Below are 72089 nucleotides of genomic sequence, written 5' to 3'. Positions count from 1 at the left end.
TCCCGGGATATGCCATAAATGTCTTGCATAGGAAAAAGGCTAAGGGATCACGCAACGGGCTGCAGCGAAAAAGTTGTCTGCCGTTGCTGTTGCATTGACTTAGTGTCTAGAAATGAAAAGATCAAATTGTAATTTTCTAGAGATTCGCCATTTCTGTAACCAATTATTGTGCCCAACTTGTATCAGCAAGAGTCAGAGTCAGAGCCATGATGGTGGAGGTAAGAAGCAGGTGTGGGTCGCACGATTTGAGGAACTGTGCCGCTTAACCTGCCGCCTCCCCCCCCCCCTTCTCCCCTGTGGCTCAGCAATTACCGGTCTTCTGATCCTAGGTACTTATCTGGTGAGTTTCCCCTATTCCCACTTGATTCTACTCATCTCATGTTCCCCTTCTCTTTCTCTTCCCCCCCTCTCCCCCTTTTAACCCTCTTCTCCTCCTGCTTCCCCCCCCCCCCTTGCTCGCTATGGCTTACTCTCTCTCATCCTCCCCCCCACTCCCCCCCCACTCCCACCCCCCCTCCTTCAGTACACAATTCCTAAAGATGGGGTCTTGTGGGGTCCGCGTCCCTCTATTCTTGTTTGTCTTCTCTCCATTGACATGTAATCTACATGTCTCACTCTCATATTCTGCTCTTCTTGTCTCTATCTTTGCTCTTCAACACCCATCATCGCACTTCCCTTTTTCTATGTACCGTACTGCACATTGTGTAGGTATTGATTGATGCATTTCTTCATATAGTTATTTTTGTTCATTAACTTTACCCTCATTCTGTTTATAGTACTATGTTATTCCATACTCAATGCATTGTACTTTTCTATGTTTGCCATTTATCATTCAAAACTTAATAAAACTTGTTGAATTAAAAAAAAAAAAAAAAAAAAAAAAAGAAGCAGGTGTGGGATCACTGATCAGACCCCTGGCTGCCTTTAACACAAATTGAGACCTTCTGAAATCAATGTGGGGGTGAGATCAGGGGGAATTGGTTTCCACAATCCCTTACATGTCAAGGTCAAGATTAACCGCAGCATCTAAGGGGTTGACACCTGTGGGTACTAGAGCAGGGTGTCACCTGTATGTAACCATGAATTTATTGATATAGAAACAGAATGGCATGAAGAGATCAAATGATTATGATACATAGGACGTTTAGGCCCAGTGGGGGCGTCCTCCACATATCTCTGTCCCGGTTGCTTCCAGCATTGAGCCGTTCTGTATCTGATATCAGTAAATGAAACCCTACTATCAACAGCAAGGAGAGTAGATGGTAGGGTTCTAATAACAGGTGTGGGTTCTTCATATGTCTCTCCAATTCTCTATGGAGTGCTGGATACCAATGAACTGTTACTATATGTAACAATACAACAGATTGTACCAACCCCTTGGTGACCGCGCCATACTATTATGGGGCATACCACCGTAAAAAGTATAATGGGGGCCAAACACTCGTTTTACAGTATATATATTATTAGCAAATAAATAAAATCAATTATACAAAAATACAAAGGACAAGATGAACAATAAAAGGCAAAGATGGCCGACCCCCCAAGGCACAAGCTGAAACACATGGGGACTGGCGTCAGCCTCCTGCCTTCTACTGCTGATCTGCTTTGTTACCATACTTATGGGTAGGTTTCCCGTCATTAAAGGGGCTCTATCAGCAAAATCATGCTGATAGAGCCCCACATATGAGTGAATAGCCTTTATAAAGGCTATTCAGGCACCGTAAATGTTATATTAAACTACCCCCCAGTTTTAAAATAAAACCCTAAAACAGAATGTGATCTACTTACGCATCGTGCACGGTAGGCGGGCATTCAGGGTGCGCCGTCTTCTTCATCCACACCTCCTCGTCCTCCGATGTCCTCGGGTCCCGTCCTCCTCCGGCGCTCGCGAACTGACATGGCTTTAAAAAAATGTCCTGGGCGCATGCGCATGCGCCCAGGCCATTTTTTTTTAAGCAATGTCAGTTCGCGAGCGCCGGAGGAGGACGGGACCCGAGGACATCGGAGGAAGAGGAGGCGTGGATGAAGAAGACGGCGCACCCTGAATGCCCGCCCAGCGTGCACATTTGGTAAGTTTATCACATTTGGTTTGAGCACCATTTGGTTTGAGCACATTGGAGCTTGTTCACATTTTCAGTGTTATGTTTGTGTTATTATGTCGCACAGGGATAAAAAAGAATCAATAAATCCATAGAAACAGTCAATGGTACATAAATGTATGAGTTCATAGATGAGTATATAGCGTGTATAGAGCGAGCACTAGAATAACAATGGTAGCAGGATAGGCCTAATAAAATGGTGTAGTAATGTAACAATCCTATAGGCCAGTAAAATGAGAAGAATAAACATAAGATAAGAGACGAGATAAGGAGACAACGTAAGTACATTGTATAATCGACATTCCTCAGCACTGACATTGTGACACCAAGAAGGAAACGTCTTAGAATTATAGAAGTCCCGGGATCGATAGACAAAGCAGTGGTGGAGTGAGATCAATGGAGCGACTGGCTCATAGTCCAACCACGTGCAAACTATTTATGTTCACCACTAGAGATGAGCGAACACTAAAATGTTCGAGGTTCGAAATTCGATTCGAACAGCCGCTCACTGTTCGAGTGTTCGAATGGGTTTCGAACCCCATTATAGTCTATGGGGAACATATACTCGTTAAGGGGGAAACCCAAATTCGTGTCTGGAGGGTCACCAAGTCCACTATGACACCCCAGGAAATGATACCAACACCCTGGAATGACACTGGGACAGCAGGGGAAGCATGTCTGGGGGCATAAAAGTCACTTTATTTCATGGAAATCCCTGTCAGTTTGCGATTTTCGCAAGCTAACTTTTCCCCATATAAATGCATTGGCCAGCGCTGATTGGCCAGAGTACGGAACTCGACCAATCAGCGCTGGCTCTGCTGGAGGAGGCGGAGTCTAAGATCGCTCCACACCAGTCTCCATTCAAGTCCGACCTTAGACTCCGCCTCCTCCGGCAGAGCCAGCGCTGATTGGCCGAAGGCTGGCCAATGCATTCCTATGCGAATGCAGAGACTTAGCAGTGCTGAGTCAGTTTTGCTCAACTACACATCTGATGCACACTCGGCACTGCTACATCAGATGTAGCAATCTGATGTAGCAGAGCCGAGGGTGCACTAGAACCCCTGTGCAAACTCAGTTCACGCTAATAGAATGCATTGGCCAGCGCTGATTGGCCAATGCATTCTATTAGCCCGATGAAGTAGAGCTGAATGTGTGTGCTAAGCACACACATTCAGCACTGCTTCATCACGCCAATACAATGCATTAGCCAGTGCTGATTGGCCAGAGTACGGAATTCGGCCAATCAGCGCTGGCTCTGCTGGAGGAGGCGGAGTCTAAGGTCGGACCTGAATGGAGACTGGTGTGGAGCGATCTTAGACTCCGCCTCCTCCAGCAGAGCCAGCGCTGATTGGCCGAATTCCGTAATCTGGCCAATCAGCGCTGGCCAATGCATTCTATTAGCCCGATGAAGTAGAGCTGAATGTGTGAGCTTAGCACACACATTCAGCTCTACTTCATCGGGCTAATAGAATGCATTGGCCAATCAGCGCTGGCCAATGCATTCTATTAGCTTGATGAAGCAGAGTGTGCACAAGGGTTCAAGCGCACCCTCGGCTCTGATGTAGCAGAGCCGAGGGTGCACAAGGGTTCAAGTGCACCCTCGGCTCTCCTACATCAGAGCCGAGGGTGCGCTTGAACCCTTGTGCACACTCTGCTTCATCAAGCTAATAGAATGCATTGGCCAGCACTGATTGGCCAGAGTACGGAATTCGGCCAATCAGCGCTGGCCAATGCATCCCTATGGGAAAAAGTCTATCTCACAAAAATCACAATTACACACCCGATAGAGCCCCAAAAAGTTATTTTTAATAACATTCCCCCCTAAATAAAGGTTATCCCTAGCTATCCCTGCCTGTACAGCTATCCCTGTCTCATAGTCACAAAGTTCACATTCTCATATGACCCGGATTTGAAATCCACTATTCGTCTAAAATGGAGGTCACCTGATTTCGGCAGCCAATGACTTTTTCCAATTTTTTTCAATGCCCCCGGTGTCGTAGTTCCTGTCCCACCTCCCCTGCGCTGTTATTGGTGCAAAAAAGGCGCCAGGGAAGGTGGGAGGGGAATCGAATTTTGGCGCACTTTACCACGCGGTGTTCGATTCGATTCGAACATGGCGAACACCCTGATATCCGATCGAACATGTGTTCGATAGAACACTGTTCGCTCATCTCTATTCACCACCCCAGGCTTGGGACGTGACCTCCATTTTCAGAGTTCACCTCATCTGGTGGAACAGGAGGTATAAGCGACTTAGGAACGGATGAGTTTCCAAAGTCTCCATGTTTATCCAATATTGAAGAAATCTTTGCATGGCAATGGCTGCTGATTCCTTGATCAAGTAAAGCTGTTCCACTTTCTGCAGCCATTGTCCTATTGGTGGTGTTCAAGGGGTGGGAGTAACAGTATCACACCAGCAAGTAGATTAAGAGAGATCGTCTGTGAAGGGATCGGTGTTGTCATGTGGCAGATCTTCCCAGAAAGGTCTCATAATATTACATTGCCACCGAATGTGGATATACGTGGCACCTCCAGCAGATGTCAGAGGTTGATAGAGAATATCTTTCAATCTCTACCCAAATGGTGCACCATCTGAATGTTTTTTATACATTTATATGGGCCATGTGAGGTGCGGTATAGCTTCTCTACGAAGGTTGGTTTGAGAGATATCCCAAGTTTTCTCAAGGAGCTTTATGCTAAGAAGGTGCCGGTATAGCCAGGTGAGCAGGTTAGAATATATGCTGAGATATTAAGTTTGGTATGATACCCATCTATATTTCCTACTGTTATGTATGCTAATATTTTTCTCTGATAAATGCACATTGCAGAAAGTGGACTTTAGGGAGGGAGTTGTCCGAATTCCACTAAGGAATTTAGTGCAGTGTGTGTGTGTGTGTGGGGGAGGATGTAAGCTCTTGTGGGCAGGGTCCTCTCTCCTGTACAGTGTAAGCTCTTATGGGCAGGGTCCTCTCTCCTGTAGAGTGTAAGCTCTTATGGGCAGGGACTTCTCTCCTGTAGAGTGTAAGCTCTTATGGGCAGGGTCCTCTCTCCTGTAGAGTGTAAGCTCTTATGGGCAGGGTTCTCTCTCCTGTAGAGTGTAAGCTCTTGTGGGCAGGGTCCTCTCTCCTGTACAGTGTAAGCTCTTACGGGCAGGGTCCTCTCTCCTGTAGAGTGTAAGCTCATATGGTCAGGGTCCTCTCTCCTGTACAGTGTAAGCTTTAATGGGCAGGGTCCTCTCTCCTGTACAATGTAAGCTCTTATGGGCAGGGTCCTCTCTCCTGCAGAGTATAAGCTCTTATGGGCAGGGACCTCTCTCCTGTAGAGTGTAAGCTCTTATAGGCAGGGTCCACTCTCCTGTACAATGTAAGCTCTTATGGGCAGGGACCTCTCTCCTGTAGAGTATAAGCTCTTATGGGCAGGGACCTCTCTCCTGTACAATGTAAGCTTTTATGGGCAGGGTCCTCTCTCCTGTAGAGTGTAAGCTCTTATGGTCGGGGTCCTCTCTCCTGTACAGTGTAAGCTCTTATGGGCAGGGTCCTCTCTCCTGTAGAGTGTAAGCTCTTATGGGCCGAGACCTCTCTCCTGTACAGTGTATGCTCTTATGGGCAGGGTTATCTCTTTTGTAGAGTGTAAGATCTTATGGGCAGGGTTATCTCTTTTGTAGAGTGTAAGATCTTATGGGCAGGGTCCTCTCTCCTGTAGAGTGTAAGCTCATATGGGCAGGGTCCTCTCTCCTGTAGAGTGTAAGCTCTTATGGGCAGGGACCTCTCTCCTGTAGAGTGTAAGCTCTTATGGGCAGGGTCCTCTCTCCTGTAGAGTGTAAGCTCATATGGTCAGGGTCCTTTCTCCTGTACAGTGTAAGCTCTTATGGGCAGGGTCCTCTCTCCTGTACAGTGTAAGCTCTTATGGGCAGGGTCCTCTCTCCTGTAGAGTGTAAGCTCTTATGGGCAGGGACTTCTCTCCTGTAGAGTGTAAGCTCATATGGTCAGGGTCCTCTCTCCTGTACAGTGTAAGCTCTAATGGGCAGGGTCCTCTCTCCTGTACAATGTAAGCTCTTATGGGCAGGGTCCTCTCTCCTGCAGAGTATAAACTCTTATGGGCAGGGACCTCTCTCCTGTAGAGTGTAAGCTCTTATGTGCAATGTTCTCTCTCCTGTAGAGTGTAAGCTCTTATGTGCAGGGTCCTCTCTCCTGTGCAATGTAAGCTCCTTTGTGCAGGGTCCTCTCTCCTGTACAGTGTAAGCTCATATGGTCAGGGTCCTTTCTCCTGTGCAATGTAAGCTCCTTTGTGCAGGATCCTCTCTCCTGTACAGTGTAAGCTCATATGGTCGGGGTCCTTTCTCCTGTAGAGTGTAAGCTCTTATGGGCAGGGACCTCTCTCCTGTAGAGTGTAAGCTCTTATGGTCGGGGTCCTCTCTCCTGTAGAGTGTAAGCTCTTATGGGCAGGGTCCTCTCTCCTGTAGAGTGTAAGCTCTTATGGGCAGGGTCCTCTCTCCTGTACAGTGTAAGCTCTTATGGGCAGGGTCCTCTCTCCTGTAGAATGTAAGCTCTTATGGGCAGGGTCCTCTCTCCTGTACAGTGTAAGCTCTTATGGTCGGGGTCCTCTCTCCTGTACAGTGCAAGCTCATATGGGCAGGGTCCTCTCTCCTGTAGAGTGTAAGCTCTTATGGTCGGGGACCTCTCTCCTGTACAGTGTAAGATCTTATGGGCAGGGTCCTCTCTCCTGTACAGTGTAAGCTCATATGGGCAGGGACCTCTCTCCTGTACAGTGTATGCTCTTATGGGCAGGGTTATCTCTTTTGTAGAGTGTAAGCTCTTATGGGCAGGGTCCTCTCTCCTGTAGAATATAAGCTCTTATGGGCAGGGTCCTCTCTCCTGTAGAGTGTAAGCTCATATGGTCAGGGTCCTCTCTCCTGTACAGTGTAAGCTCTTATGGGCAGGGTCCTCTCTCCTGTAGATTGTAAGCTCTTACGGGCAGGGCCCTCTCTCCTGTAGAATGTAAGCTCTTATGGGCAGGGCCCTCTCTCCTGTACAGTGTAAGCTCTTATGGGCAGGGTCCTCTCTCCTGTAGAGTGTAAGCTCTTATGGGCAGGGTCCTCTCTCCTGTACAGTGTAAGCTCTTATGGGCAGGGTCCTCTCTCCTGTAGAGTATAAGCTCTTATGGGCAGGGTCCTCTCTCCTGTAGAGTGTAAGCTCATATGGTCAGGGTCCTTTCTCCTGTACAGTGTAAGCTCTTATGGGCAGGGTCCTCTCTCCTGTACAGTGTAAGCTCTTATGGGCAGGGTCCTCTCTCCTATAGAGTGTAAGCTCTTATGGGCAGGGACTTCTCTCCTGTAGAGTGTAAGCTCATATGGTCAGGGTCCTCTCTCCTGTACAGTGTAAGCTCTAATGGGCAGGGTCCTCTCTCCTGTACAATGTAAGCTCTTATGGGCAGGGTCCTCTCTCCTGCAGAGTATAAGCTCTTATGGGCAGGGACCTCTCTCCTGTAGAGTGTAAGCTCTTATGGGCAGGGTCCTCTCTCCTGTACAATGTAAGCTCTTATGGGCAGGGTCCTCTCTCCTGTAGAGTATAAGCTCTTATGGGCAGAGTCCTCTCTCCTGTAGAGTGTAAGCTCTTATGGTCGGGGTCCTCTCTCCTGTACAGTGTATGCTCTTATGGGCAGGGTTATCTCTTTTGTAGAGTGTAAGATCTTATGGGCAGGGTCCTCTCTCCTGTAGAATGTAAGCTCTTATGGGCAGGGCCCTCTCTCCTGTACAGTGTAAGCTCTTATGGGCAGGGTCCTCTCTCCTGTAGAGTGTAAGCTCTTATGGGCAGGGTCCTCTCTCCTGTAGAGTGTAAGCTCTTATGGGCAGGGACTTCTCTCCTGTAGAGTGTAAGCTCATATGGTCAGGGTCCTCTCTCCTGTACAGTGTAAGCTCTAATGGGCAGGGTCCTCTCTCCTGTACAATGTAAGCTCTTATGGGCAAGGTCCTCTCTCCTGCAGAGTATAAGCTCTTATGGGCAGGGACCTCTCTCCTGTAGAGTGTAAGCTCTTATGGGCAGGGTCCTCTCTCCTGTACAATGTAAGCTCTTATGGGCAGGGTCCTCTCTCCTGTACAGTGTAAGCTCTTATGGGCAGGGTCCTCTCTCCTGTAGAGTGTAAGCTCTTATGGGCAGGGCCCTCTCTCCTGTAGAATGTAAGCTCTTATGGGCAGGGCCCTCTCTCCTGTACAGTGTAAGCTCTTATGGGCAGGGTCCTCTCTCCTGTAGAGTGTAAGCTCTTATGGGCAGGGTCCTCTCTCCTGTACAGTGTAAGCTCTTATGGGCAGGATCCTCTCTCCTGTAGAGTATAAGCTCTTATGGGCAGGGTCCTCTCTCCTGTAGAGTGTAAGCTCATATGGTCAGGGTCCTTTCTCCTGTACAGTGTAAGCTCTTATGGGCAGGATCCTCTCTCCTGTACAGTGTAATCTCGTATGGGCAGGGTCCTCTCTCCTGTAGAGTGTAAGCTCTTATGGGCAGGGACTTCTCTCCTGTAGAGTGTAAGCTCATATGGGCAGGGTCCTCTCTCCTGTACAATGTAAGCTCTTATGGGCAGGGTCCTCTCTCCTGCAGAGTATAAGCTCTTATGGGCAGGGACCTCTCTCCTGTAGAGTGTAAGCTCTTATGGGCAGGGTCCTCTCTCCTGTACAATGTAAGCTCTTATGGGCAGGGTCCTCTCTCCTGTAGAGTATAAGCTCTTATGGGCAGGGTCCTCTCTCCTGTAGAGTGTAAGCTCTTATGGTCGGGGTTCTCTCTCCTGTACAGTGTATGCTCTTATGGGCAGGGTTATCTCTTTTGTAGAGTGTAAGATCTTATGGGCAGGGTCCTCTCTCCTGTAGAGTGTAAGCTCTTATGGGCAGGGTCCTTTCTCCTGTACAGTGTAAGCTCTTATGGGCAGGGTCCTCTCTCCTGTAGAGTGTAAGCTCTTATGGGCAGGGACCTCTCTCCTGTAGAGTGTAAGCTCTTATGGGCAGGGTCCTCTCTCCTGTACAATGCAAGCTCTTATGGGCAGGGACCTCTCTCCTGTAGAGTATAAGCTCTTATGGGCAGGGTCCTCTCTCCTGTAGAGTGTAAGCTCATATGGTCAGGGTCCTTTCTCCTGTACAGTGTAAGCTCTTATGGGCAGGGTCCTCTCTCCTGTAGAGTATAAGCTCTTATGGGCAGGGTCCTCTCTCCTGTAGAGTGTAAGCTCATATGGTCAGGGTCCTCTCTCCTGTACAGTGTAAGCTCTTATGGGCAGGGTCCTCTCTCCTGTAGAGTGTAAGCTCTTATGGGCAGGGACCTCTCTCCTGTAGAGTGTAAGCTCTTATGGGCAGGGTCCTCTCTCCTGTACAATGTAAGCTCTTATGGGCAGGGACCTCTCTCCTGTAGAGTATAAGCTCTTATGGGCAGGGTCCTCTCTCCTGTAGAGTGTAAGCTCATATGGTCAGGGTCCTTTCTCCTGTACAGTGTAAGCTCTTATGGGCAGGGTCCTCTCTCCTGTAGAGTATAAGCTCTTATGGGCAGGGTCCTCTCTCCTGTAGAGTGTAAGCTCATATGGTCAGGGTCCTCTCTCCTGTGGAGTGTAAGCTCATATGGTCAGGGCCCTCTCTCCTGTAGAGTGTAAGCTCTTATGGGCAGGGTCCTCTCTCGTGTAAAGTGTAAGCTCTTATGGGCAGGGTCCTCTCTCCTGTAGAGTGTAAGCTCTTATGGGCAGGGTCCTCTCTCCTGTACAGTGTAAGCTCTTATGGGCAGGGTCCTCTCTCCTGTAGAGTATAAGCTCTTATGGGCAGGGTCCTCTCTCTGTAGAGTGTAAGCTCTTATGGGCAGGGACTTCTCTCCTGTAGAGTGTAAGCTCATATGGGCAGGGTCCTCTCTCCTGTACAATGTAAGCTCTTATGGGCAGGGTCCTCTCTCCTGCAGAGTATAAGCTCTTATGGGCAGGGACCTCTCTCCTGTAGAGTGTAAGCTCTTATGGGCAGGGTCCTCTCTCCTGTAGAGTATAAGCTCTTATGGGCAGGGTCCTCTCTCCTGTAGAGTGTAAGCTCTTATGGTCGGGGTCCTCTCTCCTGTACAGTGTATGCTCTTATGGGCAGGGTTATCTCTTTTGTAGAGTGTAAAATCTTATGGGCAGGGTCCTCTCTCCTGTAGAGTGTAAGCTCTTATGGGCAGGGTCCTTTCTCCTGTACAGTGTAAGCTCTTATGGGCAGGGTCCTCTCTCCTGTAGAGTGTAAGCTCTTATGGGCAGGGACCTCTCTCCTGTAGAGTGTAAGCTCTTATGGGCAGGGTCCTCTCTCCTGTACAATGCAAGCTCTTATGGGCAGGGACCTCTCTCCTGTAGAGTATAAGCTCTTATGGGCAGGGTCCTCTCTCCTGTAGAATATAAGCTCATATGGTCAGGGTCCTTTCTCCTGTACAGTGTAAGCTCTTATGGGCTGGGTCCTCTCTCCTGTAGAGTATAAGCTCTTATGGGCAGGGTCCTCTCTCCTGTAGAGTGTAAGCTCATATGGTCAGGGTCCTCTCTCCTGTACAGTGTAAGCTCTTATGGGCAGGGTTCTCTCTCCTGTAGAGTGTAAGCTCTTATGGGCAGGGACCTCTCTCCTGTAGAGTGTAAGCTCTTATGGGCAGGGTCCTCTCTCCTGTACAATGTAAGCTCTTATGGGCAGGGACCTCTCTCCTGTAGAGTATAAGCTCTTATGGGCAGGGTCCTCTCTCCTGTAGAGTGTAAGCTCATATGGTCAGGTTCCTTTCTCCTGTACAGTGTAAGCTCTTATGGGCAGGGTCCTCTCTCCTGTAGAGTATAAGCTCTTATGGTCAGGGTCCTCTCTCCTGTAGAGTGTAAACTCATATGGTCAGGGCCTTCTCTCCTGTAGAGTGTAAGCTCTTATGGGCAGGGTCCTCTCTCCTGTACAGTGTAAGCTCTTATGGGCAGGGTCCTCTCTCCTGTAGAGTGTAAGCTCTTATGGGCAGGGACTTCTCTCCTGTAGAGTGTAAGCTCATATGGTCAGGGTCCTCTCTCCTGCAGAGTATAAGCTCTTATGGGCAGGGACCTCTCTCCTGTAGAGTGTAAGCTCTTATGGGCAGGGTCCTCTCTCCTGTACAATGTAAGCTCTTATGGGCAGGGTCCTCTCTCCTGTACATTGTAAGCTCTTTTGGGCAGGGTCCTCTCTCCTGTAGAGTGTAAGCTCTTATGGGCAGGGCCCTCTCTCCTGTAGAATGTAAGCTCTTATGGGCAGGGCCCTCTCTCCTGTACAGTGTAAGCTCTTATGGGCAGGGTCCTCTCTCCTGTAGAGTGTAAGCTCTTATGGGCAGGGTCCCCTCTCCTGTACAGTGTAAGCTCTTATGGGCAGGGTCCTCTCTCCTGTAGAGTATAAGCTCTTATGGGCAGGGTCCTCTCTCCTGTAGAGTGTAAGCTCATATGGTCAGGGTCCTTTCTCCTGTACAGTGTAAGCTCTTATGGGCAGGGTCCTCTCTCCTGTACAGTGTAATCTCTTATGGGCAGGGTCCTCTCTCCTGTAGAGTGTAAGCTCTTATGGGCAGGGACTTCTCTCCTGTAGAGTGTAAGCTCATATGGGCAGGGTCCTCTCTCCTGTACAATGTAAGCTCTTATGGGCAGGGTCCTCTCTCCTGTACAGTGTAAGCTCTTATGGGCAGGGTCCTCTCTCCTGTAGAGTGTAAGCTCTTATGGGCAGGGACCTCTCTCCTGTAGAGTGTAAGCTCTTATGGGCAGGGTCCTCTCTCCTGCACAATGTAAGCTCTTATGGACAGGGTCCTCTCTCCTGTAGAGTATAAGCTCTTATGGGCAGGGTCCTCTCTCCTGTAGAGTGTAAGCTCTTATGGTCGGGGTCCTCTCTCCTGTACAGTGTATGCTCTTATGGGCAGGGTTATCTCTTTTGTAGAGTGTAAGATCTTATGGGCAGGGTCCTCTCTCCCGTAGAGTGTAAGCTCTTATGGGCAGGGTCCTTTCTCCTGTACAGTGTAAGCTCTTATGGGCAGGGTCCTCTCTCCTGTAGAGTGTAAGCTCTTATGGGCAGGGACCTCTCTCCTGTAGAGTGTAAGCTCTTATGGGCAGGGTCCTCTCTCCTGTACAATGCAAGCTCTTATGGGCAGGGACCTCTCTCCTGTAGAGTATAAGCTCTTATGGGCAGGGTCCTCTCTCCTGTAGAGTGTAAGCTCATATGGTCAGGGTCCTTTCTCCTGTACAGTGTAAGCTCTTATGGGCAGGGTCCTCTCTCCTGTAGAGTATAAGCTCTTATGGGCAGGGTCCTCTCTCCTGTAGAGTGTAAGCTCATATGGTCAGGGTCCTCTCTCCTGTACAGTGTAAGCTCTTATGGGCAGGGTCCTCTCTCCTGTAGAGTGTAAGCTCTTATGGGCAGGGACCTCTCTCCTGTAGAGTGTAAGCTCTTATGGGCAGGGTCCTCTCTCCTGTACAATGTAAGCTCTTATGGGCAGGGACCTCTCTCCTGTAGAGTATAAGCTCTTATGGGCAGGGTCCTCTCTCCTGTAGAGTGTAAGCTCATATGGTCAGGGTCCTCTCTCCTGTAGAGTGTAAGCTCATATGGTCAGGGCCCTCTCTCCTGTAGAGTGTAAGCTCTTATGGGCAGGGTCCTCTCTCCTTTACAGTGTAAGCTCTTATGGGCAGAGTCCTCTCTCCTGTAGAGTGTAAGCTCTTATGGGCAGGGACTTCTCTCCTGTAGAGTGTAAGCTCATATGGTCAGGGTCCTCTCTCCTGTACAGTGTAAGCTCTAATGGGCAGGGTCCTCTCTCCTGTACAATGTAAGCTCTTATGGGCAAGGTCCTCTCTCCTGCAGAGTATAAGCTCTTATGGGCAGGGACCTCTCTCCTGTACAATGTAAGCTCTTATGGGCAGGGTCCTCTCTCCTGTACAATGTAAGCTCTTATGGGCAGGGCCCTCTCTCCTGTACAGTGTAAGCTCTTATGGGCAGGGTCCTCTCTCCTGTAGAGTGTAAGCTCTTATGGGCAGGGCCCTCTCTCCTGTAGAATGTAAGCTCTTATGGGCAGGGCCCTCTCTCCTGTACAGTGTAAGCTCTTATGGGCAGGGTCCTCTCTCCTGCAGAGTGTAAGCTCTTATGGGCAGGGTCCTCTCTCCTGTACAGTGTAAGCTCTTATGGGCAGGGTCCTCTCTCCTGTAGAGTATAAGCTCTTATGGGCAGGGTCCTCTCTCCTGTAGAGTGTAAGCTCATATGGTCAGGGTCCTTTCTCCTGTACAGTGTAAGCTCTTATGGGCAGGGTCCTCTCTCCTGTACAGTGTAATCTCTTATGGGCAGGGTCCTCTCTCCTGTAGAATGTAAGCTCTTATGGGCAGGGCCCTCTCTCCTGTAGAGTGTAAACTCTTATGGGCAGGGTCCTCTCTCCTGTAGAGTGTAAACTTTTATGTGCAATGTTCTCTCTCCTGTAGAGTGTAAACTCTTATGGGCAGGGTCCTCTCTCCTGTAGAGTGTAAGCTCATATGGTCAGGGTCCTCTCTCCTGTACAGTGTAAGCTCTTATGGGCAGGGTCCTCTCTCCTGTACAGTGTAAGCTCTTATGGGCAGGGCCCTCTCTCCTGTAGAATGTAAGCTCTTATGGGCAGGGCCCTCTCTCCTGTACAGTGTAAGCTCTTATGGGCAGGGTCCTCTCTCCTGTAGAGTGTAAGCACTTATGGGCAGGGTCCTCTCTCCTGTACAGTGTAAGCTCTTATGGGCAGGGTCCTCTCTCCTGTAGAGTATAAGCTCTTATGGGCAGGGTCCTCTCTCCTGTAGAGTGTAAGCTCATATGGTCAGGGTCCTTTCTCCTGTACAGTGTAAGCTCTTATGGGCAGGGTCCTCTCTCCTGTACAGTGTAAGCTGTTATGGGCAGGGTCCTCTCTCCTGTAGAATGTAAGTTCTTATGGGCAGGGTCCTCTCTCCTGTAGAGTGTAAGCTCTTATGGGCAGGGTCCTCTCTCCTGTAGAGTGTAAACTCTTATGTGCAATGTTCTCTCTCCTGTAGAGTGTAAGCTCTTATGTGCAGGGTCCTCTCTCCTGTGCAATGTAAGCTCCTTTGTGCAGGGTCCTCTCTCCTGTACAGTGTAAGCTCATATGGTCAGGGTCCTTTCTCCTGTGCAATGTAAGCTCCTTTGTGCAGGGTCCTCTCTCCTGTACAGTGTAAGCTCTTATGGTCGGGGTCCTCTCTCCTGTAGAGTGTAAGCTCTTATGGGCAGGGTCCTCTCTCCTGTACAGTGTAAGATCTTATGGGCAGGGTCCTCTCTCCTGTACAGTGTAAGATCTTATGGGCAGGGTCCTCTCTCCTGTACAGTGTAAGCTCTTATGGGCAGGGTCCTCTCTCCTGTAGAATGTAAGCTCTTATGGGCAGGGACCTCTCTCCTGTACAGTGTATGCTCTTATGGGCAGGGTTATCTCTTTTGTAGAGTGTAAGCTCTTATGGGCAGGGTCCTCTCTCCTGTACAGTATAAGCTCTTATGGGCAGCGACCTCTCTCCTGTAGAGTGTAAGCTCTTATGGGCAGGGTCCTCTCTCCTGTACAATGTAAGCTCTTATGGGCAGGGTCCTCTCCCCTGTAGAGTGTAAGCTCTTATGGGCAGGGACCTCTCTCCTGTACAGTGTATGCTCTTATGGGCAGGGTTATCTCTTTTGTATATTGTAAGCTCTTATGGCCAGGGTCCTCTCTCCTGTACAGTATAAGCTCTTATGGGCAGGGACCTCTCTCCTGTACAATGTAAGCTCTTATGGGCAGGGTCCTCTCTCCTGTAGAGTGTAAGCTCTTATGGGCAGGGACCTCTCTCCTGTAGAGTGTAAGCTCTTATGGGCAATGGGCAGGATCCTCTCTCCTGTAGAGTGTAAGCTCATATGGGCAGGGTCCTCTCTCCTGTACAATGTAATCTCTTATGGGCAGGATCCTCTCTGTCATAAATAGACACTTTGGTCACTGAGGTCACATCTTCTGCCAGTTAATAATTTGCTTCATGCTAAGTCTTGTGAAATCTTCAGGAGATGATAAGTTCTGCTTATTCCATTATCACCCTTTTCTCAGCCTTGGGTAATAACTTGCAACTCTTTATGACGCATTCTGGGAATCGGCAAATCACCTTTTTTTATATCTAGCTTTATCACAGATTATTGTTCCCTTTGGCTTTTGGACGCTCATGTCAAAGATCAGTTACATATAGCGAGCTGCTCTTGTCATTCACCATATTCCAGTTTGTAGTCATTTGATGTGAGTTTGGCTCTGGAGACAACCTGTTTGTTAACGCTGGACACTATGAGAGCAAGATGAAGATAGACGCAAAAACACTTCTATTTATTGTACTTGGTGTCGGCCTGCTGGTCGGGGGTAAGTGACAAATATGAAATTTACTTATTTTTTAAATTTTATTTAGTAGTTCATTTTTATAATGTAATATTTTAGTCATATTATACTATAATAATAATCTATTTTATTATTAATAATATTGGAATAATAATAATAATAATAATAATAATAAATATAGTATAAATGAAAGTCACGCGCTAGCAGCAAGAGCAACGCCTTTGCTATCTCGTACTGCAGCCACCTGCCATGGATGGAGGATCAGTATGTAACATATAGGACGATGTTTTATGGAGAGATGATTTTGCTTTTGACAATAGGCCATAGAATATCTGCTTGTAATTCTCATGTATCTTCAGGCACTAAGGTCAGTCACTTATCATGCATTATTGCATTGTATAACAGGTTCAGCCAGTTCTTATATACAATCATGCACCATAGTCAACCACTTTTCATATATCAGTACATAACAGGGTCAGCCACTTCCCATGTATTTTGATGGAAAAGGGTCAGCCACATAATATGAGTGGGGTCCTCATATTATGTAATTCTCATGTATCTTCAGGCACAAAAGGGTCCTCATATTTTGTAAGTCTCATGTATCTTCAGGCACTAAGGGGTCATCATATTATTTAATTCTCATGTATCTTCAGGCAATAAGGGGTCCTCATATTATGTAATTCTCATGTATCTTCAGGCACTAAGGGGTCATAACATTATTTAATTCTCATGTATCTTCAGGCACTAAGGGGTCATCATATTATGTAATTCTCATGTATCTTCAGGCACTAAGGGGTCCTCATATTATGTAATTGTCATGTATCTTCAGGCACTAAAGGGACCTCATATTATGTAGTTCTCATGTATCTTCAGGCACTAAGGGGTCCTCATATTATGTAATTCTCATGTATCTTCAGGCACTAAGGGGTCCTCATATTATTTAATTGTCATGTATCTTCAGGCACTAAGGGGTCCTCATATTCTGTAATTGTCATGTATCTTCAGGCACTAAGGGGTCCTCATATTATGTAAGTCTCATGTATCTTCAGGCATTAAGAGGTCCTCATATTATGTAATTCTCATGTATCTTCAGGCAATAAGGTCATTTCTCATACATTATTGTATTGTATAACAGGGTCAGTCACTCCCCATGTATTTTGATGGAAGAGGGTCAGCCACATAATATGAGTGGAGTCCTCTCTCTGGTAGAGTCCTTTGTCCTTCCTCTTGGTTATACATGTCCTGATATGTGTGTCATTAGATAGTTATCATGTAGGGACAATATTATTATGAGATATCACAGTATGTGCTCTTGTATATGCATCTTGGTGCAGCTTTCTAGTATTCTTTTTTTAGATTTTTGGAGCCTGTCAAGGGTTTTGTTACCATGTTGCGATATTGTATTGAATAGTTTCAGGAGAAAATAAAGCCCCTGACCAAATATGAGCTACATTAAGGCTTGACATAGCTGTGCTTTGATGGGATGGATGAGTCACTTCTACCTAAATCCTCACATAGGAGGACCAGTTGCTTTTTCTGCATTGCATTAAGGGTCAGCCACCATTTACGTCTTGGACCTTGATGAGAGAGGATCGGCCGTTTCTCCTACTGTAAATCATTATTTAACCCCTTACTGACTGACAGTATAGCAATTTACTATGGTGACTGCAGAACTGTGGGGAGTAAAAAAGTTAGTAATATAGATGTTGGTCTTCCGGCACGTATGTACCAAGCTTTTCATATTGTGTCAGCAAGAGTAGACCAGGGCCAGTCACGTACCGAAATGTCAAAGTGTCCTGAGTCATGTCAGCACTGTGAATTGCTTACTATCGATGAACCTTCATCAAGTTGAAGCTCCTGGTATCTACACTGCAGAAAATGTTTCCTCCCCACAATCCCCTTTAAAGATAAGATAATCCTTTAATAGTCCCACCATGGGGAAATTCGGTGTCTTACAGCAGCATGGCTAAGACAATATACTAATACAAAAGCTCCAAGGTAGAGACTGGAGGTGCAGATAAAAAAAAAAATAAGGTAAAGGTAAAAAAAGGTAATAGAAGGGATATCACAAATTAAAGATCTTTCAGGTCTCTGTGTGGAATGATCTCGGTTTAGCTCGGTGTTGGTTGTACAGCCTGACTACGGTTGGAAAGAAGGACTTACGATAGCTCCTTCTCACACTTGGGGTGAAGCAGTCGGTCACTGACAGTACTGCCCAGTGCTGTCAAGGTCTCATACATCGGGTGGGATTTGTTCTCCAGCATGGAGCTCACCACGGACAGTATCCTTCTGTCACCCACCACCTGTACTGAGTCCAGGGGGCTCCCCAGGACAGAGCTGGCCCTCCAGATCAGCCTGTCAAGTCTATTTCTGTCCCTGGTTGATATACTGCTCCCCCAGCAGGCCACACATCGAAAAATATGGCTGAAGCAACCACAGAGTTAAAAAAGGCCCTAAGAAGTGGCCCCTTGACTCCAAAGGCCCTCAGCCTCCTGAGCAGGTAGAGCCTGCTGTGGGGACACGTACCTATTAGTGGTGCTGGTACAGGCCTAACTGTCTCATTCTGGATGTTGCCATTACTACAGTCTTGGAGGGATGATGTTCCCTTTGTCACCCAATGGCATGTAAATCTGATGTTATGGGTTAGCAGGGGCCTAATAAAAGTATATGTCTATAGATTGTGCCGCTAGTCTCTGATAGATAGTCTCCTGATGGGACTTTGAAAAGTATAAAAAAAAAATTCTATTAAAAAAGGTCTAAAAGACCCGTAACCACAATTCCCACCCACAATGTATATGATTGGTATCTCCATGTCTACAACGACCCAAACTACACAACTATCATGTTATTTATTGATCTTGGTAAACACTGTAATAAAAATCATAATTGCCGTTTTTTGATACGTCCGCTGTGTCTTCTCACTGGCCCCACCAGTCAGTGCCCCATCCCACCCACAGAGGTGAAAGATTGGACGAAAGGAAGGACATTGTATCACTTCGATCTCTAATCTTAGTATGAAGCGATGAGTAATGGGCCATAATTATAATAGATAGGGTTTACGGCCCCCAGGCCACACAGTAATTGCCCAATAAATAGACATTCTAGTTTTATTGGTTTACACTAGCATTTGGGTTTCTTTACTTCCTTTTCATTTTAGTGGGCATAAGAGTGGCCTCTCTGCCTGGTACCAGTGGCACATCTACCATGTAGGCAGACCACACATTTGCTATGGGGCCCTGGGGCGAGGGGGCCTGGCGTTGATCTTCTACTTCCTGATACTAATTAACTGTATTTTTTTTGCAGCCACTAGGAGGAGCACATTGTAAAGAAACTTTAACAGCTTCCATTCAATGGTGTTCAATGGTAGATGTATTAATTTCTATGCACTGAGCACCTCCTAGTGGTGGTTGCAGGCAGAAAGTTTTTTCATTGTAAAACTGAGTGAGCTGTATAGAGAATATTTATCGCTGTATTTTTTTTTTACCAGTTTCATGGTGTAAATTGTTTGAAAAATATCGGGGTTGATCCGTACTACGTATGACAGAACAAGCAATTTTTTGGTGACTTTTCACTTGTTTCAGCCATACAAGGTGGCAGAGAGAGGGTGGGGCTTTAGACCGCAAGAATTTTTTGTAGAATGAAGCTCTATATTTTACAAATGGAGGGGTTCCCCATGAAAAAGTAATGCTGAATTATCCTAAAAATCCTATTTAGGGTCATTGAATGGAGTGTGTCAGCAGGAAAATTGGCAACAAACTAACTGGCTACACTTTCCAAATATACCTTTCTTTTTCTGCATTGCTCCATTTTCATGAAAATTAACATTTTATTGTTATATAAATAAGCTGGCTTTAGGGTTATTACAAATCAAATCAAACAAGCTTTATTGGCATATCCGAATAGATATTTGGCATTGCCAAAGCTAGTAAAAGTGTGTGTGTGTGTGGGGGGGAGTTGGGGTCGGGGGTGTGAGTGGTGGTTATGGGGGGGTAGGGTGGTTGATTTGGGGTATAACAGTCCGTGGAGTCTCATCTTCCTCTTAGTGACCGCTATATGGGGAGGTGGGGTGGGTGGTTTGGGGTATCACAGTCCGTGGAGTCTGCCAGGGCTTCCGGCTCCACTCTAGATAATTGTCCCTGACTACCAGCCCTGCTCTTCCCCCATTGTTTGAGTGACATCTGCTACTTTGTCTGCAATCAGGGGCAATTATCTAGAGCAGATATCGCGGCAGGAGAGGACACAAACCTAAAGCCATTTTCTGCTAATTTACATAAGAATAAAATCCGGAATCTCATAAAATTAGAGCTGCAATGAAGGATAAGAAGGCATCTTTGGAAATTGTAGGATAGTAGTTTTAACAGAATTAGTTTGATACAAATTTTCCTACTGACAGACTCCCTTTAAACTCAAAGTGGCCACAAAAGGCATCTTCTGTTTCCCCGAAACGTGTTATCTCATTAAATAAATTCTTCCTGTTCCACGTCCAAGTTTGTTCCTTGAGGTGTGCGCCACCAGGTTTCTTGCTCACTATCATCAGTGTATACGTACCAACTTCTGTTCAGGCGGACTTGGAAAGTCCATGTATTTCACACAGTCTCTTTATCCAGTGGTCATGTGCAGTGCTATAGAAGGAAATATGACAACTTGCTGTGAGGTTTTCCAGAGATTCCAATGATCGCTGAGGATACACGGACAATTCAAGACCTCCAAGGCTTGACATTCCTCTCCATTCTACATAATAAATGGTGGCACCCAACAAAGAATCCACTCTGGAGTTGAGATGCATTACAGGTGCCAAGGCCAATATACAGGGCACGGAGCCAACTGTTTCCATACCTTGTATAGTACATAGACCAGAAAAACCTCCAAAAACCTGATCCATGAAGCGGCCCCCCTACAGATCAGATACTTATAGCCAATCCAAATTTGAAAAAAAATGTGAACAACCCCTTTTAGTTACTTAACATTGGACTTAAGAAAGCTAAATCCTAACTCCAAGCTCTCTCAGATACAGTGGCGTAACTACCGTGGTAGCAGCAGTAGCAGCTGCCACAGGGCCCGGGACATTAGGGGCCCGGTGGCAGCCGCTACCGCTGCGTTTTTTTTGTTTTTTTTAATAGGCCGTTACCGGCTGGAGTTACTCCAGCCGCTAACGGGCCCTATATAGTTACCGATCCTGGCAGGGGCCGGTATCGGTAAGTGACGGTGCAGGCCCCACAAGCACTATTATACTCGGGGGTCTTTTCGGACCCCCGAGTATAATGATCGGAAGAGCAGGAGAGGTAACTGAACATAAAAAACTGTGTTACTTACCTCTCCAGGCTCCGCGCAGGCTTCGGCCTACTTGTGTGACGTCTCAGACGTCACATGATCGGGGCCTGAGTCCTTATGCGTCGCGACGCAGGCTCCCGGTCACATGACGTCCCTGACGTAATTGAAGATGGCCACCAGTGGGGAGTCGGGAGACAGGTAAATTACAGTGTTTGTTTTTTTTTATGTTGTTCTTCCCCCGGGTCTCCGATAATTATACTCTGGGGTCTGAAACGACCCCAGAGTATAATAATTGTTAATGGGTGTCCACAACGGGGCATAATAGTGGGTGAAGGGGCCACAATGGGGGATAATACTGTGTGTAGGGGCCACAACGGGGCATAATAGTGGGTGAAGGGGCCACTATGGTGCATAATACTGTGTGCAGGGGCCACTATGGGGTATAATACTGTGTGCAGGGGCCACTATGGGGGATAATAATGTGTGCAGGGGCCACTATGGGGTATAATAATGTGTGCAGGGGCCACTATGGGGTATAATAATGTGTGCAGGGGCCACTATGGGGTATAATAATGTGTGCAGGGGCCACTATGGAGCGTAATAGTGTGCGTAGGAATGCGGGGGTGGGGTCGTGCGGGGTTTTCGGCGTTGATCGGGGTTTTCGATGTCAGCCGGGGGGGGGGGCATGTCAAAGGTTCGCCACGGGGCCCCGCCATTCCTAGTTACGCCACTGCTCAGATATCAAAGACTGATCATATCTACAATACAGCATACTGTAGACTGCAGCCTCCAATAACCAAGGCAGGGGATTGGACTGTGTATTACTACCCCAATCTGCAAGCTACTGGTTGTACCAATTGTTCCAGTTAATAAATGGTTATTTGGTTTTTACTGCATACTTCGACTCCTGAGTTGTGTCTGCATAACATCAGGGCCCTTCTGAACACCACCAGACCGGTTTAGAGATGAGAGGTCCCCTCTCCAACTAGGAGTGCCCCGGGGGAAATACTCCTACCACCACCACCCGGTAGTCCTGCAAGACCTACCTCGACTGGGAGTGGGATTGGGGTTCATGTAGAGCGCACTCGGCCTTGCAAGTGGCACAGCCAGTGTCACCACTAATCTTATCTCCTTCAGTCTTCTCCATCGCAGCACATCTATCTCCGTTCACTATGTAAAATATCACCAGAGTGGTAGATGTTAGGTTTCTGTACACTACTAAACATCCAGACTTGAAAAATTCCTTTCAGTGTGTTACTGAGGAGGAAAAGATAAATTATATATCGACATTGATTATTTATTTGATACTACATAAGAAAACCAATGACTTTCCTCAATATTTATAATAATATATATATATATTTTTTTTTTTTCAGTGGCCAAATGGAGTCATTATACCTGGTTGGGCCGAGATGAAAATACACAACAAAATGAGCAAAGTACCAAAAAGGAAGAAATTGATCTCAAAAGAGACTTAGAAAGTAAAAAAATAAGTACAGAAGAAATAAGAATAGAAGCTCCAAGAAAAGAAAAGTATTCCATTATATATCCACCAAACAATAAGACAATACGAAAAACAGGAGAGGAAGAACAATATATTAAAAGAAATTCATACAAGAATATTATCCTGAAATCAGAAAATGTGCAAGAAATATCAATAGCTTTCAAGGGTTCAGAGCTTGGAAATGCCAAAATACTAACAATCAATGAGGGGTCCAGCACAACGCCTGATGGGTCCGGAGACATGGAAACAACATCCTCAATGGTAACTGAGGCATTCACCATCCCTGAAGGCTCTGGAGACACTGAACCCACCTCAACTGCCGCCACTGAGATCCCAACAATGTCTGAGGGGTCCGGGGACATGGAACCAACACCCTCAACTGTAACTGAGGCATTCACCACCCCTGAAGGCTCTGGAGACACTGAAACCACCTCAACTGCCGCAACTGAGATCCCGACAACGCCTGAGGGGTTCGGAGACATGGAAACAACACCCTCACCTGTAACTGAGGCATTCACCACCCCTGAAGGCTCTGGAGACACTGAACCCACCTCAACTGCCGCAACTGAGATCCCGACAACGCCTGAGGGGTTCGGAGACATGGAAACAACACCCTCACCTGTAACGGAGACACTCACCACCCCTGAAGGCTATGGAGACACTGAAACGCCCTCAACTGCAGCTCCTGAGGACCTGACTACGCCTGAGGGGTCCGGAGACATGGAAACAACACCCTCACCTGTAACTGAGGCATTCACCACCCCTGAAGGCTCTGGAGACAGTGAACCCACCTCAACTGCCACCCCTGAGATCCTGACAACGCCTGAGGGGTCCGGAGACATGGAAACAACATCCTCACCTGTAACTGAGGCATTCACCACCCCTGAAGGCTCTGGAGACACTGAACCAACCTCAACTGCCACCCCTGAGATCCTGACAACTCCTGAGGGGTCCGGAGACATGGAAACAACACCCTCACCTGTAACTGAGGCACTTACCACCCCTGAAGGCTCCGGAGACACTGAACCCACCTCAACTGCCATGCCAGATATCCCGACAATGCCTGAGGGGTCCGGAGACATGGAAACAACACCCTCATCTGTAACTGAGGCATTCACGACCCCTGAAGGCTCTGGAGACACTGAACCTACTTCAACTACCGCCTCAGAGATCCTGACAACAACTGAGGGGTCCGGAGACATGGAAACAACACCCTCACCTGTAACTGAGGCACTCACCACCCCTGAAGGCTCTGGAGACACTGAACCCACCTCAACTGCCGCCCCTGAGATCCCGACAACGCCTGAGGGGTCCGGAGACATGGAAACAACACCCTCATCTGTAACTGAGGCATTCACGACCCCTGAAGGCTCTGGAGACACTGAACCTACTTCAACTACTGCCTCAGAGATCCTGACAACAACTGAGGGGTCCGGAGACATGGAAACAACACCCTCACCTGTAACTGAGGCACTCACCACCCCTGAAGGCTCTGGAGACACTGAACCCACCTCAACTGCCGCCCCTGAGATCCCGACAACGCCTGAGGGGTCCGGAGACATGGAAACAACACCCTCACCTGTAACTGAGGCACTCACCACCCCTGAAGGCTCTGGAGACACTGAACCCACCTCAACTGCCGCCCCTGAGATCCTGACAACGCCTGAGGGGTCCGGAGACATGGAAACAACACCCTCACTCGTAACTGAGTTACACACCACTCCTGAAGGCTCTGGAGATACTGAACCAACCTCAACTGCTGCCCCAGAGATCCCGACAATGCCTGAGGGGTCTGGAGATATGGAAACAACACCATCACCTGTAACTGAGGCATTCACCACCTCTGAAGGCTCTGGAGACACTGAACCCACCTCAACTGCCACCCCTGAAATCCCGACAATACCTGAGGGGTCCGGAGACATGGAAACAAAACCCTCACCTGGAACTGAGGCACTCACCACCCCTGAAGGCTCTGGAGACACTGAACCCACCTCAACAGCCACCCCTGACATCCCGACAACACCTGAGGGGTCTGGAGATATGGAAACAACACCCTCACCTGTAACTGCGGCATTCACCACCCCTGAAGGCTCTGGAGACACTGAACCGACTTCAACTGCTGCCCCTGAGATTCTGACAACATCTGAGTGGTCTGGAGACATGGAAACAACACCCTCACCTGTAACTGAGGCATTCACCACCCCTGAAGGCTCTGGAGACACTGAACCCACCTCAACTGCCACCCCTGAGATCCCGACAACACCTGAGGGGTCCGGAGACCTCGAAACAACACCCTCACCAGTAACTGAGGCCTTCACCACCCCTGAAGGTTCTGGAGACACTGAAACGCCCTCCACTGCAGCCCCTGAGGTCCCGACAACGCCTGAGGGGTCGGGAGACATGGAAACAACACCCTCACCTGTAACTGAGGCATTCACGAACCCTGAAGGATCTGGAGACACTGAACCCACCTCAACTGCCGCCCCTGAGATCCTGACAACGCCTGAGGGATCCGGAGACATGGAAACAACACCTTCACCTGTAACTGAGGCAATCACGACCCCTGAAGGCTCTGGAGACACTGAACCCACCTCAACTGCCGCACCTGAGATCCCGACAACGCCTGAGGGGTCTGGAGACATAGAAACAACACCCTCACCTGTAACTGAGGCATTCACCACACCTGAAGGCTCTGGAGACACTGAACCGACCTCAACTGCTGCCCCTGAGATTCTGACAACATCTGAGGGGTCTGGAGACATGCAAACAACACCATCACCTGTAACTGAGGCAATCACAACCCCTGAAGGCTATGGAGAAACTGAACCCACCTCAACTGCCACCCCTGAGATCCCGACAACACCTGAGGGGTCCGGAGACCTGGAAACAACAACCTCACCAGTAACTGAGGCATTTACCACCCCTGAAGGTTCTGAAGACACTGAAACGCCCTCCACTGCCGCCCCTGAGGTCCCGACAACGCCTGAGGGGTTTGGAGACATGGAAACAACACTCTTACCTGTAACTGAGGCATTAACCACCCCTGAAGGCTCTGGAGACACTGAACCAACCTCAACTGCTGCCCCTGAGATCCCGACAATGCCTGAGGGGTCTGGAGACATAGAAACAACACCCTCACCTGTAACTGAGGCATTCACCACACCTGAAGGCTCTGGAGACACTGAACCGACCTCAACTGCCACCCCTGAGATCTTGACAACGCCTGAGGGGTCTGGAGATATGGAAACAACACCCTCACCTGTAACTGAGGCATTCACCACCCCTGAAGGCTCTGGAGACACTGAACCCACCTCAACAGCCACCCCTGAGATCCCGACAACACCTGAGGGGTCCGGAGACCTCGAAACAACACCCTCACCAGTAACTGAGGCCTTCACCACCCCTGAAGGTTCTGGAGACACTGAAACGCCCTCCACTGCTGCCCCTGAGGTCCCGACAACGCCTGAGGGATCCGGAGACATGGAAACAACACCTTCACCTGTAACTGAGGCAATCACGACCCCTGAAGGCTCTGGAGACACTGAACCCACCTCAACTGCCGCTCCTGAGATCCTGACAACGCCTGAGGGATCCGGAGACATGGAAACAACACCTTCTCCTGTAACTGAAGCATTCACCACCCCTGAAGGCTCTGGAGACACTGAAACGCCCTCCACTGCTGCCCCTGAGGTCCCGACAACGCCTGAGGGGTCCGGAGACATGGAAACAACACTCTTACCTGTAACTGAGGCAATCACAACCCCTGAAGGCTCTGGAGAAACTGAACCAACCTCAACTGCCACCCCTGAGATCCCGACAACACCTGAGGGGTCCGGAGACCTGGAAACAACAAACTCACCAGAAACTGAGGCATTTACCACCCCTGAAGGTTCTGGATACACTGAAACACCCTCCACTGCCGCCCCTGAGGTCCCGACAACTCCTGAGGGGTCTGGAGACATGGAAACAACACTCTTACCTGTAACTGAGGCATTAACCACCCCTGAAGGCTCTGGAGAAACTGAACCAGCCTCAACTGCCGCTCCTGTGATCCCGACAACGCCTGAGGGGTCGGGAGACATTAAAACAACACCTTCTCCTGTAACTGAGGCATTCACCACCCCTGAAGGCTCTGGAGACACTGAACCAACCTCAACTGCCACCCCTGAGATCCCGACAACACCTGAGGGGTCCGGAGACCTGGAAACAACAACCTCACCAGTAACTGAGGCATTCACCACCCCTGAAGGTTCTGGAGACACTGAAACGCCCTCCACTGCCGCCCCTGAGGTCCCGACAACGCCTGAGGGGTCCGGAGACATGGAAACAACACTCTTACCTGTAACTGAGGCATTAACGACCCCTGAAGGCTCTGGAGACACTGAACCCACTTCAACTGCCGCCCCTGAGATCCCGACAACGCCTGAGGGGTCGGGAGACATTAAAACAACACCTTCACCTGTAACTGAGGCATTCACCACCCCTGAAGGCTCTGGAGACAATGAACCCACTTCAACTGCCACCCCTGAGATCCCGACAACGCCTGAGGGGTCTGGAGAAATGGAAACAACACCTTCTCCTGTAACTGAGGCACTCACCACCCCTGAAGGCTCTGGAGACACTGACCCAACCTCAACTGCCACCCCTGAGATCCCGACAACACCTGAGGGGTCCGGAGACCTGGAAACAGCAACCTCACCAGTAACTGAGGCATTCACCACCCCTGAAGGTTCTGGAGACACTGAAACGCCCTCCACTGCCGCCCCTGAGGTCCCGACAACGCCTGAGGGGTCCGGAGACATGGAAACAACACTCTTACCTGTAACTGAGGCATTCACGACCCCTGTAGGCTCTGGAGACACTGAACCCACTTCTACTGCCGCCCCTGAGATCCCGACAACGCCTGAGGGGTCTGGAGACATGAAAACAACACCTTCTCCTGTAACTGAGGCATTCACCACCCCTGAAGGCTCTGGAGACACTGAACCAACCTCAACTGCCTCCCCTGAGATCCCGACAACACCTGAGGGGTCCGGAGACCTGGAAACAACACCCTCACCAGTAACTGAGGCATTAACCACCCCTGAAGGTTCTGGAGACACTGAAACGCCCTCCACTGCTGCCCCTGAGGTCCCGACAACGCCTGAGGGGTCTGGAGACATGGAAACAACACTCTTACCTGTAACTGAGGCATTAACCACCCCTGAAGGCTCTGGAGACACTGAACCAACCTCAACTGCCGCTCCTGTGATCCCGACAACGCCTGAGGGGTCCGGAGACATTAAAACAACACCTTCACCTGTAACTGAGGCATTCACCACCCCTGAAGGCTCTGGAGACACTGAACCCACCTCAACTGCTGCCCCTGAGATTCCGACAATGCCTGAGGGGTCCGGAGACATGGAAACAACAGCCTCATCTGCAACTGAGGCATTCACTACCCCTGAAGGCTCTGGAGACACTGAACCCACTTCAACTGCCGCCCCGGAGATCCCGACAATGCCTGAGGGGTCCGGAGACATGGAAACAACACCTTCTTCTGTAACTGAGGCATTCACGACCCCTGAAGTCTCTGGAGACACTGAATCCACCTCACCTGCCGGCCCTGAGATACCGACTACACCTGAAGGGTCCGGAGACATGGAATCAACACCCTCACCTGTAACTGAAGCTTTTCCGACCCCTGAAGGCTCTGGAGACACTGAACCAACCTCAACTGCCGCTCCTGTGATCCCGACAACGCCTGAGGGGTCCGGAGACATTAAAACAACACCTTCAACTGTAACTGAGGCATTCACCACCCCTGAAGGCTCTGGAGACACTGAACCCACCTCAACTGCTGCCCCTGAGATTCCGACAATGCCTGAGGGGTCCGGAGACATGGAAACAACACCTTCTCCTGTAACTGAGGCATTCACGACCCCTGAAGGCTCTGGAGACACTGAATCCACCTCACCTGCCGGCCCTGAGATACCGACTACACCTGAAGGGTCCGGAGACATGGAATCAACACCCTCAGCTGTAACTGAAGCATTTACGACCCCTGAAGGCTCTGGAGACACTGAACCAACCTCAACTGCCGCCCCTGAGATCCTGACAACACCTGAGGGGTCCGGAGACATGGAAACAACAGCCTCACCTGTAACTGAGGCATTCACTACTCCTGAAGGATCTGAAGACACTCAACCCACCTCAACTGCTGCCCCTGAGATTCCGACAATGCCTGAGGGGTCCGGAGACATGGAAACAACAGCCTCATCTGCAACTGAGGCATTCACTACCCCTGAAGGCTCTGGAGACACTGAACCCACTTCAACTGCCGCCCCGGAGATCCCGACAATGCCTGAGGGGTCCGGAGACATGGAAACAACACCTTCTCCTGTAACTGAGGCATTCACGACCCCTGAAGGCTCTGGAGACACTGAATCCACCTCACCTGCCGGCCCTGAGGTCCCGACAACGCCTGAGGGGTCTGGAGACATGGAAACAACACTCTTACCTGTAACTGAGGCATTGACCACCCATGAAGGCTCTGGAGACACTGAACCAACCTCAACTGCCGCTCCTGTGATCCCGACAACGCCTGAGGGGTCCGGAGACATTAAAACAACACCTTCACCTGTAACTGAGGCATTCACCACCCCTGAAGGCTCTGGAGACACTGAACCCACCTCAACTGCTGCCCCTGAGATTCCGACAATGCCTGAGGGGTCCGGAGACATGGAAACAACAGCCTCATCTGCAACTGAGGCATTCACTACCCCTGAAGGCTCTGGAGACACTGAACCCACTTCAACTGCCGCCCCGGAGATCCCGACAATGCCTGAGGGGTCCGGAGACATGGAAACAACACCTTCTCCTGTAACTGAGGCAATCACGACCCCTGAAGTCTCTGGAGACACTGAATCCACCTCACCTGCCGGCCCTGAGATACCGACTACACCTGAAGGGTCCGGAGACATTGAATCAACACCCTCACCTGTAACTGAAGCTTTTACGACCCCTGAAGGCTCTGGAGACACTGAACCAACCTCAACTGCCGTCCCTGAGATCCTGACAACACCTGAGGGGTCTGGAGACATGGAAACAACACCCTCACCAGTAACTGAGGCATTAACCACCCCTGAAGGTTATGGAGACACTGAAACGCCCTCCACTGCTGCCCCTGAGGTCCCGACAACGCCTGAGGGGTCTGGAGACATGGAAACAACACTATTACCTGTAACTGAGGCAATCACAACCCCTGAAGGCTCTGGAGACACTGAACCAACCTCAACTGCCACCCCTGAGATCCCGACAACACCTGAGGGGTCCGGAGACCTTGAAACAACAACCTCACCAGTAACTGAGGCATTCACCACCCCTGAAGGTTCTGGAGACACTGAAACGCCCTCCACTGCCGCCCCTGAGGTCCCGACAATGCCTGAGGGGTCCGGAGACATGGAAACAACACTCTTACCTGTAACTGAGGCATTAACCACCCCTGAAGGCTCTGGAGACACTGAACCAACCTCAACTGCCGCTCCTGTGATCCCGACAACGCCTGAGGGGTCCGGAGACATTAAAACAACACCTTCACCTGTAACTGAGGCATTCACCACCCCTGAAGGCTCTGGAGACACTGAACCCACCTCAACTGCTGCCCCTGAGATTCCGACAATGCCTGAGGGGTCCGGAGACATGGAAACAACACCTTCTCCTGTAACTGAGGCATTCACGACCCCTGAAGGCTCTGGAGACACTCAATCCACCTCACCTGCCGGCCCTGAGATACCGACTACACCTGAAGGGTCCGGAGACATGGAATCAACACCCTCAGCTGTAACTGAAGCATTTACGACCCCTGAAGGCTCTGGAGACACTGAACCAACCTCAACTGCCACCCCTGAGATCCTGACAACACCTGAGGGGTCCGGAGACATGGAAACAACAGCCTCACCTGTAACTGAGGCATTCACTACTCCTGAAGGATCTGAAGACACTGAACCCACCTCAGCTGCCGTCCCTGAGATCCCGACAACGCCTGAGGGGTCCGGAGACATGGAAACAACACCCTCACCTGTAACTGAGGCATTCACCACCCCTGAAGACTCTGGAGTCACTGAAACCACCTCAACTGCTGGCCCTGAGATATGGACTACATCTGAAGGGTCCGGAGACATGGAAACAACACCCTCACCTGTAACTGAGGCATTCACCACCCCTGAAGGCTCTGGAGACACTGAACTCTTCTCAACTGCCGTTCCTGAGATCCTGACAACGCCTGAGGGGTCCGGAGATATGGAAACAACACTTTCACCTGTAACTGAGGCAATCACGACCCCTGAAGGCTATGGAGACACTGAAGCGACCTCAACTGCTGCCCCTGAGATCCCTACAATGCCTGAGGGGTCGGGAGACATGGAAACAACAGCCTCACTTGTAACTGAGGCACTCACCACCCCTGAAGGCTCTGGAGACACTGAACCCACCTCAACTGCCACCCCAGATATCCCGACAATGCCTGAGGGGTCCGGAGACATGGAAACAACACCCTCACCTGTAACTGAGGCATTCACGACCCCTGGAGGCTCTGGAGACACTGAACCCACATCAACTGCTGCCCCTGAGGTCCCGACAACGTCTGAGGGGTCTGGAGACATGGAAACAACACCCTCACCTGTAACTGAGGCATTCTCCACCCCTGAAGGCTCTGGAGACACTGAACCCACCTCAACTGCCGCCCCTGATATCCCCACAATGCCTGAGGGGTCGGGAGACATGGAAACAACACCTTCACCTGCAACTGAGGCATTCACCTTGCCTGAAGTCTCTGGAGACACTGAACCCACCTCAACTGCTGCCCCTGAGATTCCGACAGCGCCTGAGGGGTCTGGAGATATGGAAACAACAGCCTCACCTGTAACTGAGGTATTCACTACCCCTGAAGGCTCTGGAGACACTGAACCCACTTCAACTGCCGTCCCGGAGATCCCAACAACGCCTGAGGGTTCCATAGACATGGAAACAACACCCTCACCTGTAACTGAGGCACTCACCACCCCTGAAGGCTCTGGAGACACTGAACCCACCTCAACTGCTGCCCCTGAGGTCCCGACAATGTCTGAGGGGTCCGGAGACATGGAAACAACACCCTCACCTGTAACTGAGGTAATCACGACCCCTGAAGGCTCTGGAGACAGTGAACCCACCTCAACTGCCGCCCCTGAGATCCTGACAACGCCTGAGGGGTCCGGAGACATGGAAACAACACCCTCACCTGTAACTGAGGCAATCACGACCCCTGAAGGCTATGGAGACACTGAAGCGACCTCAACTGCCGCTCCTGAGATCCCGACAACGCCTGAGGGGTCCGGAGATATGGAAACAACACTTTCACCTGTAACTGAGGCAATCACGACCCCTGAAGGCTATGGAGACACTGAAGCAACCTCAACTGCTGCCCCTGAGATCCCTACAATGCCTGAGGGGTCGGGAGACATGGAAACAACACTCTTACCTGTAACTGAGGCATTATCCACCCCTGAAGGCTCTGGAGACACTGAACCCACCTCAACTGCCGCCCCTGAGATCCCGACAACGCCTGAGGGGTCTGGGGACATGGAAACAACTCCCTCAACTGTAACTGAGGCATTCACCACCCCTGAAGGCTCTGTAGATATTGAACCCACCTCAACTGCTGCCCCTGAGATCCTGACAACGCCTGAGGGGTCCGGAGACATGGAAACAACACCCTCACCTGTAACTGAGGCATTCACCACCCCTGAAGGCTCTGGAGACACTGAACCCACCTCAACTGCCACCCCTGAGATCCCGACAACACCTGAGGGGTCCGGAGGCATGGAAACAACACCCTCACCTGTAACTGAGGCATTCACCACCCCTGAAGACTCTGGAGTCACTGAACCCACCTCAACTGCTGCCCCTGAGATTCCAACAACGCCTGAGTGGTCCGGAGACATGGAAACAACACCCTCACCTGTAACTGAGGCATTCACCACCCCTGAAGGCACTGGAGACACTGAACCCCCCTCAACTGCCGCCCCTGAGATTCCGACAATGCCTGAGGGGTCCGGAGACATGGAAACAACACCTTCACCTGTAACTGAGGCATTCACGACCCCTGGAGGCTCTGGAGACACTGAACCCACATCAACTGCTGCCCCTGAGGTCCCGACAACGTCTGAGGGGTCTGGAGACATGGAAACAACACCCTCACCTGTAACTGAGGCATTCTCCACCCCTGAAGGCTCTGGAGACACTGAACCCACCTCAACTGCCGCCCCTGATATCCCCACAATGCCTGAGGGGTCGGGAGACATGGAAACAACACCTTCACCTGCAACTGAGGCATTCACCTTGCCTGAAGTCTCTGGAGACACTGAACCCACCTCAACTGCTGCCCCTGAGATTCCGACAGCGCCTGAGGGGTCTGGAGATATGGAAACAACAGCCTCACCTGTAACTGAGGTATTCACTACCCCTGAAGGCTCTGGAGACACTGAACCCACTTCAACTGCCGTCCCGGAGATCCCAACAACGCCTGAGGGTTCCATAGACATGGAAACAACACCCTCACCTGTAACTGAGGCACTCACCACCCCTGAAGGCTCTGGAGACACTGAACCCACCTCAACTGCTGCCCCTGAGGTCCCGACAATGTCTGAGGGGTCCGGAGACATGGAAACAACACCCTCACCTGTAACTGAGGTAATCACGACCCCTGAAGGCTCTGGAGACAGTGAACCCACCTCAACTGCCGCCCCTGAGATCCTGACAACGCCTGAGGGGTCCGGAGACATGGAAACAACACCCTCACCTGTAACTGAGGCAATCACGACCCCTGAAGGCTATGGAGACACTGAAGCGACCTCAACTGCCGCTCCTGAGATCCCGACAACGCCTGAGGGGTCCGGAGATATGGAAACAACACTTTCACCTGTAACTGAGGCAATCACGACCCCTGAAGGCTATGGAGACACTGAAGCAACCTCAACTGCTGCCCCTGAGATCCCTACAATGCCTGAGGGGTCGGGAGACATGGAAACAACACTCTTACCTGTAACTGAGGCATTATCCACCCCTGAAGGCTCTGGAGACACTGAACCCACCTCAACTGCCGCCCCTGAGATCCCGACAACGCCTGAGGGGTCTGGGGACATGGAAACAACTCCCTCAACTGTAACTGAGGCATTCACCACCCCTGAAGGCTCTGTAGATATTGAACCCACCTCAACTGCTGCCCCTGAGATCCTGACAACGCCTGAGGGGTCCGGAGACATGGAAACAACACCCTCACCTGTAACTGAGGCATTCACCACCCCTGAAGGCTCTGGAGACACTGAACCCACCTCAACTGCCACCCCTGAGATCCCGACAACACCTGAGGGGTCCGGAGGCATGGAAACAACACCCTCACCTGTAACTGAGGCATTCACCACCCCTGAAGACTCTGGAGTCACTGAACCCACCTCAACTGCTGCCCCTGAGATTCCAACAACGCCTGAGTGGTCCGGAGACATGGAAACAACACCCTCACCTGTAACTGAGGCATTCACCACCCCTGAAGGCACTGGAGACACTGAACCCCCCTCAACTGCCGCCCCTGAGATTCCGACAATGCCTGAGGGGTCCGGAGACATGGAAACAACACCTTCACCTGTAACTGAGGCATTTACCACCTCTGACACTGAACCCACCTCAACTGCCACCCCTGAGATCCTGACAATGCCTGAGGGGTCCGGAGACACGGAAACAACACCATCACCTGTAACTGAGGCATTCACCACCCCTAAAGTGTCTGGAGGTACTGAATCAACACCACCTGTGATAACCGAAACATCCCAAAAAGTTAGTGAAGTACAAACAACACAAGAAACTGCAGGAGTTAATGAAACTACAACCTTGGCCTTCACTGAGATAGGCACAACTCCAGAAGGTTCAGAAGTTAAACAAACCACAACTGTAACATATACAACAGGAATTAATTCAAAAACTTCTCAAGCAGTTACCGATTTCCATACCACAGATGAGTTTTTTACAAAACCTACGACGACTTCATATACAATTCCTCAATTTTCTACTACTAGATTGTATACTGAAGGGGTTTTTAGCACAGAAAAAACATCTCCAGCTTTGTTTACTAGTCGTGGTGTTTCTGGAGAAAGTTCTACCATCCATTTATCTTCTTCAGTAAATGGAACTCATTCAACCAAAATAACTACAAATGTAGTCTCAACTGAAGACTTAACAACACCATCTGTCACAACAGTTAAAATATCTGAAGGCTCAACTCTAAGTTCCTCTGCAGAATTTTCTACTAATGTGAACACTATTGAATCTCAATCTTCAACTATTACTATGATACCAACAATTAAAACTACAGTGGGATATGGAGAACTTCACACAAGTGAGCCATTGATGACAACAGGAGGTTCTGGAGAAACGTCATCTGTGACAAAGTCACCTCTGGAGACTGAGAAAACAACATCAGCCTCATCGGCCTTCACATCAACTGATGTTTCTCTATCAACTGCACCATCAACTAAACCATTGCCAGTCACGGAGTTTATGTCTACAATGCCTATGAACTCAACAACTCTACTAACAACAGGAACTCTATCTTCAAAACCCTCAACACCACTTACCACCATTTCCTCCTCTGGAGAGGCTTACAGCACAGGGAAAGCATCCACAGCTCTGTATACTACTGGTGTTCATGGAGAAAGTTCTACTATCCATTTATCTACTTCAGTAAATGCAAATACGACCACAAAAATAACTACAAATATTCACACAACTGGTGATTTATCAACACCATATGTCACAACACCTAGAACATCTGAAGGTTCAACTCTAAGTTCCACTAAAGAAACTTCTACTAAAGTGAACACTGTGGAATCTCAATCTTCAACCACTAAGGTGGTTACAACAATGAAAACAACAGTGGGAAATGGAGAACTTCAGTCAACGAAATCACCGATGACAACAGGAGGTTCTGGAGAAACCTCATCTGTGACAACATCATCTTTGAAAACTGAGAAACCAACATCCACCTCAATGACAACCAAAAAATCTACAACGTCTACAACGCCTCCCAAATCAACAACTCTAACTACAGAAACTCTGACTTCGACACATTCAACACCACCTACCACCAAATCTCCATCTACTGTGGTTCCTTCTACCAATCCTTCAACGACCAAGTTGACATCGACATCTACAACTACAACCACAACTACTACTACAACTACAACAACTACAGCAACTACAACTCCAGCAGGTGAGTAGAGTTTTTGATTTGACTTTTAGATTGAATCATGAAACATGTAATAATGTAATAAAAATCTAATGTTTATTGGTGATAGAATGATATGTTAAAGGGGTTGTCTTATCAAGAAATCCCTTTCCATCTGCCTTTTTAGTGCCCATGATGGGTTCCCAGTGTGACACCAAACCAGTATGAGGTCATGCTCATGGTCATGAGGTCACCAGTATGAGGTCATGCTCCATTGGTGATTTAGCACATAACCGTATGATCTATAAGAAGGACATTATGGATATTATGAAGTGGGTAATGAAAAGCCGCATGTTACAGAATAGGGGGAAGTATTAAGACTGACAATTCCTATACCTTGTAAACCGCTCCTCCTCTGACTTCTTCTGCATTTAGGAAGGTCTAGTTGGCCAGAACTGAAATCTATGCAAGCTGTATAATAAGGGAGGACCCTTTATATAATAAAGGAGGAGGCTGCATATAATAAGGGAGATCACTGTATATAATAAGGAAAGGACTCGGTTCAATACTATATAGCTCCGCCCATACAATAACGTGATCCAATCCTAGACGGGTCAAGGACCTTTGATGATGTCATCAAAGGTCCTTTAGTCTGGTACGAACATAAATTTGTTCCTACCAGTCGTGAAGCCATGTCATTTACCGGGATAAAAAGTAGCCTATGTGTTAATTGAGGTTACAATCTATCTATGGGCCAAATTTAATTCCAATCCGTTCAGCCGTTTTTTCGTGATTGAGGAACAAACCACCAAAACACACAAACTTTCACATGTATAATATTAAGTAGGACAGGCTAATAAGGGAGGATGATAATGTGGCAGAAAACGCGTCAGGAGCTCAAGCCCTTGTGGTTTTCTTATGGACTATGAAATATTCCTTGTGAATGGATTTACCCCCAAGGCCATATTGGCTTGGTCTTCTGCAGCATCATGGTTGCCCACTGGCCACTGCAGCATTTCTATGCACACACATATCTTTCCCTAAGTACATTATAAGGGTTAGTTCACACGTAAATAACATGTGGCTTCATGTCCCCGTGTGAACTAGCCCTTACGGTGTAATTCTCTCCTACAGTACAATGTCAGAATGGCGGCACGTACGATGGAATAAAGTGCATATGTCTTGATGAATTTTATGGACCATTGTGTGAATTCCCCTTATACAGAGGTAAATTCCTTATATTAGTTACTTAGCTTAGGTCACCTATAGACGGTACAGATGGAAGTTAGCAAAGATTAGCCTGACACATTACTAGTTACATATACAGTGGTAGCAAATTGTGCCTTGACTTTTTCAAAGACTCTTGTGTAAGTGCACTGGGGGCGGGGCCAGATTTGCTTACAGATATCAGTGATGCAGGCAAGAGACTAATATAATAAGGAAAGGCTCTGTATATAAAAAGGGAGGACTCTACAAGTAATAAGAAAGACTTCTGAATATAATAAGGGGGGACTCTATACAATAAAGGAGGCCACGGTGTATAATAAGGCAGGTCATTGTATATAATAAGGGGGGACTCTGTATGTAGTGACTTGTTTGTCATTTCACAGGACACTGCTATTAGTATACACTGCTCCATATAGTGACTGAGGTGGCAGTAATACAGGCGAAAACCATACAACAGTCCTTGTGGTTTTCTAATGGACCATGAAACATTCCTTGTTAATGGATTTACCCACAAGGCCATGTTGACCTGGTCCTCTGCAGCATCATGGCTGCCCATCAGCTACAACCAGTGGTGTAACTAGGAATGGCAGGGCCCCGTGGCAAACTTTTGACATGCCCCCTTTCCCCCCTGGCCGTCGCCTGCCGAAGACCTCGACCGCCCCCCCCCCCCCGCTTCCTGCGCTCTCTATTATTCCCCATAGTGGCCCCTACACACAATATTATGCTCCACTGTGGATACTATGAACAATCATTATACTCTGGGGTATATAGAGTATAATAATCAGAGACTGAAGGGGAGTACCAACATAAAAAACAATGTTACTTACCTATCTCCGCCTCCGCTGCACTCCTCGGTGGTGACCCCCGAGTATAATAATGAAATGATGTTTGCGGGGCCCGTGGCGTCACTTACCGATTCCTGCCAGGATCGGTAAGTAAATGAGGCCGTTACCGGCTGGAGTAACTGCAGCCGGTAAAGGCCTATTAAGAAAAGAAAAAAGAAACGCAGCGGTAGCGTCTGTCGCAGAGCCCCTAATGTCCCGGGCCACTAATACCTCGGTAGTTACGCCACAGGCTACAACCGTCTTACCGGCCTCCAACTGCTTCATCCTTAAGCTGGCCTCCCACATGTTCAGAATCAATCCATGTGGTGTGACCATGCCAAGACTTTTTCCCCAATGACCCATGTGGACAGTCCTCAGGCCTTCTATGGTATTGTACACACATATCTTTCCATGAGTACATTATAACAGTGTAATTCTCTTCTACAGTACAATGTCAGAATGGCGGCACGCACGATGGAATAAAATGCATATGTCTAGATGAATTTTATGGACCATTTTGTGAAAACATCTTAGACAGATTTGAGATGGGTAAGTGTCTTCTTTCTGCCACATATACACTGTATAAATATACATTCATTGCTTCAGTGTGCATCCCGTTCCCTACGCTAGTCTCAATAAATCTGCCCCAATATACAGGAGCAAAACCCAACAAACGGCACAGAGTATTTCAGCATGTGACATGGCTACATGTGATGGAACGTTCTTGCAATGACCAAATAATTTTCTGTACACAGGTACGAGCTTTTCAGCTACTGTAGAAGTGGAGCTCCGATTTGTTAACCTACAATTTACTGAGGAACTGGCCCAAAATGACACCACGGAATACAAAGAGTTTGAGAAAAATTTTAAGACGGAGGTGAGTCTTGGCCACCAAAAATTTGATGACTTCAAGGGGCACTGCCTAGGTCTGTGGGCCTGTCCTTACTGAAGGTTGGCTTCAGTGAATAGTTTGGGTGCTCTAAGATGGTGTTTTATGCTTTTGTGGGTGTTACCAGTCCAAATACTGTTGTAGTTATAAAAATCAACATATATGGTCAGTATCAACCGTGGAACAATAAGCCCGAGAAGAACCAGGTCGCTCAATGGGGTCCACTGGCCACCCAGTGATATCAAATAATATGATATGGGGTAATAGTTTTACTATCTTTCTTTCCTCCAATTACAGATGAATGAGGTCTATAAAGATGTCCCAGGCTACAAAGATGTGGAAATTCTGGAAATCAGGTAAATATTTCACATAGATCCAATTTACCATTGAAATGAACCTTCCACCACTTCTCCTGGAAGAGCTTCTTGTTACTTTTTAAGGATGGGATTGGTTTGCAGGGATAACCCCACAAAATATTACTGTCAAGGCAAAATCTACAGATGCAGTAGCCAGATAAGGTTCTTCTCCCCAATTTTTAATATTGTTTACCACAAAATAACCATTGTCATACAAAGGCCAACGTAAGCGACATAGTACCAATAGATTAGGAAGAATGAAGACACATGTCCATCAAGTAGGGTGGAACCGATCTTGAGATTTCAGGATCGATTTTGAAATCCGATTTCCGATCATTTTCCAGCCGATCCCGATCTCGATCATGAAATTTGCTCGATCGCCGATCGGGATACGATCTTTCCCGATCACTCAACCCTAGTCAATGCCTCTCTATGGGAAAAGTCAATCTTAGGGTTGAGCCGATCTTGAGATTTCGAAATCCGATTTTCGATAGTTTTCCAGCCCATCCCGATCGTGAAATTTGCTCGATCGCTGATCGGGATCAGATCTTTTCCGATCCCAATCGCTCAACCCTACCATCAAGACCTAGAACTCCAGAGCAAAGCAAAAAAAACTATGAGGCTGAAGACAATTTCCCCAAGCGGTCATCTCCAACAATCCCATAACCTGTAATATTTCAACTTTCACGAAAGGCGTACAGGTCCTTCTCGAACTTGCAGAATAAACCCACCATTGCAACATCAATGTTGGTCACCAAGTCTTTACATCTATTTTATGACCTTGATGGGCACATTGAGTAAAGTTATGAGGTTTGCAGAGATTGAGGTGGCGAGGTTCTTCGCAGGGTAGTAGCACCATATTCCCCTAGAAAACTATAGATCTAGAAGGGATGGATTTTAGGAGTCCATAAGTTGTTTCACTGCTGGGATAATAGGAATAACATGATATACCTTTCACCTACAGACCAGGAAGTGTAATAGTGGACCACAGTGTTATATTCGAAATACCATATGAGCCAGATGGCAACGAAACCGAACAGTATAAGAACGTTGTTGAAAATGTAAAAGAGGAGCTGAACAAGATTGTATGCAATGCCACGGGTAAGTCAAAGCATATAACATACAACACTAATTACAGGCAGACTCTACTGGAGTTCTTTCTACAATCATTCATTTCAATATGATATCGACTTGACGAAATGAGGATGATATCGGTCACTACCAGTTCCAAAAAACTCCTCTTTTTATTCCACACTATGTTTTATAGATAGGTTCCTAGGAGCCCTAAGAGCATTCTACACTATGTTTTATAGATAGGTTCCTAGGAGTCCTAAGACATAGGAGATGTTTCAATGTGGGGGGCAGTAAAGGGGGTGTTATATTGTGTGGGTTCCAGTAAAGTGGATGCTATGCTTTGTGTGGTCCACGAGGGCCCCAGTCAAAAGTTTGCTATGGGCTTGATCTTTGCTAGCTACACGCGTGTCCTCAGCTATATATTGTACAGGTTTTATCAGGAAATGATTGTAGACAGAACTCTCCTCTAAGGGGCTTTTAGATTTATGTACTAATATTGTGATTACAACCTCTCAAAAAGAATACCAGGAACCGGCTGAAAAGGATGTCATAGGTCAAAGGTTGTAGGTGGACAATTGTTAACAGTTTAATGGAATTTTTTTTATTATTATTATTATTATTATTATTATTATTCACAGGACTGAAGATGAACGATACATCTTGTATTTCTGAGGATTTTGTCACTAAAGAGAATGATAATATACAAACAAAAGAAGGTAAGTGAAATGTTTGTAGGGAGGAGACTTTTACCATAACCCTGGAAAGCCCCTTTAGGCCCCGTTCACACAGGGGGCGGAAGGGCGGATTTTGGCACCGAGAGTGACGCAGGGAGCCACGTCGGACCAAAATCCGCCTGCCACAACTGTCGCGGCTTTCGACAGTCGCGACTTCTCCCTCTGGAGTAGGCTCAAATGAATGGGCTGATTCTGGAGGTTGCTGCCGTGAGGCAGATGCCGGTGCTCAACGAGCCTCGGAATCCGCTTGAAGAAAGGGCAACTTGCTTCTTTTTTCCGCTAACGGCAACATGCCACTAGTGGAAAAAAGAAAGCTAACGGTCTCCATAGACCACCATTGTGAGGGGGTGGATTATAACGTGGATTCTGCACCATAATCCGCCCCCTCTGTGCCCATGTGAACGGGCCCTTAAAGTCTTCCATCCTGGTGGATTCAAGCCTCAATTATAAGGACAACTATTGATCTGAATGGCCGTCATGTAATACTACAATTCCCTGCTGCTGTGGCCTGTAGTGGAAATACCTGGCAAAATCAGCTGCTTACCAAAAATTCTTGGAGCTGGATGTATAGAGATACGCTGTTTGCCGTGGCACCAATATCCTGAAAGCAGAAACAACACCTTTAACTATGCTGTTTATAGTGAGTAAGGTCAAGAATAGAGATGAGCGAACACTAAAATGTTCGAGGTTCGAAATTCGATTCGAACAGCCGCTCAATGTTCGTGTGTTCGAACGGGTTTCGAACCCCATTATAGTCTATGGGGAACAGATACTCGTTAAGGGGGAAACCCAAATCCGTGTCTGGAGGGTCACCAAGTCCACTATGACACCCCAGGAAATGATGCCAACACCTCTGGAATGACACTGGGACAGCAGGGGAAGCATGTCTGGGGGCATCTAACACACCAAAGACCCTCTATTACCCCAACATCACAGCCTAACAACTACACACTTTACACACTCAATACCACCTCTCTGACAGTAGGAAAACACCTTGAAACATGTGTATTTGGCACTTGCAGTGAGGAGAGCTTGTCACCAGCAGTGAATTTGGCCCTTGTAGTAAGTTGAGGTTGGCACCAACATTTGTTTTGAAAATCAGGGTGGATTGAGCCTCTAACCAGCAGAGTTTGGGCAAATTCATGGTGGAGGGAGCCTCTAAACACCCCAGTTTGGGCAAATTCATGGTGGAGGGAGCCTCTAAAAACCCCAGTTTGGACCAATTCATGGTGGAGGGAGCCTCTAACCAGCCCAGTTTGGGCAAATTCATGGTGGAGGGAGCCTCTAAAAAACCCAGTTTGGACCAATTCATGGTGGAGGGAGCCTCTAACCAGCCCAGTTTGGGCAAATTCATGGTGGAGGGAGCCTCTAACCAGCCCAGTTTGGACCAATTAATGGTGGAGGGAGCCTCTAAACAGCCAAGTTTTGGGAAATTCATGGCGGAGGGAGCCTCTAACCAGCCCAGTTTGGACCAATTCATGGTGGAGGGAGCCTCTAAACAGCCAAGTTTGGACCAATTCATGGTGGAGGGAGCCTCTAAAAACCCCAGTTTGGACCAATTCATGGTGGAGGGAGCCTCTAACCAGCCCAGTTTGGGCAAATTCATGGTGGAGGGAGCCTCTAAACAGCCCAGTTTGGGCAAATTCATGGTGGAGGGAGCCTCTAACCAGCCCAGTTTGGACCAATTAATGGTGGAGGGAGCCGCTAAACAGCCCAGTTTGGGCAAATTCATGGTGGAGGGAGCCTCTAAACAGCCCAGTTTGGACCAATTCATGGTGGAGGGAGCCTCTAAAAAACCCAGTTTGGACCAATTCATGGTGGAGGGAGCCTCTAAACAGCCCAGTTTGGGCAAATTCATGGTGGAGGGAGCCTCTAACCAGCAGAGTTGTGGGAAAGCAGGGTGGAGGGAGCCTCTAACCAGCAGAGTTGGTGGAAATCAGGGTGGAGGGAGCCTCTAACCAGCAGAGTTGGGGGAAATCATGTTGGAGGGAGCCTAGTATTAGCAGAATTGTGCAACGCTTATGGTGGATGAGTATGAGGATGCGGAGGAATTGGAGAGGTTGAGTACAGACATGGAGTTTCATGTTGGGGTGCTTTACACAGGTGGGCACAAAAATGAAGGCTCTATCCAGTGGTGGTTCATTTTTATCAAAGTGAGCCGGTCGGCACTCTCAGCTGACAGACGGGTGCGCTTGTCAGTGATGATGCCACCGGCTGCACTGAACACCCTCTCAGATAGGACGCTGGCGGCAGGACAGGACAGCACCTCCAAGGCATATAGGGCAAGTTCAAGCCACAGGTCCAACTTCGACACCCAATATGTGTAGGGCGCAGAGGGGTCGGAGAGGACAGGGCTGTGGTCGGAAAGGTATTCCCGCAACATGCGCCTATACTTCTCACGCCTGGTGACACTAGGACCCTCCGTGGCGGCACTTTGGCGAGGGGGTGCCATCAAGGTGTCCCAGACCTTAGACAGTGTGCCCCTCGTTTGTGTGGACCGGTGAGAACTTGGTTGCCTACTGGAGGAACTGCCCTCCCTGCCGCCAACGTCACATGCTGGAAACATCTCCATCATATTCTGCACCAATTGCCTGTGGCAAGCATTGATGCGATTGGCCCTCCCCTCTACCGGAATAAAAGACGAGATGTTGTTTTTATACCGGGGGTCAAGGATAGCAAAGATCCAGTACTGGTTGTCCTCCATGATTTTGACAATACGCTTGTCGGTTGTAAAGCACCCCAACATGAACTCAGCCATGTCTGCCACAGTGTTAGTTGGCATGACTCCTCTGGCCCCACCGGAAAGTTCAATCTCCATTTCCTCCTCATCCTCCATGTCTACCCATCCGCGCTGCAACAATGGGACAATTCGAAGTTGCCCGGAAGCCTCCTGTATCACCATCACATCATCGGACAACTCTTCTTCCTCCTCCTCCTCCTCCTCCATTAAACGCAGTGAAGCGGACAGATGTGTGGACCTACTCTCCAGCTGTGACGGATCGGATGCTATCCCTAACTCCTCTGTGTGATCTGAGTTATCCCTGATGTCAATCAGGGATTCTCTCAGAACACACAAGAGCGGGATTGTAAGGCTCACCATCGCATCCTCAGAGCTCACCCTCCTTGTGGACTCCTCAAAGACCCGTAGGATGTCACAAAGGTCTCTCATCCATGGCCACTCATGGATGTGAAACTGAGGCAGCTGACTTTGTGGCACCCTAGGGTTTTGTAGCTGGTATTCCATCAAAGGTCTCTGCTGCTCAACCACTCTATTCAACATCTGAAACGTTGAGTTCCAGCGTGTGGGGACGTCGCACAAAAGCCGGTGTTGTGGCACATGCAGGCGTTGCTGGAGAGATTTTAAGCTAGCAGCGGCTACTGTCGACTTGCGAAAGTGGGCGCACATGCGCCGCACTTTCACCAGTAGCTCTGGAACATTGGGGTAGCTCTTTAGGAAACGTTGCACCACTAGGTTGAAGACGTGGGCCAGGCATGGAACATGTTGGAGTCCGGCAAGCTCCAGAGCTGCTACCAGGTTCCGGCCGTTATCACAAACGACCATGCCTGGGCCCAGGTGCAGCGGCTCAAACCATATTGCCGTCTCATCGAGGAGGGCATCCCTCACCTCGGAGGCAGTGTGCTGTCTGTCCCCCAAGCTGATCAGCTTCAGCACAGCCTGCTGACGTCTACCAACGCCAGTGCTGCAACGTTTCCAACTCGTAGCTGGGGTCAATCTAACAGCGGAGGAGGAGGCGGTGGCGGAGGAGGAGGCGGTGGCGGAGGAGGAGGCGGTAGAGGAGGAGGAGGAGGGGGGTGTTCTTCTCGTGTCCCTGCCAGGAATGTTAGGCGGGGAGACGAGGTACACCGGGCCAGTTTGGGAAGCAGTCCCAGCCTCAACTACATTCACCCAGTGTGCCGTCAGTGAAATGTAGCGTCCCTGTCCGCATGCACTTGTCCACGCGTCGGTGGTCAAGTGGACCTTTGTGCAAAGCGCGGAACTAAGGGCCAGCCTGATGTTGAGTGACACGTGCTGGTGCAAGGCGGGGACGGCACACCGGGAGAAGTAGTGACGGCTAGGGACGGCATAGCGAGGTGCCGCAGTTGCCATCAGGTCCAGGAAGGCGGGAGTTTCAACAAGCCGGAACGCCAACATCTCCTGGGCCAGCAGTTTAGCGATGTTGGCGTTCAAGGCTTGCGCGTGTGGGTGGTTAGCAGTGTATTTCTGCCGCCGCTCCAATGTCTGAGAGATGGTGGGTTGTTGTAAAGAAACGCCTGATGGTGCCTTTGATGGTGCAGGAGAAGGAGATAAGACAGGACCAGGGGAGGATGAGGTAGAAGTCAACAAAGTGGCGGAGGCAGATGAAGTGGTGTCCTGGCTCGTCCTCTGGAGTGCATCGCCAGCACAGTCAGCAGTGGCAGTGGCAGAGGCAGAGGCAGTGGCAGAGGCAGTGGCAGTGGCGTGAACAGCAGGCGGCCTTTGTCCTGCCGTTGCTGCCTGCCACTGATTCCAGTGCTTGGATTCCAAATGACGGCGCATTGAAGTGGTGGACAGGTTGCTCTTCTCAGAGCCCCTAATCAATTTCGAGAGGCAAATTGTGCAGACAACACTATATCTGTCCTCGGCGCATTCCTTGAAAAAACTCCACACCTTCGAGAAACGTGCCCTCGAGGTGGGAGTTTTTCGGGGCTGGGTACGAACTGGAACATCTTGGGAGATTCCGGGTGTGGCCTGGCTTCGCCTAAGCTGCTGACCTCTGCCTCTGCCTCTAGCTACCCTTTTTGGTGCTGCACCTGCCTCAACATCCACACTACTTTCCCCGCTTGACATCCCCCCTGTCCAGGTCGGGTCAGTGTCCTCATCATCCACCACTTCCTCTTCCAACTCCTGTCTCATCTCCTCCTCCCGCACAATGCGCCGGTCAACTGGATGCCCTGACGGCAACTGCGTCACATCATCGTCGATGAGGGTGGGTTGCTGGTCATCCACCACCAAATCGAACGGAGATGGAGGAGACTCTAGTGTTTGAGCATCTGGACACAGATGCTCCTCTGTTAGGTTCGTGGAATCGTGACGTGGAGAGGCAGGTTGAGGGACAATGAAAGGAGCGGAGAACAGCTCTGGGGAGCAGGGACAGTTTGGGTTATTGTTCTGTAAAGCTTCGGAATTTTGGGAGGAAGGAAGACAAGACTGTTGGGTAATAGGAGGAGAGGAGGCAGAGTCTGACTGGCTGCTGGACAATGTGCTGTAAGCGTTCTCTGACAGCCATTGCAAGACCTGTTCCTGGTTCTCGGGCCTGCTAAGGTTTGTACCCTGCAGTTTAGTTAATGTGGCAAGCAACCCTGGCACTGTGGAGTGGCGCAATGCTTGCTGCCCCACAGGAGTAGGCACGGGACGCCCTGTGGCTTCACTGCTACCTTGCTCCCCAGAACCATTCCCCCGACCTCGCCCACGGCCTCGTCCACGTCCCTTTCCGGGAGCCTTGCGCATTTTGAATTCCTAGTTAGAAATTGGCACTGTATACCAGTAGTAAAAATTGTGGGTGCACGTAACCCCAATATATTCTTTGAATTCCCAGTCAGAAACTGGCACTATATGGCAGTAGCAAGAAATGAGGGTATTTGTATTCCCAATATACTCTTTGAATTCCCAGTCAGACAATGGCACTGTATACCAGTAGTAAAAATTGTGGGTGCACGTAACCCCAATATATTCTTTGAATTCCCAGTCAGAAACTGGCACTATATGGCAGTAGCAAGAAATGAGGGTATTTGTATTCCCAATATATTCTTTGAATTCCCAGTCAGACAATGGCACTGTATACCAGTAGTAAAAATTGTGGGTGCACGTAACCCCAATATATTCTTTGAATTCCCAGTCAGACACTGGCACTATATGGCAGTAGCAAGAAATGAGGGTATTTGTATTCCCAATATATTCTTTGAATTCCCAGTCAGACAATGGCACTGTATACCAGTAGTAAAAATTGTGGGTGTATATAGCCCCAATTCTATTGCTAGGGGACTTGCAGGGTATTTCTGGGGTGAAGGTGGGGGGGCACACCGTTGGAACGGGTATCGGGGTATATATCGGGTATACGGGAATACACTGACAGTGTATTCCATTCAGGATCCTGGGAAAGCTGGGTTGCGGCGATTGAGCCCGTCAGTGCCACGTTACACTGACAAGCTTCTCCCTGGAATTTAGCTCTTATAAGAGCTGTTGGTTGTCTTCTCCTTCCTATCCTAGCCTGTCCCTGCCTACCCAGAATCTAAGCCCTAGCTAGCTGGACGGAAACCTCCGTCCTCGGTGAATTGCAAGCTCAGAATGACGCGAAGCTGGGCGGCGCTGTTCTTTTAAATTAGAGGTCACATGTTTTCGGCAGCCAATGGGTTTTGCCTACTTTTTTCAACGTCACCGGTGTCGTAGTTCCTGTCCCACCTACCCTGCGCTGTTATTGGAGCAAAAAAGGCGCCAGGGAAGGTGGGAGGGGAATCGAGTAATGGCGCACTTTACCACGCGGTGTTCGATTCGATTCGAACATGCCGAACAGCCTAATATCCGATCGAACATGAGTTCGATAGAACACTGTTCGCTCATCTCTAGTCAAGAACTTTGAGGGACACCAAATCTAGGTGATCTGGAAGTTAGGTTACCCAGCAAATACTAAGGCACATGATTAGAGATGAGTGCACAGTGAAATATTCAAGATTCGATATTCGTTTTGAGTAGAGCCTCAATATTCGACTACTCAATCGAATATTGAATCCCATTATAGTCTATGAAAAAATGCTCGTTTCAGGGGAGACCACTATTCGACTAAAGGAGAGTCACCAAGTTCACAAATAGCAGGAGGAGAGTGTTTAGGAGGAGCGCTGTGCAGTTAAAGCACACGGAACCCATTATAGTCTATGTAGTCTGTGCGCTTTAACTGCACAGAGCTTGCAGTTGCGCTGATAAAAAGTAAGCTCCCTCGTAACAGCAAGCTGCCAGCACTCCTGACTAGCAAGGACGAGCCTGCAGCAGAACCAGCATTGATTTGCCGCAGGCTCGTCCTTGCTAGTCGGGAGTGCTGGCAGCTTGCTGTTACGAGGGAGCTTACTTTTTCTCATAGGAATGAATAGACCAGCGTTGATTGGCCAGTGTACAGCATTTGGCCAATCAACGCTGGATCTGCCGGAGGCTTGTCTGTGAGGAGGTGGAGTCTAAGATTGGACCACAGCAGTCTCCATTGTCGTCCGAATTTAGACTCCTCCTCCTCACAGACAAGCCTCCGGCAGAACCAGCGTTGGTTGGCCGAATGCTGTACACTGGCCAATCAACGCTGGTCAATTCATTCCTGTGAGAAAGAGAGTCAGATCCCTCATAACAGCAAGATGCCAGCTCGCCAAGCTAGCAAAGACGAGCCTGCGGAAAATCAACGCTGGTTCTGCAGCAGGCTCGTCCTTGCTAGTCAGGAGAGCTGGCAGCTTGCTGCTATGAGGGAGCTGACACATGATATATGATGTGGCACGTGGCACATGGGACTGGAGTCTCTATTTCTAAAATGTTTCATTAAATCTACAGATATATGCAAAAGCAATGTCCCAGAAGGTTTTCGGGAATTCTACGATCCAGTGGTTACGAGTGATGGACTGGTTTGCATATCTCACTGCGAGACAAGTTTTCCAAGTTGCAATGATGGAAGTTGTCAACTCCAGAACAAAACAGGCCCACGTTGCCTGTAAGTATCTTCTTGAAGGGATTGTTTCATTTCCCTTAGCTTCTATATTAGTACCCGACCACCTGACTCTGACTATGGTCTGTAGCTTGTGCTCCCTTTTTGCCATCTGGATACCAAATTTTATAGCTTCTGTTGGTTAATGATCTCAACTTTCCCTCTAGATGCCCGAGAACTGATCTCTACATCTACACGTCCTCTCACTGTAGCGGGAAGATACTAAAGTCTGGAGTCTACGGTGGGGTCGGAGCTGCCATCGCAATCCTGTTGATTATAATTTGCGTTGCACTCGCCCTTATCTTTTGGAAGACAAATGACAAAAGTTGGTTAGTATGACACTGTGAAAAATACTATAAAATACTATATATTCAGTGAGTGAACAGTCAACTATATGGCAAAAATATGTTTCCTTTTAATATGTCAAGAATTGGTTACCAGTGGGATCCTGTTGGGTCGGGGTTTTCACATGACTACATGGTTCAAACCTGAGTAATGGATTACTGAAACCTTCATCCAGGTTTTATCCAGTTTCCCATTGACTCCATTAAAGTATGGTTCTTGTGAAATGCAGGTTAAGATTCAACTGGAAGGCACAATATACCTAAAATACCCTACACTGTACCCAAAAGTGATCCTGAGTGGTTGGATCAAGCAGGACTCTTACAGTGTTGTCAAGGAGTCCGGTCACATTTACCCTATTTTGAAAACCTGCTTCAAATGATATAATCTTATAGTATATCACATAGATCAGCTCCTCCCTCTCTCTATACATACTGCTCATGGATAGGACTGTAGAAATCACCTGACAGGTCCTTGTGGAAAGGTCTTCTCCTTTGGGTGATCCTTTCTAGTTAGAAGAGTTCTATGAAAATAATTGGATTATAGAGTGTACTCCTGCTGGCTTTCTAGTCATCTGATGTAACCTGTGGGAATATCTGGTAGTATCTAATCTACCTTCAGGACCATCACAGGAAAAACGAAGCATTACACAGAGATCATTCAAATCTATGGGTTACCTGCAAGATCAAACAGGTCCTCCAGATCTAGAGATGCTTATTGTATCTACCATCTACTGCAGTCAAGATAGGAGGATCCTTGAGAACAGGAGATCCCACTCTATTAATGACAATGAGTTTTGTTAGATGGACAATGCCTTTAAAGGGAGTCAAGCACTCTCAACTTAGACTGTAAAGAAACTGGTTGGTGAACCTTGAGAATATTCGCGAAACAAAACTCGTAAGGTTCATCCATCTCAATTTATAAGAGCCATAAAAAAACCCACATTTGTTCAATTCCTTCGGTTGTGTCCTCATTTTAGGGATCCATATGCAACTGATGATCAAATATGGTGTGAGGAGGAAGAAGATGAATGGCACACTGAGCGTGGTATCACCAATCTGAGTAGTGGTCTATACGAAGGAGAAGAAGGTACGCTTATCTCATAATCTGAGTCTCTTCTTAACTCTATAAAGGGGAGGAGGGGGGTGTAAAGTCATGGGGTCCCTACCTATAGGAGATCCCATATCTTCTAAAAGTCTCTGATTTGATAATAACCTGTAGGTTACATTTCAGATGTTTCGATAGTAGCCACAACCATTCTTTGCTACGGGCAATCACTTCAGACCACAGATAGTTCAGTGAAGCAAAGTGTGATCACAGCCCAGCACTGATATGTCCAAAAATATATATATATAAAGCTTATTATCTTACTTTTCTGATGCAATGAGACCCAAGAAGTATCCTGGAGATGCACGGAGAACCTTCCGGAGGGTAAGGAGAGAATGGCAATAGATGAATATCCAGCACTCCGTGACTTCTTGTATATAAAAAATTTTTTTTATTTTTTTATATACAAGAAGTCACGGAGTGCTGGATATTCATCTATTGCCACAGATAGTTCAGCATGGTTTTTGTTACGTAGGCTTGAGCGTTTTGGGATTTATTTTTTTTTGCCAACATTTTAGGTTTCCTTTACACATTCGGAAGATATATACACAAACCTTAAGATGGAGATATATTGACGATCTTCTTTTTAATTTCTCATTCTCTTCTGCAGATTCCTCCAGGAGCAGCTTTTCCTCCAACAAGGAGAAGTTTAGGCCAAATTTGGAAACCGTAGATACCACAATAGAGGTAAATTCATTGGGTTGTGTCTTTACGCTACCTTATCTTCATCAAGTAGTCTGGTAGTCTTCTCAACTGCTTTATCTTAAAGGCTATTTTAGAGAGAGGTCAATATGCGGTCTATGGAGAAATCCAGCAGTAGTTGGTAGACATAGAAACGAATGGTCATCCATGTAATGCATGGACACACTGGAGGCCTCTTAGTCATTCTTTCGCACGTTGGTGCACTTGATCTCAAACTACACCATCATGATCCATGAACAGTTTTGGACTTTTGGTATGACAGCCATTTTCTGGTGTGAGCTATACTGGGTACAGTAACTGAGATATGCCATGGTGTGACAAAAATTTGCCAAGTTGAGTCACAATTTTTGCCATTTTCTTGGCACATCTTGTATAGTATATGTGGACCGCTGGGTCCCGGCCTTACAAAGCATTCATAGGCATATAAAAAGTACTCTCGTCTTGAGATGACCCAATTATTTATTATTTTAGGATCTAAACATTTCAATTTTTACATAAATTCTTTAGAGATGTTCTTTCTTTTTCTGTTTAGGTAAAAATTCAAAGGCCAGAAGTTTCTTTTGCCTAAAATAGTCCAAGATATCGTCATCTAGAGACCGACAACATTCTTTAATAATGGACTATGTTACATTGTAATAACCTCAAGCTCTGTCACGATGATAGACCCCAGTGGTCCACCAGAAGACAATACCACCCGGAGATGACTTTGGAGCCAATCACTTGTCATTAGGTCTATTTCTAAAGGGGGTTATTCACAATCTATTAGATCCTACGGCTGATCTGTTCTGTGTGTACAGTGGTAACAAACATCATGATGCTATTAAAAGTGGAAGTGTACATAACATTTATGGATATTATATACTGTATTATAAATATGGATTGAAGGGGGAACCTCAAAATCATCTCCATTAGCTTAATTAATAAGTCTGAAGACTTCACATAGAATGAGAGGGGACAACTCTACAACCAAAGTCCAAGACGTTGGGATCAGTGGATCAATTGTGTTGCCATAGATGTCCACAAGACACCATATGTCGGATGGCCATAGAGTCATACAGTATGGCGACGCCAATGAGCTGCTAAATTCTCAAACCAACTGTTACCCATTATATGACCAGTAGAGTCTCATTACGAAGGCTTGGCGGCCACCAGGATCAATGTAGGAAGAAGACAAACCATTAAAGGTTACCCATCTCCTTCATCTCTAGTCACTGACTCTTGGACCCATTGACTGATTTCATTCTTCTCTCATATTCCAAATCTCCATCCCCTCCTGAATAATCCCCCCTTTTATTTATATCGCATTATTATGATTTTTATTTATTTGATTTTATAATATTCTTTATATTAAAGAAAGGCACATGAACATGTGAGCTGTGCAATGATGTACCCCCTATTTATAATGCATCGGAATTGTTTGTATATATGGTACATTGGAGGGAGAATACAAAAAATAAAGATATCATTTATTAAAAAAATAACGTTTAAGTGCGGCCAGGAATTTTTATTTCCTGTTTAGTGCAGAATCATGGTTTTAGGTTAGACATACATATTCTAGAGGTTTGGATGGACCACTGGACTGCCAAGTGTAGAAAAAGCCTTGTACAGTATAACAATCTGTGGGTAGAAGGTGAAGCGTGGCCAGGGTGCCCATGTTGGCACCACAGCCCTACATCAACATATGCAGCGGCACCATAAAGTGGCTGGGAGAGCCGTGGCTCCATTGTGGTGGTCCAGCCTGCCGCAGCAACCGTTGCATCACCCAGTGGCACGCACCCCATTGCAGGTAGTCAGGGCTCCAACACCTCAGCTGAAGGAAGCTGTGTGTCCTTCCCATCATCTGCTGGTTGTGATGCTTCTCCTCCTCCTCCTAGTCAGTTATCGCATCAGCAATCGATCACCAAAGCGATTTTGAAGAGACAACAGTATGCATACACTCATCCATTGGTGCAGAAGCAGAACGTGCTCCTATCAAAGTTGCCGGTGCTGCAGTCACTCTCTTTCCAAGTGGTGGACTCTACGCCTTTCCAAGAACTGATGGCTTGTGCCGAGCCGAGGTGGAAAGTCCCAAGCCGTCATTTCTTTGACAAAAACTCAGTACCAGCCCTGCACAAATATGTAGAACAGAAGAGGTGGGCCAGTCCTTGAGCCTATCGGTGTCTGCCAAAGTGCACGGCAGAACTGACGTGTGGAGCTGTAACTACGGTCAAGGACAATATATGTCCTTTACGGCCCACTGGGTGAATGTGGTTCCTGCCCAGACACACCAGCAACTGGGCCAGGTGATGCCGTTTCCGCCTCCATGTTTGAGACCTATAGTAAAACCTGATCCAGCAAGTGGTGGCATACTTAGTACACCCTGCCACCAGTCTTCAAAGTTCTGCTGGACTGCTGGACAGCCAAACTGGATTTGTGGTTGAGTTTGCCGTGGAAAAGCTGTCCTGCCTGGCCAGTAGTAGGGTGGCACCAGAGCGGGTGTTTAGTGTGGCGGGGGCCATAGTTACCCTAATGAGAACCCAGTCCACCCAAAACTTGGAGAGACTGACCTTTGTGAAGATGAATCAGGCATGGATCAACCAGGATTTCCACCCATCAGTGCCTGATGCAGCGGATTAAATCACCCATGCTGCCTCACCCAAACCTTAACAAAAGAGACCGGTTTCTTCTGGCTAACTGCCTCAGCTACAATTCTGATGATGCCTCACATCTGAGGCCAAGTGCTCCTTCTTACAGCCACCATAGTCAGCCACCTCTCTACTCTGTGGCCTCCTGATGCCGCTGCCACCTCCACCTTATGTCACCTTGCCACTCTGTGGCCTCCTCATGCTGCTGCCACCTCCACCTTATGTCACCTTGTCACTCTGTGGCCTCCTCATGCTGCTGTCACCTCCACCTTATGTCACCTTGTCACTCTGTGGCCTCCTCATGCTGCTGCCACCTCCACCTTATGTCACCTTGCCACTCTGTGGCCTCCTCATGCTGCTGCCACCTCCACCTTATGTCACCTTGTCACTCTGTGGCCTCCTCATGCTGCTGCCACCTCCACCTTATGTCACCTTGTCACTCTGTGGCCTCCTCATGCTGCTGCCACCTCCACCTTATGTCACCTTGTCACTCTGTGGCCTCCTCATGCTGCTGCCACCTCCACCTTATGTCACCTTGCCACTCTGTGGCCTCCTCATGTTACTGCTACTCAACACTATGTCACTTCTCAAGCTGTTCCCTCCCTCCCCACTCCATGACTGGGCCACTGTTTTGCCTTTTTGACCTGGTTGACATCATTATTTATTTGACCCTTCTTCTCATCTGTCAATAGAAGCAAAATGAGACACACAATGAATCCTGTCTGTGTAGCACCTATAAGGCCTGTATGGTCCCATCAGAATTGGCTTATGGTTTGGTCGCCAAAAGCAGGAGTGGGTACAAAACACAGAAGACCTGCAAATATCTCATTCACGTGTCATCTCTGCTTTGGATCCTGTTTATTTTTGGTATCAGCAATACTAATGGATTACTGACCAAACCCTGCCCGAGAGAAGGCGGATGCTCAAGAGATAGGATCCATTTTTTTTTTTTTTTTTGGGGGGGGGTTATTGTTCTGACAGATCAGAGGAAGGGCACAATAATCAGTGACATCAACACAAACACAAACTTACTGCAAACACCCTCTGCACTCTGTCGGGGGGGGGCGCTACTTATATAAGCGTTTACTAGAACGGGTTCTGTGGGATCAGCAGGTGAGGTGTAAAAGGAGGGCGCTCTTTCACGCTACAGTAGGATCTTGAGCCTTTGCACTTTTCTTTATACCTGGCACGAACATCGACGTGTAAGGGTGAGTTCACACTATTGTTAGTTGGTCAGTTTTGGCCCCGTAACTGGTCAAAAAATTGTGAGGTGTGGAGCGGTTCTAAGAGCAATGTCTATCACGTGCGTGTCGTACTGACTCACTGTATTGTTTCACTACCACAACAGACACCCCATGTGTGTTACTGCAAGGCACAGTGCTCTGCACCTATAATATACTATATACACCACCATATATACTATACTATATACACCACTATACAGGTTCTCTGCAGTCAGGAAATAGCTGGTTTTTAATGCGATTCACCGCAAATTAATTCAGATCAAATTGTTATGGAAAATTTGTCGAAGCAGCCAAATTGAAGTTTAGAAACATTCGCTCATCTCTAGTTGTAGTATATGTTGGTCAGGCCTTACTGTAGTCATACAGCCGTTCCAGAAATGGTCCCACAAAACTCCCATTCACTACTATGTTAAAAGTTCCTGTTGCAATTTTCCATTGGGGACAGCAGATGGCAAACTTCAACATACTTCATATCATGGATGACGCCTCAACGTCTGTAGATCAGCCTGTCTATGAAGGGGCACATGTTTAAAGCCATTATTTAGTTGTATAAAATTGAATGATAACAGTTCATAGTGCGAAGTGTTTCATAGGTGGCCACCTCCTTTCTCAGGCATATGCAGTGTACAACCCAGTAGAGGAGACCGGGAAGTGAGAGTAAAGATGACACAGGCTGTGCCACCTGCTTGGCCGGAGACGCTTTCCAGGGCTGCACGTAGCTAAGGGGGGTCCTGCAGCACTACCTGATGGTGGAGATAGTGTTATGTGTTCCCCGGGCACTTCTAGTTTGGCAGGGGCGGATCCAGGGCCGGGCGAGCCGGGCAACCCGCTTAGCGGGGCCCCGCGGCGCGGCCGGGACCTAACAAAATGGTCCCGGTCGGCATGTCCCGATTCCAACTGAGCTCAGCGTTAAAGCAGGAGCTGACAGCTCCTGCTTTAAACGCCTATGTATTCAGCTCATCGGCGGTAGGACGCCGATGAGCTGAATGCATAGGCGTTTAAAGCAGGAGCTGTCACAGCTCAGCTCCTGCTTTAATGCTGAGCTCCGGCATTTGTAGCCGCGATGTGATGACGTCATCACATCGCGGCTACAATATGTGTATGAGGGAGAGAGCTGCGGGGGAACGAGGAATGGTGAGTGTGTGTGTATGTGAGAACGTGAGAACGGCATGACACTGGGGCAGATGGAGGGGGAGAACGGCATGACACTGGGGCAGATGGAGGGGGAGAACGGCATGACACTGGGGAAGATAGAGGGGGAAGAACGGCATGGCACTGGGGCAGATGAAGGGGGGGGGAACAGCATGACACTGGAGCAGATGAAGGGGGAGAGAACAGCATGGCACTGGGGCAGATGAAGGGGGAGAGAACAGCATGACACTGGGGCAGATGAAGGGGGAGAGAACAGCATCACACTGGGGCAGATGAAGGGGGGGAGAATAGCATGACACTGGGGCAGATGGAGGGGGAGAACGGCATGACACTGGGGCAGATGGAGGGGGAGAACGGCATGGAACTGGGACAGATAGAGGGGGAGAGAACAGCATGACACTGGGGCAGATGGAGGGGGGGGAGAACAGCATGACACTGGGGCAGATGGAGGGGGGGGAGAACAGCATGGCACTGGGGCAGATGAAGGGGGGGAGAACAGCATGGCACTGGGACAGATAGAGGGGGAGAGAACAGCATGACACTGGGGCAGATGGAGGGGGGAGAACGGCATGACACTGGGGCAGATGGAGGGGGGAGAACGGCATGACACTGGGGCAGATAGAGGGGGGAGAACGGCATGACACTGGGGCAGATGGTGTTAGGAGTATTTAGGTTCATTGCTTTCTATTTTTCTTACCTGGGGAGTTTTTGGCTGCTCAGTGTCTGGGGTGGCATCCTGGCGCTGCGGGGTTGTCCTGTCGTGGGTATTGGTGCACACCTTCTGACTTGCACGTGCGCACTGATGGTAGGCAGCTTTATCTCCTGGTTGATTAGTCTGTCCTCCCATTTGCACCTGGGAGGAGTGGTCTCTACTCTGTATTTAAACCCATGCCTCCCATGGTTCTGTGCTGAGTGTCACTTTTACAGAGCTAGGCCTTAGCAGGAGGAGTAGGTGGTTATCTGGGATAGAGGAAGTTCCGTGGTTGGTTTTTGGGAGGTTTGGGTGAACGAGTTGGTTTGTGTGTTTTCCCTTCTGTGTTCACCAATCCTCCCTCTGTGTATAATTGACTGTGTGAGTGAATTGCCTTATCCTTTGATTTCTACTCAGTTTCCCTGTGTTTGTTTCCTAGTGTATGGTTCCTTCCCATATTGGTTTGGGGGAATCCTTTCCCACATTTTTCCTGTGTGCTGCTTGTGTTGTTAGTCAGCGCACACCCTTGTCAGTCCCTGTCAGTAGCAGCTTCACTTGTTCGTTAGGGGTGACCCCCTTTAGTCTCCAGTCCCTAGAGATCTTATAGGGCATTCCTTCTCCCACTTCCCTCTAGGCCTACGGTATCAGTGAGAGAGGAGCTGTCGGGGTCAGGCTTAGCCTGAGTACAGCCGACCCACACCCGTGAGGCAGGGACCGGGATAGCTAGTGGGAGTAGTGCAGGGCAAGATTTCCTACTGCTATACCTTAGCCCCGTTGCAGCTACCTGGACTGACATAACAGATGGAGGGGGGGAGAACAGCATGACACTGGGGCAGATGGAGGGGGGGAGAACAGCATGACACTGGGGCAGATGAAGGGGGGAGAATGGCATGACACTGGGGCAGATGAAGGGGGGAGAACGGCATGACACTGGGGCAGATGGAGGGGGAGAACGGCATGGCACTGGGACAGATAGAGGGGGAGAAAACAGCATGACACCGGGGCAGATGAAGGGGGGGAGAACAGCATGACAATGGGGCAAATGAAGGGGGAGAGAACAGCATGACATGGGCAGATGAAGGGGGGAGAATGGCATGACACTGGGGCAGATGAAGGGGGGAGAACGGCTTGACACTGGGGCAAATGAAGGGGGGGGAGAACGGCATGACACTGAAGCAGATGAAGGGGGGATGGCATGACATTGGGGCAGATGAAGGGGGGAGAATGGCATGACACTGGGGCAAATGAAGGGGGGGGGGAGAACGGCATGACACTGGGGCAGATGAAGGGGGGGAGAACGGCATGACACTGGGGCAAATGAAGGGGGGAGAACGGTATGACACTGGAGCAGATGAAGGGGGGAGAATGGCATGACACTGGGGCAGAGACGGGGGGAAATGAAACTGTGGGCAGATAAAGGGGGAGAATGGCATGACACTGGGGACAGAGATAGAGGGGGGGACATGAAACTAGGGGTAGATGAAGGGTGTATATGAAAATGGGGGAGAGAATGAGGGGGGACATATAATTTACGGGTGACTGTAGGAGGATTATACTGTGTGGAATCACATGAAAATTGAATGAGAATGGGTGGAGTCAACATAAAAGTGGGCGGGGCCTAATTTGCTGCGGCGCGCGCAGTGCGCCGCATGTTTTGTTCCCTCTTTCTAGTCTTCAACAGTTGGGAAGTACAGGTTAGAAGTGCGAGACCCCCCAGTAAGTAGGGCCCCGCCAAAGTCAATTGCCCAGGGCCCCGCAAACCCTGGATCCGCCACTGTAGTTTGGAGAGGGGACCTCTCCTAGCTGAGCCGGTGTGATGGTGTTCAGATGGGCCCTTAGTGTTGATGCAGGCATGACTCAGGAGTCCAGTGTTGCAGGGTAAACCAAAAAATCTTTTATTGGACTGCTTAGACAGATTCCCCAGCAGCTTGCAGATGGGTACAGATACAGTTTTCATTCCCCAAAGCCTTGATCTTAGGAGGTTTTTCCAGGGATGACACAGACTCTGCAGAAACACACCGCCTACTCCTCCACTCATACCACTCCCAATAGGGGTTGTAATGGGGCAAAGAGTCCTGATAGAGACCTGAGTACCTGAAAAACTAGGCTCGGCTGAAGTACTCCTGTCAGGGACCTTGTTAGGATGAGGTCCCGCAGGTTTTCCTCTCAGCGCAAAGCGCCACCTGCGGGGCAATCTAACTCTCGCCCTTGGCATCGTGCAGTGAGGTGTGTGGAGTCTGAGTCCCGCTTTTTACCTACTGAGCATGCTCGGACCTTTTGGGGATTCTAAGTCCCATTTTTCCCCTACTGCGCATGTTCAGTGAGGTCATAAGAAGGGGACTTGCCTTCTTATAGGTGGAGTTGACGTCCGTCGGGTGCTCACGCTTTAACTAAATGTCTTTAAGACAGGAGTTCAGGGCTAGGTTCCGGTGAAGGCAGGTAGCCAGACTAGGTTTCTAGGATAGGATTCCTTGGCCCAACCAGGGCACTGCCGTGGGACCAGAAAGCTTACTGAACTGTCTTTTCTAAGACAAGGAGACCTGAGTTCATGTCCTCTGCAAGGCACGTTGCCTGTCTAAGGGCTTCTGAGCAGTAGTTGTTGTTCTAACCCGTGGCGCTGCCAGCAAGGATCTGAAGCGGGGGTGGCTACGCCTTGATAGTTACCGGGCTAGTCCGCAGTCTAACCCCCGCCCTCTGTAGGGGTCTGTGAGTATGCTGTCATCCGTGTATTTAACACTGTAGCTCCGAGCTTTTGTGGAGCATTTTATGTTACTGACCTGGGGTGACATTTAACCCCTGGCAGCCTCTACTATGGAGCAGGGTGAAGCATTTGTTAGTGTCTATTTCTCTGCTGAAGTTAAGCAGACGACTATTGCAAGGCTTCATTTGGCTTCGCTCAGCATCTATACACAGGTGCAGGTTCCTGGTGAAGTTACTGGTGAAAGTTTATTGCAGTCTATTCACACTAGAACGGCACAAACACAACTACCCACCGCAGTTTCTGCTAGTTCGTATTTCAGCCGCACACAGTAAATGTACCTGTGAGATAAACTGGTACGCTGTGTATTGCGGCTTATAAACTGCTGCTTTGCTCAGGCAGACGGCTGCCCTCCTGGGGCTTGTGGCCCTCAACTGCAGTTTATTGCGGTCTAGGGGTTCTGTCAGCATTTATATTATTATTTATATATATATATATATATATATATATATATATATATATAGACAGAATCCTAACATACTGTACCTCTGTTACTCCTACTGGCATGGAAGCAGATATCTCTTGAAGACGCACCAAACTTTCTCCCTATCTCAAAGGCTGTCTCTGGACAAACCTGATATAAGAAGACTCCCTTCTAGAGGCTGGACTGGTGTCTGAAGGTTCTAGATTAGAGATGAGCGAACAGTAAAATGTTCGAGGTTCGATATTTGTTTCGAGTAGCCCCTCAATATTCGACTACTTGAATCGAATATCTAACCCTATTATAGTCTATGGGGGGGAAAATGCTCATTTCAGGGGTAGGCAACGTTCGATCAAATTATACTTACCAAGTCCACGAGTGAGGGTCGGGCTGGATCCTCCGAGAAGTTTTCTCCGTGCAGCGTCCCTGTGGCGTCTTCCGGCTCTGAATTCACTCTGCCAGGCATCGGGCCTGGGCAGAGCCGACTGCGCATGTCCGCACTATAAGTGAGCATGCGCAGTCGGCTCTGCCCAGGCCCGATGCCTGGCAGAGTGAATGAAGAGCCAGAAGACGCCGCGGGGAAGCTGCACGGAGAAGACTTCTAAAGGTAGGAGAAGAACCAGCGTTGATTGGCCGACTGTATAGCATTCAGCCAATCAATGCTGGTTCTGCTTCGAACTTTTCCATTCGAATAGCGAGTGGTACTCGATCGAGTACAAGTATTTTGAATACCGTAGTATTCGATCAAATACTTACTCGATCGAATACTACTCACTCATCTCTATTCTAGATGAGTTCTCCCTCTGCTCCGCACAGCAGGGCACATGTTTAGGCTGCAACCACTGCTCTGAACGGTACTGGACTGGACTGGTCTAAATCTGTAACAACTCCCAACAGGAGACTATAAACCCTCTCTCCAAACCCCGCCCAGTGGCCTGTGATTGACCATGAGGTAGTACAGCATTATTCAAACTGTAGGATGTGCAATTACTCAGAAAAGGGCACATATTTCACATTTTACATAGAACATAGAACACAGGACAAACAAGACAACCCCGGAGTACAAGAGATAAACATAAAACATATAGCAGCTCACTCTGGGATGCTGCACATATTTTGGAGGTGTGCTGGGGCAAGGGGTAGCCAACTGAAAAATAAGTAGTGGACATTTATGTACTTTTATATATTCCTTTATCAAAAAATTGTATTCTCATCTATCCAATGATGCACCCGCACGCTTTTTAACTCTCACCTTTAACTCTTTGCGTCTCTTTTGTCCTCTTATAGAGGTGTTGCCCTGCAATTAATTATGCTAATTAAAAATTCTGCCTTTCCTACCAGCACACAAGGTCAGAAATATCCCGTATTGTGCTGCTGGTGGAACGTAAGGGAATTATTTATATTTTTCAATCAAAGTTGACCCGCACAATACACGTATCATATCATTTTGTTTGCAAAATTAATGCCATAGAAGAAAAAGCCATGAGAAAGTCGTACAAACTCAGTTTTTCACTAATTCCACCCCATTCTGAATTTTTTTCCAGCTTCCCATATGGAATTTAACTTCATATGGAGTGGGAAATGGTTACACTATGAAGTACAATTTATCCAGCAAAAATTAAGACCTCATATGGCTCTGAGAATGGACAAATAAAAAAGTTATGGCTTTGGGAAAACAAAAATCAAAAACTGAAAAATGGCTAGTTTTGGTACCGATGTCTACCCACCGTCAGAAGGGATGAATACTATCAGGGGGGGCGTTCCTCACAGCTCAGTTAGACTGTCAGGGTCCCCCTTCTGACGGTGGGCAGATATTGGCACCGAAACTAACGGCACCGGTATCTCCAGCCCGGGGCACATAATGGGAAAGCCGACAGTGTGCTGAATTCAGCCCACTGGCTGAAAAAGTCGCATGTGCCCGAGGACAAGAAAATTTCCTCTGCAGACTTTTTGCTTCCATTATACTTACAGTGAAACCGCTGGCATTTCCATAAGTATAATTGACATGCTGCCATTTCCAAAATCGCAACGTTTTTAGATATTGCAACGTGTCTACTGCGCCTAAAAAAAACACTCAACAAGGCAAAACTGAAGGAAATCCAAAGTGGGTGTGCTTCAAATAAAGCACATGAATGGCGCCACCATGACAGATGTCCTAACCGTATGTAGAAAGATATTCTGACTCCACTGGCATCGAAACACAGATGAATGTCTGTAACCCGACCTATGAAGGAATTTGGACTAGATCAATAAATCTCTGGCACCGCTGTAGGAATAAATGACTCAAGTTAACTTCCTCCAAATAACTGGGCGGGTCGCCATTATGGTAGGTTATAAATGCTCCCAGGGTCTTGGCCAAGTCAGATGTCCTCAAAAGTTTTTCTCATTGGGATAGGGAGACAAGCGTACTATGGAGACTCTGCTCAGTCTCTGCTCTGCCTCAAAATCCTGACCAAAAAGACGGCTTCCATTGAAATCAATGGGAGCCGGTCAGGAGTTTTTTCTGGGAGCCGGCTTGTAGAAGGGAGGTGCTCATTCTTCAGGCCATTTCACCTCGCGTTTCGGCCTGAAGACACACCCTCCTCCGGACTAGGCCCATTCATTGGGCCTAATCCGGAGCGGAGGGTGTGGCTGGATGCTGTACAATGTGACTGATGAATGTGATATTATCAGCACAGGGAAGAGGCCAAACAGCTGATCAGTGGGGGTTTCAGGTTTAGGACTACCACCGATCACATGCTGATGACCTATCCTAAGGAAAAGCCATGAATAAATAAGTCCCATAAGATGTAGATTGTCATGTTGGTTGGCTTGACAAAGGCTACACCTATCTTATACAATATTACTTCATTCACATTAGTCTACTGGTCTCATCCCATGAGACAAAGAGACCTGGATTTGGTTATCATTACAACCACTGCACCCCTATAAATACATCCTTAAAGGGGATAACTGGACCAAAAATATTCACTAAGAGATAGGTCACCAATACCAACACCTGACACCCCCACTGATCAGCTGTTCTCAGCAGCTGATACACAGAGAATGGAGGAGGAACAGACAGCTCCATTCTCTGTATAGTGGCCAAACCTGGTACTGCAGGTCAGTTCTCATTCATTTCAACGGTACCTAATCTATAGTGACTCAGTTCAGCCACTAAACAGAGAACAGAGCTGTCTGCTTCCTGCTCCATTCTCTGTATATCAGCTGCACAGAATAGGTGATCAGTGGGGGTGTTAGGTTTTGGACCCCCACCAATATGGTATTTGTGACCTATCTCTAGGTCCATATTTTTGGTCCAGTTAACCCCTTCAAGGATGCATTTATAGGAGTGCATTGGTTGTAAACCACGGGGGTTTCAAGCGTTAGACCCCCATAGATCATTAGTGACCTATCTGTAGTTTTGGTCATCAATATTTTTTGGCTTAGGAAATTTGGACTAGAGGGTCATATTGAAATGTAGGACCATGACTCTTCTCATGACATTGAGTAATGGATAACTAAGATGACACCAAGAATAAGAATCTCATGGTGGATCTTGAACTCCGCGTGAAAGCTAAAGACGCAGGTGGGACGGGGCAGCCATAAATAGAAACATCATTGACTTGGCTCTACGCACTTCTCTACTGATAAGAAGCTTAATCATTGTCCCGACTTGTTACATTGGTATGATCCCAGCCTGTCACTGGAAACAGTCACATTCTCTGTGGGATTTGGCTAGTCACCGACCGAAGACATGAGTCTTGGACTTACTTCCACCATGATCCGATTCTTGGTCCTGGTATCGGGTAAGTGTTTAGTCTGGATTCTTGTTACACTGTTTATGGGTTAAAAAATGGTTCTAGAACAGAAAACAAAAAGTTACAAATGTATACTCATGGGCTCCAAGAAGTGAAGCTTCCTTGTTACAAGTGGTGGAGCTGCAGCGCTCAATGTCAAGCAGCAGCTGCAAAAGCTAATAGAAATAGAACATATAAAAAGAGATAAAATCTGTAATCCAAAAATAATATTAATCCCTAAAAAGTGGCAATAATTAGACATTTTGTCCTAAAGTCACTTTGCGTGAAGCCGCCCTCATGCGTTCAAGGCCGTCGGTGCGGTCAATACAAGGCACCGGTGCAGGATATATTCTTATCAATGGCTTTACAAAGAGCAGGGAGGAGAAAAAGTGATTTATGTCTTTATATAGGAAAGGGTTCTTTACAGTTAGAGCAGTGAAAGGATAGAGAACCCTACAACAGAAGGTACTAGGGGGCGAGATACTTACCTAATAACGTGATGGCATCTTATGTCGCAACAAATGGCGTAGAATTGAGCTTTATGGACCTGGGTCTATGTAAGTGCCCTCCTGTTACCGACGAGAATATGTATAATCTGACATCCTTGTTACATTATAGCCAGACAATACAGTGATACATAAGATACAGATCGAAATCCTAAAAGGTATCTCGTGAAGACCGTTTTTGTAATATATTCTAAAATGTAGAAAAGAACTTTTAGGTGGAAACTGTTGACTGATCTTCAGGTCTTGTTGTGTGTGTAGTTAGTCCTTTATTGTATTATAGTGTCCTGGTGTAAAGAGATGGGAGCAATAACTAGATCCATTAACCATTTGTTGCATCACGGCGACCAGATCACAGACGAGCCTAATAATCATATGGGCTCGGCTACTGCAATCAGGTGCGGGGCCGTGGCTGTAATACAATGGTGGAGGTCGGGACCTGGACCGTGAATGTGCGATCACCATGAAAGGATTGCTGTAGCCCTGGGGTTGGAGAGAATTATTAACATCCCAATCTCCCCCTTCTCCCCAACAATTTGATTGCAAGTCGTTGATGTTTTTCTGGGTCTAAACAATGCCCCCTTTCCCCCACATCGGCCATCTATAGAAGCCTATTAGATGAAAACCACAAAGTCTCCCTTGTCCCATTAAAAATACAATCTAATGCCAAAAAAATTGGTAACCCAATGTATAACAACCTGTACTATTCAATCACCATTGGGTTAACCAGCACGGCAAACACCATTAACAATAAAAAATACTTTAAAAATTACAAAATTGTGTTTTTTGAGCATCCTGACACCCAAAAAGAGGAACAAAAAGTGACCAAAAATCAAGCCCTGGATCTCAGAAAATAATCAAAAATAATGTAAAAAATAAAATAATATAAGGTTTTTTTGCGCACGCATATTCAAACCGAAAGAACACTAGACAGATTTGGTTTTGCTGTAATTTCACTGTCCCGTGGGATAAAGTTGACATGTTACTTATACAACTATGTCAAGGGAAAACTAAGTTAGGGTTCTCAAAATGTGACAATGAATAAATCATAACATTTTGGGTTCTTGAGTCTTATTTTCATCATATACAATAAGACAGGACACATATGATGCCCAATGGACCCCCCATTACTATCATGAGGTTTGGCTTTTCAGCCAGTATATTACCTGAAAAAATAGCCCCATGTGCTGCACTATTTGGGCCAACTTTTTTGACGAAATATGAAATGGAAGTTTTTAACATGACCGCTCCGTAAAGCACAGATCATCCTGCAAAAAACAAAGCATCACGCAGCTACTCTACATCCAACCAAAACTAAAAAAGTTATGACCAACGAAATACGAGGAGGCAAAATTAAAGACTTCTCCCTGCTCTTAAGGGCAAAATTGGCCCAGTCCTCAAAGGGTTGGTTAATACCTCCTGCAGCCTAACAGATGAGGGCACGGGTGTAACTCTAGGGGTGAGTACACACAGAGTTTTTTGGATCGGAACCTGAAGCGGAGGGCGCCTCAGGTCCAACCCAAAAAACGGGTAGCCGCGACTGAAAGACAGTGCACTGCACCGGCATCCAGCTGCGCTCTCAGCTCCAGATTAGGCCCAACGAATGGGCCTAGTCCAGAAGAGGGAGTTTCTTCAGACCGAATCGCGAGGTAACTCGGCCTGAAGAATGAGCATGCCGCTTCTTTTTTCCGGGAGACGGAAGAAACGACTCCCAGAAAAAAAGACCTGAGCGGCTCCCATTGACTTCAGTAGGAGCCATCTTTTTGGTCAGGGTTTTGGGGCAATTACGGCCTCAAAACCCTGACCAAAAAACTCCGTGTGAACTTACCCTAAGGGTCACGATGGTTGCAGTTGCAACCAGGCCCAGAAGACAAGGGAGCAGACAGGTCACCCTTATCTCCCTAGAGATGGGTAAACATTTTTGATCTTCTGTCTGGTTCCCTTAGATGGCTGACCGTCTGTGAATCGTAAAATGATTAGCCCTGCCCTCTGGTGCGATGGAGGGAGAAGATGTAAAAAGGAGAAAAAAGGGGGAAAAAAATATTTCATGGCAAAAATACTGGCTAGTTAGCAGCATATAGTCAAGGAGGGATTCTTTGGGGAAAGTTGTGGCACAAAAGGGGGTATGGGGGCATGGTTACTATGTGTAGAGGATGGGAATGATGGGAAGATTGGGTGCACTGACATGCTGGGGACAAGTCATCATGGTGGTCTGGGCCGGAGAGAGAAGAAAAGGGAAATGCAAATGCTGCTATAATGTATGTTTAGGACTGATGGAGAAGTACGAGATTTTCGTTACTCCCCTAGTAGGGGGTACCAAGCATGGACTTCCATTACATTCATGGGGGTAGAGGATCCTGGATATTCACAGATACCATAATTAGAGCCAACATAACACTGTTATAAGATTCACCATAAGCAACTTGTTGATGGTTTCCAGTATGGACAAAAAAACAGGTACAAAAAATACAAAAAGTTAGAACTTTGATTTTATTTCTACATGCTTTGTATTCTTGGTGTTTCTTGAGTTCATGCCACAGTTACATGTCGGGGTCGAGTCTTCATAATGTCTCTTCTTTTGTAGTGATTAAAGGGATGGCAGCAACAACTACGGCCCCACCCAAAACAACTACCCCATGTAAGTGCATTACTCCGCTCATGTATATGGCTTGTATACTGACATCGGCAACCTGTTATCTGTTATTGCCTGTGACCTGTAATAAACACAGACATTGGCGTCATTTGACGTCAGAGGAGCTTTTGACTTTGGAGCTCGGGGTAAAGGGCACTCATGAGACAGTGACATGAGACGTGTCACGTGTACTGACATCCCATTGGGGGTGACCATCCCTTTGGGCATTTACAAATCTATCTATTGCTTTTAGTAGTGATAGCTAAAGGGAAAATCTGTAAGTCGAGCTGCACAACCTCTTTCCACATCACCCAGAGGGGCAGAGGGGTCCTTGATCAATCTTTAGAAGGGGTGTCCTTGTAAAAACGATAACATCACTAGAATGTGCTCTCACTTTATAAATAGTGGGGTGTCTGATACTCTACTAGAATGAAGGGGGCTCATCTCCTGTCAGGGCTTCTTGGGCAGAAGATGGAAACCCACAAAGCGGAGACCGGGCTCAGGGGTCAACCCGCCCATACTAGAGATACTGGACACCCATTGTCTAGAGACAACTGTGACAGGACCCATTAAAATGAATGGAGGTTGGCTGCAGCCCGCTGGTGACTGGGGAGGGCCATCCTGCAGGTAAAATAGGGTTATGCACCAAAAAAAACAGCCTTCTCGGGGTTCAACCTCTGGGACCCCCACAGTCCTAAAATAGTGACATATGGTAGCAATATACTATCACTATAAAAGACAGGACTAACCTTTTAGGCAAGATTTATGGCTCAGAAGTGGTGAAGCTCCCATGACCTACGCGGCCAATTGTGGTGGTCACAAGTACAGTATCGGTGATGTGACTGCTGAAACTCCTTTACGTTAGAGCCAAGGGTTACTCCTACAACGGAACAATTCTTTTCACCATATGGTCATTTGCTTGAATAGGTGCTATTCAGTCAGACACCTCTTCTAAAGTGGCCAGACCAGAGGAAACAAGGCTGATCCCCGAGCTTCCCCCAATGACTTCTATGGGTCATATCCTAAGTAGGGCCCAGTGAGGATTCTCTGGTATTGTAATGGTTAAATCAAGAATGTTTTTTGGTGTGAAGTCAAAAACTGTTTCCCCCCATGTCCTTCATAGAAGTCAACGTTCATTAGAGAAGCCATTGTCCCCACTTGTGTCCATTGTGCTCCATTTTGTAATTTTTTAGGTTTTGCTGGTGATATTAACCTTATCCTTCTGTTTTCCAGTAAAATGTGAGAATGGCGGGGTCTCGAATGGCGTTAAATGTACTTGTCCTGAGTTTACCGATGGAACAAGGTGTCAGAACATCAAAGATAGGATTACCATAGGTAAGTTGTAAGCTTTGTCATTCCTTTTTTTTCCTTTAAATGTACATTTTTCCCTATCAGTATGTCTTTGGAGTATGGGAGGAAATCCATGCAAACATTGGAGAACATACAAACTCCTTGCAGATGTTGTTCTTGGCAGGATTCAAACCCAGGACTCCAGCGCTAACCACTGAGCCACTGTGTTGCCCCTTTAAGCTTTGTCATTCCATGCCAATGTTTGTGCCATTTCTTGCCAATATTTGTTCCATTTCATGCCAATGGTCGTTTCATTCTAGATGCCCATTCTATGCCAATAGTTGTGCTATTCTATACTGATAGATGTTCATCTCCATGCCAATGGTCGTGTTATTACCATGTCTGCCAATAGTTGTGTCACTCCACCAAAGTAGTTGTGTCATTCTTGGTCACAAGTCAATAGTTCTGCCATTCCAATGTCATCCTTGCCAATGGATACAGTATACAAACAGTTCTTTATATGGATTTATATGGCAATAGTTGTGTTATTCTGTGTCATATGTTGCCCCGTTCCTGGCCAGTCATGTGGCCGTGCTAAGCAAATAGGTGTTTATTTCCACGTAAATGGTAAAGCTTCATTCGGTGCCAAATGTTGCACCATTCAAAGTCAATGGCTGTGGAACGCCATGCCAATTCTTGCCCTTTTATGCCAATTCCATACCAATAATTGGGCCATTTCAATCTACTGGTTATCATTCCTTGCCAACCTACGTACTATTCCAGGAAAATACTCGAACATATCCATGCCAGTGGTTTGTAATTCAATGTCCATAGCTGTGTCATGCCAGCCATTGGTTATGCCCCACCATAGGTTCAGCTGTTCCATACCGGTGACTGAAGTAATCCATACTAAACTTATAACTTTTGGTTTTCGGCTCTCCGATGGATGGTGTTGACTCCTCTCTGTTTCTCTGTAGGACCGAACTATAACGCCACATTGGAACTGGTGCTGACAGCCAATTACAGCTACACTAGTGAACTACAAAACCCCAACTCCGCGGCATATCAAGAATTTTCAGTCAAGTATAATACAATGGTAAGTCACCGCCAAGTCAACTATATAATAGGGCTATTGGGGTAAGAATCCACCCACCAAACTCTGCTTCTCTTATTCTACAGATGACATCATTACTCCAAGGATTTAATACATATTATGCAATTAAGAAATTAAGGTAAGTCTGGGACTATAATATAGGGTATATATGGTTTGTGGGAAATAGGTTAGGTTTACGGCCACCCAAGCTATTCTACTTCACAATAGCCCAGTGAATGATAAACTAACATGTTGGTCAATTGGTCACCAATAGTTTCCATGGGTGCTAAAGCTACCGATATCCCTACACAGGGGCGTAACTTGAGGGGGGCAGAGGGTGCAGTTGCTCCGGGGCCCAGGAGCCATAGGGGGCCCATAAGCACTGGCATCAGTATTGAGATTGCAGTTTCCATATGACCCATAAGCCAAGGAGAACCACAGATTACCTATGTAATAACTTCTCTATGGTACATGTAATAATAATATTTCTTTGTGTATTTTAAAGGAACAATAATCAACAGACTGTCGTTGACACTGAAGTATTTTTGGGCTTACAATATAACACTACAGTCGCTGTGCTTGATCAATATGAAGAAACATACCGAGAAATTGTATCTGCACTCAACATTAGGTGTCCACCGGACAGTAAGTATTGTGTGAGCGTACACATGTGACTGATGGAGGGAATGGAAGTAACCAATAATTACCATAGTGGTCGCCATGTATTAGTGTCCGACTCCGTACAATGGAGCCAGCCATAGATCACTGCCCATACTGACCGCTATATATCCGTGCCGTGACGCTAGTCCATGGGCCCCAATACTGTTTCCTCTACCAATGGTAATGGTTAGCCTGGACCAGTATGAGACTAAAGTCAGCTGAAAAGATCCTGAAGGAACATTAGAAACCGAGACTTTATCCTAAAGCTCGGAGGTCTAAGAGAAACGTCCACAACCGCGCACTTACCAACTGTCTCCAATGTGCAATCCTGGCAAATCTGGGCAAGCCCTGGAAAGGGGCGTCATCTCCAAAACCCCTGTCTAAGTGGGTGGCTCCATCCAAACTGGGGCGGGACTACAGAAATTTAGGGATGGAACTGAAACATCTCTATTTTACCAAAGGCAAGGTTAGTAAGTATAGAGGTGGACTAATTCTTGTATTTATTTTTCAGATCTGTGTATAAGTGCGACCACAGGAGCTGTCATTCCACCCAGCAAAGAAGGTATCTATCTATCTATCTATCTATCTATCTATCTATCTCCTATCTATCTATCTATATATCTATCTATCTATCTATCTATCTATCTCCTATCTATCTATCTAACTATCTCCTATCTATCTCCTATCTATCTATCTATCTATCTATCTATCTATCTCCTATCTATCTATCTATCTATCTATCTATCTATCTATCTATCTCCTATCTATCTATCTCCTATCTATCTATCTATCTATCTATCTATCTATCTATCTATCTATCTTCTATCTATCTATCTATCTATCTATCTATCTCCTATCTATCTATCTATCTCCTATCTATCTATCTATCTATCTATCTATCTATCTCCTATCTATCTATCTATCTATCTATCTATCTATCTATCTATCTATCTATCTATCTATCTATCATCTATCTCCTATCTATCTATCTATCTATCTCCTATCTATCTATCTATCTCCTATCTATCTATCTATCTATCTATCTCCTATCTATCTATCTACCTATCTATCTATCTATCTATCTATCTATCTCCTATCTATCTATCTATCTCCTATCTATCTATCTATCTATCTATCTCCTATCTATCTATCTATCTAACTATCTCCTATCTATCTCCTATCTATCTATCTATCTATCTATCTATCTATCTATCTATCTCCTATCTATCTATCTATCTATCTATCTATCTATCTATCTATCTCCTATCTATCTATCTCCTATCTATCTATCTATCTATCTATCTATCTATCTATCTTCTATCTATCTATCTATCTATCTATCTGTCTATCTATCTATCTATCTATCTCCTATCTATCTATCTATCTCCTATCTATCTATCTATCTATCTATCTATCTATCTATCTCCTATCTATCTATCTATCTATCTATCTATCTATCTATCTCCTATCTATCTATCTCCTATCTATCTATCTATCTCCTATCTATCTATCTATCTATCTATCTATCTATCTCCTATCTATCTATCTCCTATCTATCTATCTATCTATCTATCTTCTATCTATCTATCTATCTATCTATCTATCTATCTCCTATCTATCTATCTATCTATCTCCTATCTATCTATCTATCTATCTATCTATCTATCTATTATCTATCTCCTATCTATCTATCTATCTATCTATCTCCTATCTATCTATCTATCTATCTATCTATCTATCTATCTCCTATCTATCTATCTATCTATCTATCTCCTATCTATCTATCTATCTATCTATCTCCTATCTATCTATCTATCTATCTATCTATCTATCTATCTATCTATTATCTATCTCCTATCTATCTATCTATCTATCTCCTATCTATCTATCTATCTATCTATCTATCTCCTATCTATCTATCTATCTATCTATCTATCTCCTATCTATCTATCTATCTATCTATCTATCTATCTATCTATCTATCTCCTATCTATGTATCTATCTATCTCCTATCTATTTATCTATCATCTATCTATCTATCTCCTATCTATCTATCTATCTATCTATCTATCTATCTATCTATCTATCTATCTATCTATCTCCTATCTATCTATCTATCTATCTATCTGTCTGTCTGTCTGTCTGTCTATCTATCTATCTATCTATCTATCTATCTATCTATCTATCTATCTATCTCCTATCTATCTATCTATCCATCCATCCATCCATCCATCCATCCATCCATCCATCCATCCATCCATGTCTTTGTATTGTCTCACCCTTAGTAATACACATTGATATTATTTCTCCATTCGCCTCTTTCCTTCTCAGGCAGATGCAGTGAAATAATCACACCAGAATTCCTACAATTCTTCCGGCCGGTGGTTGATAAGGACGGCCTGGTCTGTGTGTCCAGGTGTGATCCTGGCATTGGCACAAAGAACTTTCTGGACTGTAATCAGGGCAACTGTCAGATCAAAGGAAATAAAGGACCTCAGTGTTTGTGAGTACAAGATGATAACCATTTTTGCTTATTGACAATGCACCCTGTGAGTAGGTTCTGCTGCACCGCAGTGCACCCCACCAGCTGTTGCAAACCTTGTGATCCAACCTTGCCATGATGTTTTGCACTCCATTATACACAAATATATAAATGGGTCATTGAGGGGCCGTGCGGCCTCCACATCACATTCTGTTTTCTAAAGGGCGGTGTCATTCCTGCAGATCATGATCTCTGTCTTTATAGATACAGCAGCCAATCACAGGGGTCTTTATGGCCCAGATCCCCCCCAAAACCACTTTCAGATTCTTTACAATTGAAATTGAAGGTAGAAACTTACAGCTGGGACTCCAAGGAGCA

At 47.5% G+C, this 72089-nt stretch overlaps 2 protein-coding genes across 2 annotated transcripts in view; both read left to right on the top strand.

The window, feature by feature from the left end:
* The first annotated feature begins 28655 nt into the window (after positions 1–28655).
* Positions 28656–51819, top strand: LOC142202607 (uncharacterized). The gene is made up of 12 exons (XM_075272808.1): positions 28656–35457; positions 36547–36639; positions 37911–38012; positions 38219–38340; positions 38650–38708; positions 39673–39809; positions 40421–40498; positions 48081–48237; positions 48399–48560; positions 49553–49662; positions 50291–50367; positions 50915–51819. Exons 1-12 carry the CDS (start codon positions 28656–28658, stop codon positions 50948–50950), a joined length of 7935 nt encoding a protein of 2644 aa, XP_075128909.1. The 3' UTR covers positions 50951–51819.
* An 11152-nt stretch (positions 51820–62971) lies between these two features.
* LOC142202389 (mucin-17-like) overlaps positions 62972–72089 on the top strand; it is a 10815-nt gene continuing 1697 nt past the window's right edge. Inside the window, exons 1-8 of the mRNA XM_075272483.1 lie at positions 62972–63060; positions 66139–66192; positions 67420–67521; positions 68454–68572; positions 68656–68708; positions 69075–69214; positions 69741–69791; positions 71561–71732. Of these exons, the coding sequence (XP_075128584.1) occupies positions 63009–63060; positions 66139–66192; positions 67420–67521; positions 68454–68572; positions 68656–68708; positions 69075–69214; positions 69741–69791; positions 71561–71732 (743 nt within the window). The 5' untranslated portion in view covers positions 62972–63008. The remainder of the gene's footprint in view (positions 63061–66138; positions 66193–67419; positions 67522–68453; positions 68573–68655; positions 68709–69074; positions 69215–69740; positions 69792–71560; positions 71733–72089) is intronic.

This window comes from Leptodactylus fuscus, chromosome 5 (genome assembly GCF_031893055.1).
Source record: "Leptodactylus fuscus isolate aLepFus1 chromosome 5, aLepFus1.hap2, whole genome shotgun sequence".
Lineage (NCBI taxonomy): Eukaryota > Metazoa > Chordata > Amphibia > Anura > Leptodactylidae > Leptodactylus > Leptodactylus fuscus.
This window is presented reverse-complemented; position numbering and strand designations above follow the sequence as displayed.

Bases quoted from the DNA above. Each gene is read 5' to 3' on its own strand.
- LOC142202607 (XM_075272808.1), top strand. From the start codon at position 28,656: ATGGAAACAACACTCTTACCTGTAACTGAGGCATTGACCACCCATGAA. The intron at 35,458-36,546 runs GTGAGTAGAGTT...TCTCTCCTACAG, and splicing joins AGCAACTACAACTCCAGCAG to TACAATGTCAGAATGGCGGC. The intron at 38,341-38,649 runs GTGAGTCTTGGC...CTCCAATTACAG, and splicing joins AGAAAAATTTTAAGACGGAG to ATGAATGAGGTCTATAAAGA.